This window comes from Grampus griseus (assembly GCF_964374135.1).
Source record: "Grampus griseus genome assembly, chromosome: 3".
Classification (NCBI taxonomy): domain Eukaryota; kingdom Metazoa; phylum Chordata; class Mammalia; order Artiodactyla; family Delphinidae; genus Grampus; species Grampus griseus.
In genome coordinates this window covers 163,811,435-163,879,499 of record NC_139019.1, presented here as the reverse complement: position 1 = coordinate 163,879,499, position 68,065 = coordinate 163,811,435, and the positions used below count along the sequence as shown (strand labels likewise).

The 68,065-nt window shown below is 53.9% G+C and overlaps 4 protein-coding genes across 7 annotated transcripts; all 4 read right to left on the bottom strand.

Annotated features, from left to right (window-relative positions):
- Nucleotides 1–7,272: 7,272 nt before the first annotated feature.
- ZSWIM4 (zinc finger SWIM-type containing 4) lies at nucleotides 7,273–25,543 on the bottom strand (the record flags this gene model as incomplete). 2 transcript variants are annotated; one of them, XM_082652298.1, is made up of 14 exons in its annotated part: nucleotides 7,273–8,220; nucleotides 8,632–8,713; nucleotides 10,180–10,343; nucleotides 11,805–11,959; nucleotides 14,432–14,567; nucleotides 15,195–15,449; nucleotides 15,792–15,929; nucleotides 17,250–17,603; nucleotides 18,264–18,431; nucleotides 19,306–19,456; nucleotides 19,542–19,690; nucleotides 21,216–21,572; nucleotides 23,151–23,352; nucleotides 25,391–25,543. In XM_082652298.1, the coding sequence occupies 14 exons, from the start codon at nucleotides 25,541–25,543 to the stop codon at nucleotides 7,361–7,363; spliced, it is 3,324 nt and encodes a 1,107-aa protein (XP_082508424.1). In that variant the 3' UTR covers nucleotides 7,273–7,360. The 2 variants fall into 2 exon arrangements, with proteins under 2 accessions (XP_082508424.1, XP_082508425.1); XM_082652299.1 differs by lacking the exon at nucleotides 17,250–17,603.
- A 6,396-nt stretch (nucleotides 25,544–31,939) lies between these two features.
- On the bottom strand, nucleotides 31,940–34,982 carry LOC309820373 (leydig cell tumor 10 kDa protein homolog). Its single transcript, XM_082651082.1, has 3 exons — nucleotides 34,832–34,982; nucleotides 34,699–34,754; nucleotides 31,940–32,384 (listed from the first exon to the last, which is right to left on the bottom strand). Exons 1-3 carry the CDS (start codon nucleotides 34,926–34,928, stop codon nucleotides 32,241–32,243), a joined length of 297 nt encoding a protein of 98 aa, XP_082507208.1. The 5' UTR covers nucleotides 34,929–34,982; the 3' UTR covers nucleotides 31,940–32,240.
- A 990-nt stretch (nucleotides 34,983–35,972) lies between these two features.
- On the bottom strand, nucleotides 35,973–42,009 carry MRI1 (methylthioribose-1-phosphate isomerase 1). The gene is made up of 6 exons (XM_082652058.1): nucleotides 41,286–42,009; nucleotides 40,972–41,210; nucleotides 39,964–40,139; nucleotides 38,446–38,622; nucleotides 38,141–38,365; nucleotides 35,973–36,414 (listed from the first exon to the last, which is right to left on the bottom strand). The coding sequence occupies exons 1-6, from the start codon at nucleotides 41,862–41,864 to the stop codon at nucleotides 36,269–36,271; spliced, it is 1,542 nt and encodes a 513-aa protein (XP_082508184.1). The 5' UTR covers nucleotides 41,865–42,009; the 3' UTR covers nucleotides 35,973–36,268.
- A 41-nt stretch (nucleotides 42,010–42,050) lies between these two features.
- On the bottom strand, nucleotides 42,051–55,990 carry YJU2B (YJU2 splicing factor homolog B). Of its 3 annotated transcripts, XM_082652060.1 has the most exons (12): nucleotides 55,947–55,990; nucleotides 55,177–55,217; nucleotides 53,290–53,376; nucleotides 52,975–53,199; nucleotides 51,530–51,583; nucleotides 49,989–50,071; nucleotides 48,231–48,286; nucleotides 46,495–46,555; nucleotides 45,879–46,021; nucleotides 45,611–45,783; nucleotides 43,326–43,464; nucleotides 42,051–43,215 (listed from the first exon to the last, which is right to left on the bottom strand). In XM_082652060.1, the coding sequence occupies exons 4-12, from the start codon at nucleotides 52,975–52,977 to the stop codon at nucleotides 42,734–42,736; spliced, it is 1,194 nt and encodes a 397-aa protein (XP_082508186.1). In that variant the 5' UTR covers nucleotides 52,978–53,199; nucleotides 53,290–53,376; nucleotides 55,177–55,217; nucleotides 55,947–55,990; the 3' UTR covers nucleotides 42,051–42,733. The 3 variants fall into 3 exon arrangements, with proteins under 3 accessions (XP_082508186.1, XP_082508187.1, XP_082508185.1); XM_082652061.1 differs by lacking the exons at nucleotides 52,975–53,199; nucleotides 53,290–53,376; nucleotides 55,177–55,217; nucleotides 55,947–55,990 and adding an exon at nucleotides 51,658–51,778; XM_082652059.1 differs by lacking the exons at nucleotides 52,975–53,199; nucleotides 53,290–53,376; nucleotides 55,177–55,217; nucleotides 55,947–55,990 and having other exon boundaries at nucleotides 51,530–51,801.
- Nucleotides 55,991–68,065: the final 12,075 nt, after the last annotated feature.

Genomic DNA, 68,065 nt, shown 5'->3' with positions numbered 1-68,065 from the left:
GCTTTTCCTTAGACTTCCCGCATGACCTTGGGCCTGGTTCTGAATCCTCTGGGCCTCAGTTTCTCCATCTGTATATGGGAAGCATTGGGACAAATGAGCGGAGGGAAGTGTGTGCTTCCCTTCCTTGTCCTGAGCCCTCACTTTCAGATCACTTGGAGGGCACTCTGGCCACCTTCCCTCCTGCCATTGGGTGTCCTGTGTGAACACAGAGGTGCGCCTGGGGAAAGGCCGGTCCCCCGGGAAGGACGTACTCGGAAGCCAGTGGGTGTGGGTGTGTGAGAATCCTTGGGCAGAGGACACCGCCATGCTGGGCACGGCTGAGTCATGCTGCAGCGGCGCCTTGCCCCAGGGTGCTGGAGCTGGCGTCGCCCTGGGTGTGGTCACTGAGCTGTGGCCCTGGGCAGAGCAGGCCTGGGTGGTCTGGGATGGGGTCCTGGATGGTGAGGGGCCAGGGAACTGACTTCTGAGATGCTAAAGCCCCTTGGCCTCCCTCTGGCCTTGGTCAGGCGTCATCGTCCAGGACCATGGTCACCCACACCCTGAGAATACCTTGGGGAGCCAAGGAATCCTGACCTTTGGGCCTGGGAATTGTCGGGGTGCTATAGGAGGGGGATAGGGCCTGGAAGCCAACAACTGCCTTCAAGGCCATTGGCCCCCAAAAGGCAGGCCAGGAGGCCAGGACGAGGGTAAGGCCGAGACGGACCTGGCAGTAGGGTGTACCCCTCAGTAAAGGGCCCAAAGTGTGGCTATCAGGGGTCCCCTGGGAATTCTGTGACTGGTCCGAGGGGGAGTAAAGTTGAAGGCAGGGGTTGGAGCGTGGCGTGGCTGGGCACCATGGGGGCTGGGATGTGACTTGCACGGTTCCCCTATTTATAACAAGTGATTCAGTCCTCACTTACTCACCCCTTCCTGAGCCTGCCCCCCTCCCCCGAGCCCTGGGTGGGCAGCGGGGCCCACCCACTTACCAGTGCCCTGCCTCCCTCCAGCCGGGCGCCAACCTCTGAGGGCTGCCCATCGGGCCGGTTGTTATGGTGGCCACGTTGGGCCGGGGGTGAGGGGTGGGGGGCGGGTGGTCAGGCGGCACTTGGCTGGGCAGTCCAGGTTAGCGGCTGGCTCGGGGCCTGGCCTCGGGAGCCTCTGCGGAGAGTCTGGGCCCATTAGGCAAAGCGTTAGTGACAGGCTGGGAGGGCGGGCAGCAGCAGCGGGCAGGGCGGGGCCTGCAGCCCTTGGTATTTTCCGATCCCAGCTGCTCTGAGAGGGTGGAAAGTATTTGGGGACCAGGCTTGGGGGCGGTGGTGGTGGCGCCCCCGGCGGAAGCTGCCCCTGATTCATTCTTGGAGCATGGGGTTGGCGGGGGGGCAGGCATTACAGAGTATGTCTCACGAGTCCACGCCCTGTCTGCAGAGCGTACTCAGACATACATCCATACATCCATCCATCCATCGGTGTGGCCTGGGGCCTGCTGTGCTCCCTGGGCCCAGGGCCCTTCCTCCCCACAATGCCTCCAGCTGCCAGGAGCTTGGCCCTCCTTGGACACCATCTCCCCAGAGCCTGAGAGACACGCCTATGGTAACGGGGGCCCTGCTTCTGGGCACCTGCATGACGGTGCCCCCTCCACTCGAGAACCAGGCCTTTTGCGCCTGCGGGGATGGGGAGTGGCCTTGGCCCCGGCCCGGGGCTCTGTGCAGGGGAAACCCCACAGGAAACGGGCCTGGCCAAATGGCCGCCCTTCCCGTTCTCGTCCCTGGGACACGAATGTGCTGTCTCACTTCCGGAGGCGGCCCAGGGAGGCCGGCCGCCCTGCGGGGCCTTGTCTGCTCCTGGTTGGTGCCCCTAAACCTTGAGGGAACAGGGCTGGGCTAGGGCCCGACCGTAAAGCGGGTGGCCGGTGTGTATGTATGTGTGTATGGAGGAGGCACAGAGCAGGACACCTCACTCCACCTGTCTCCCAGTGGCGGCCACCACCTACCAGATCTGGACGCTGGGGTCCTACCCGTGTGCAGCGTCTTCCGTGCCATCATCCTTCCTGTTTATGCCTGGTGAATGGTGACAGAGTAGCCCCATCCTAATTATACACAGCACTCGCGGGATCCTTACCATGACATTATCCCTGCTTTGCTGATGGGGAGACGGAGGCCCAGAGAGACTGAGTGACTTGAGAGTCACCCAGCTGGGAAGCTGCAGAGCCAGGGTTCATATGCAGCTGGACTGGCTCCAGAGTTGGATCTCCTAGCCGCAGGGCTCTCATCACACGGGAGGTCTCTGTTTACTGAACACAGGACTGGCTTCATGGGCATGTGACCTGTGCCATTCACAGGGTCACCCGCCACTGAGAAGGACCTGGAGCTTGGGTTCATGCTCTGCTGTCGTCTTGGAATTCTTAATTTGTGAACAGGGAGCCCCAAGTCTTCATTTTGCCCTGAGTCCCACAAATGCTATAGGTGGTCTCGGTGCCAGGTACTTGCTAGGCAGCACTCTTGGTGAAACCTCACCATGCTATGTGATAGAGACTCTTGGCTCCATTTTACAGATGGGGAGACTGAGGCTTGGAGGGCATTTGGGAAACTGCCGAGCTGGAATTTGCACCTCGAGCCTGGGTCCGGTGCTCTGGGGGCGCGCATGCCTCGGGGGAGACCTGGGCGCCCACTGCCAGCATCCGCTCACTCTGGTGGGGTGCGGGCTGAGGCCTGACCACCAAGGAGACAGGGCCACGCGGGGTGGCCCTGGTGGTTTCCTCCTGCCCTTCAGGCTTCTAGGAAGTGGCGCCAGCTGGGGTGAGATCACTTCCTCACCCTCCTGCCCGCCACCCCCTCAGCTTCCTCTCCCCGTGGCCCCAGTTAGCCTGCCCAGGGCTCAGTGGTGAGGAAAGGGAGGGGGGACCTGGCTCTGGGAGCTCCTGCAGGCTCCTTGGCTGAAAGTGACCCTCTGGGTGTCTATACCTCTCTGGGCCTGGGAGGCATGGCTGGGGCTGGGGGTATCCAGCCTGGTGGTCTAGCTCTCTTTAGTGGCTGCTGCACGTGGGGAAAAAGGGCTTCCCTGCAAGACCTCAAAGGATGGCAGCAAGTGGGGACCTGGAGGGCAGATGTCCTCAAATCTCATTACCTCCTTTTGTCTCTCCTAGGTGCCAGCTGCTGGCCCTGCCCGGTGCCCCCCCACCCCTGTGCCATGGCCGGCTGGGGTTCCTGGGGATGGGATTTGCTGCCTGTCACAAATCACATTGCCAGGGATTTCCAACCGACCCTGAGCCCTGCCTCTGGGGCCACCGCTGTCACTGCTTCCGCTGAGGACACTGACCCAGGGATGGGGATGGGGTGGCAGAGAGGCCTCCGCCGCCTGCGTCTGGCCTGGGGAGCAGGGCTTAGCTGCTTGTGAGCAGGTCCACAGCAAGTCGTGTTCACAGTGGCTAAGTTCCGCCCCCCGGGGCCCCGCCTCCTCTGGCCCTGCCACCTCTCCCCTCCGCCTGCCTGTCCGACCTCCGGGCCTCCCTGGGCTCTGCCTCCCGTGCCTACTGAGCTGAAACACAGTTGATTTGTGCAGACTGGCTCAGTTCAGCAGGAACAGGAGTCAAGCCCCCTTGGAGTCTTCGGCCCCCGCCTGCCTTGGGTGGGCCATTCGCCTCCTGTGAGAAGAGATGAGGACCCTGCCCTGGACCTGTATCTGGAGGAGGAACCTGGGGACGAGTGGAGCCTGGGATGGGATGGGTCAACCCCGCTGTCTGCTGCAGGCCCCCTCCTCCAGTTCTGCACTTGGGGACCCTCACACAGTCCCATCTCAGGCTGGGCTGTGTTCCCAGGGAGGATGGGTAGGCAGGCGGGTGGCCAGCCTTTCCATGAAAAAAGGAAGCCAGCTGTGTCCCCGCCTGGCCGACCCTCGGCCCCTCCTCTCCCAAGCTTGGTTGGGGGATGGCTGGCTCGCATCTTCCCAGCAGTCAGTTACCCAAGAGGAAGCTGCCTTGGGCCCCCAGACCGTTAAATGCCAACTCCAGGCTTCCGGAACCAGGCTGGCCTGACCTGAACCTGCCTGGCCCCTTCTCCCTGGGCCTGCGGCTTCCTAACTTGGGGGGGAGGAGCCATGACACCCTCCTGGCACGTGGGGCAGGGAATGAGGTCCCTGTGGGCCCAAAGGACACAAACAGGCCCGCTCAGTCCTTGGGTGGTCCCAGGGCATGGATGCATTGAGACTTTGTCCATCATCAGATGGAATGGGGCTCTTTTGGGGGTGAGACTGGGGAGGCAGTGTGAAGCCCCCCCCGAGTTGTCTCAGTGTACCCCTGTCCCACTGGGGCAGACAGCAGCTTGGGAAAGTCTATGCTGTGTGTCGAGCCTGTTGTCCAATTAAATAAAAGCTGCCCCCTGCCTCATTCCTGAAGGTCTGGTGGTTCGTGATTTATTCTGGCCTCCAACCCTGGAGCTTCTGGCTTTTTGACTGGGGAGGGTTGATTGGTCTGAATTTACTGTCCTGGCATCCTGGGCTCCTGACTTCACAGGATCCCCTTCCGCCTGCTCTGAGGAAGGTGATAATTTAGTCACATGGGCGGAAAGGGTGCCCTTGTCATGGAAAGGTGACCTTGAGGAGTGTCCTAGGGATGGGTGTTGGGCTGGAGGGACTGACTTTCAGGGGTGGTGTGGTGACAGGGAGGACTGTTCTTGGAGGGACTTAGATGGGATCGTGATGAGGCATGCCCCACATCCAGGGCTGGGCGTGGGAGAGAACGGGACCCAATCTAAGCTGGTGGCTGGGGGTGACCCTAAGGGAAACACTGGACATTTGGGGATAACTGGGACCTGAAGGTTTTGATCTAGTGACATTTGGGGATGATTTAGACATAAGGGACCACTGGGGCTGGGGGTAAGATTTGGGGTGTGTGGTATCTGAGACGGCTGGTGGGGAACTTGGGCTTGAGGTGTGTATGTGGGCCCAAGGGGGACATCTGGCTGTGACTGGGACCTGAGTCGCGCCCTAGGTCTGTGGGGAACATCTGTAGATGACTTTGAGAGGTGAGGGGCATGGTAAGGGGCACCCCAGGTCTGAGGATGTTTGGAGGAAGCTGGGACCACAAGGGCCAAAGCTGATGGAGAGTGCTCAGAACTGCCACTCCTACCCTCCCAGGCCTCCAGGCGGCACTAAGGAGCGTGCGGGTCAGCGGGGGGTCTCCCTGCACATACCTGCGGGAATACGTGAGGCGGGGCAGGAGGTGGGACCGCCTCCAACTGGTTCCCTCCAGCGCAGGGAGGAGCCACGAACCAATCGCCAGGCCCAGCGCCACCAAAGGCCCGCCTACTGCTGCGCGCGGACCCTCGGCGCCCTCTAGCGGCCGGCTCCGCCCAGCCTCGCTCTGAGCCCCGCCCCTCCGGGAAGCCTCTGTCCTCGCCTGCCCCGGCCCTGATAGTGACCCAGACAGTCTGTCCCTCTGTTCGTCACTCTCTAAAGGCAGGAAGCCAGTAAAGGAAGGCAACCAAGGGCCTTGTTGCCATCCTCCAGATCCCTCACTCTATTTGGGGACTGGGAGCCTCATCCGCGGTGTAGGAGCCCAGACACGCCCCCCCACTGACCTCACCCACCAAGGCCTTGTCTAAGCCGAGTTTCCACCTTTGGGGGGCGTGTCTTCCCCACCCAGCTGCACCCAGCACCTGACACGCACCACCGTCCCGTGCTCAGAAACTTGCAATTGACTCCAATAGCTAGTGCTGGAGCCAGGGCACCCCCTAGTGGCCATTCCCACCGCTGCATGGCCCATGCAGCCCGGGGCGAGCAATCAGTGGCCCTACCCCAGCAAGATACTAAATCTAGCTCTGTCGCTTTCTAAAACTGAGTGCCCTTTCTTAAACTTTGGAGCCTCAGTTTTCTCCTCTGTAAAATAGGAATGCTAATCCTACCGACTCGTAGCGCTGTTATGACAGGTGTTGTAACAGATGACAGGTGTAAAGCGCAGGTGTCAGCCCCCGGCTTGCTCATAGTGAGCTCGCTCTCCCTGTCTGCTATCATCCATACTGTCACCACTGGAGGAAACCAGCAGTGGCTCCCATTGCACCCCTCACTTGAAGCTGTACCCAGAGAAGAGGCTGGAGATTTTCTGTGGGGGGGGGGGAAGGAAGCCCTGGCAGGGGGCCACAATGGCGGCGGCGGCGGGTGGGGGCAGAACATGCCTTAGTTTCAAAATAAAATTAAAAAGAACAAGCTGTGTTCAACCTTTAAAAAAAAGGAAATACAATATATGGTTCAATAAATAGAAAAAAGTTACAAAATGTGGTAATCTTTGTACTTAATTACAAGAGGAGAAAAGATAGAGGAGGGTGATTGTGGGGTGGGACACTCTCCTCCCTGGGCCAAGGTGGGGGAAAGGGAGGCCAAAGAGAGACAGCAGCTGGGACTTGGGGATGCAAATAGAAAGACAGGCTAGATGGAGAGAAATATGGGAAGGGGGAGTAAGACGAAGGGCAGAGCAGGGAGGCAGAGGATCAGAAAGGGAGAGACAGAGGGCCAAAAAATGCTAAGATGTTGGCCTCTTTCCTTTCTAGATCAGGGGGAAGGGGGGGGTCCCTGGCTTGCCTGCGCTTGGATCCCCCACACACACCAGGTTTGGAGGACAGTGTGAGCCTGGCTCGGTTCCTGAGTTGTATGTCCAGTGACTAGCAGGTAGGGGGAGGGACAGTAATGAGCCCCCAGCCCACCCTGGGACGCTGGCACCCAAGGGAATGGGAGTCCTGGCGGGACGGGTGGTGAGGTATGTGGCCGAGGCCTGAAGCCTCTTCAAATCCTTCAGTGGGGGTGAGCCATTGGTCCCAGCTCTGCAGCCTGGAGGGGGCGCAGGCCTGCGGGTGGGACCCCTGAGGCAGTGAGGGGAGGGTACAAAAGGAGTTTAGATGCCCTAACGCAAGCCCTCCGGGCACCCAGAGTTGGTTGCAGGGAGGGTCTGCTACGTTGACTCTGAGAGCCAGTTTCTGGAAAGTCCTGCCTCCCAGCTCATCCACCCCAGCCCAAGGGAGACCTGTGGGTTTGGGGAGGGAGAGCTTGCCTATTGCTTTTGGGGTGCTCAGGGTGGGGTCATACCGGCTGCACAAGCACACACCCCCTTCCAGGCCTCTGGGTGGTGGTATGGCTTCTGATCCTTGCGTCTTGCACACTCGCTAGGCACGCATGTGCCCTAGGCACGCATGTGGCAGGATGCGACCCCCTGCTTCCCACCTCCTTCTGGGCTTGGAGGGGATGGCAGGCCAGACCACCCAGCTGCAGCCGGGCTCCTTCCCTGACTTAATACTGAAATGCCACATAGGCCTCCAGTGTTGAGGCCCGTGATGGAGGGCGGGTGCCACAGAAGCAGGGGCGAAGGCGGATGTCCCCACCGCCTGCCAGCTGCCCCTCAGCCGAAACGCTCCCGCACCAGGAGCATGAGCTTCTTCTTGCCCTTGTAGGTCTGTTTGAGGTTCTCCAGGAACTGGGCGAACTGCAGGTGCCCATCGGGCGCCAGCAGGAAGGTCTCGCGGGCCTTGCCCAGGAACTCGATGAAGTCGCCGTAGTGCCGCGGGCTGATGTGCGTCAAGCGGGAGTGGCTGGTGGTGATGTAGGCGGCCACCGCCGCGTCCAGCAGCTGGCACAGCGGTGCCCGGTCGGCGCCCAGCGGCTTGGCAGCCCGGCGAGCCCCGAGGGGCCCCAGGCCGGGCGCTGAGAGGGTCCAGCGGCGCAGGATATCGGAGAGCATGGGGGCGCAGTGGATGCTGCGGATGATGAGGGGAACGATGGCGGAGAGCTCGTGCCGGCCCAGCGAGTGGCTGAGCGAGCAGGCCCAGAGCACGTCATTGACGGCCGGGTGGCTGTCCTGGTTGAAGGCGATGCTGAGCTGCGCCAGGGCCAGCGTCGCCAGCTTGTAGGCCCGCAGCGGCAGGCCGCGGTGCTCCATGTAGCGGGCCACGGTGAAGAGGTGGGCGTGGCCCAGGCCTCCGGCTGCGGCGTCCAGCACGATCTGGTAGGCCGCCTCGAAGGCCGCGTGGTTCTTCTCGCACAGGGTGAGGGCGGGCAGGGCGCAGTTCTGCGGGTCCTTCATGGCGCACTGTAAGGCCAGGGTGCGGGCGCATGCCCAGAGCTCCTCCCGCCGGGGCGCATCCAGCTGCAGCCGCAACAGCGTGGCATGGGTGGTGCCCGTCACTGCCACGATGGTGGCTGCCTCCACCGGTGTGAATAAGGAGTACCAGTTCTGCATGATGTTCATCAGGGCTTGCAGGCCTGTGGGAGAGGACAGGGTGACACTGGTCAGGAATGGGACAGGGGGTTACCCTGTGTGCATGGGTTTACCCCGACCTACTATCCCCACCAGCCAAGGCTAGAGCTGTACCCCCTCTACCGCCACTCTTGGCTTGACAGAAACTTCACTTTACTTTTCCAAGGGAGGAGAGGGCAGCTGGGCTGGGTGGGATCTGGGGGGTGGGGGCTAGACATTGGAGGGATTGTCCCTTCTCCAAGCCACTTCAGCCTAGCCAGACTCCAGGTCTTTGTCCAGCTCGGTCCCCCCTCCCAACATTCCCTCCTGGCCTAGGCCTGAGCACAGGCTGGAGTCTGGGAAATGGCTCTGCTTCTCCCTCATGCCTGCCCAGTTCCACAGGGAGGTGGGTGGCGGGTCCCCTTGGGGACTCTCACCGACTTCCGTGGCACAGCTGACCAGCCAGCGCACCATCTCCCTCCGACGCCAGGTCATGGTGTTCAGGGTCATCTGCATCACCTGCAGCATGGGATGGGGAGGGGTAGAGAAGGGGGTCACCCAAGCCAGGGCTGGCGTGTGGAAGGGGGGCGGGTGGGGGATCCTTAAGGGCCCCGGGAAACTTGGAAGTTAAGGGCTGAATCAATGAGCCACACAATCTGGGCAAGGGGCTTCACCTCTCTGGACCTCAGCTTCCCCATCTGTAAAATGGAGATAAAAACAGTATCCACCTCATCGAGTTGTGAGAATTAAGTGAAAGTATGTAGGTAAAGCTCTTTGCACGGTGCCTACTTCTTCAAGGTGCTCAGCTGATGCCAGCCATTACTGCTAGTGTTGGTGTTATTCTGAGGCCCCGTGGATCCTACCTGGGACCACAAACCAACCTGTCCCTTCTCTCTGGAAAGTTCCATGCTTCCTGTCAGCAGATTTCCCCCTGCAGCCCCAAACAAAGCACCTGCCCTACAGGTCCTGCCTTCTTCAGGTCCCACCCGCAATAAGCACCTTCCTTGCTGGCCTCTCTTCTGAGGCCCATCCCCAGGTCCTGTCCGGAAGCTTCTAAATAGTGGGTCACCTGCCTAAAGCACCACCCTTATCTCAACTCCCACATGTGCCCCACAACGGCTCCACCCCCCTCAGGGGGGTGTTCAGAGGCCAATTCTGCCTCCTGCCAGCCCTTTGCTGGCCAGTTCTACCTGGGAAGGTATCACCCGAATCTGTACCTTATTCTGTTACTTTACTTTGGCCACCGTCTGAGGCCCCGCCCCCATGAGCCCCATACCTGTCTATCCCCTCAGGCTGCAACCATGCCTCTGCCTTGCCCTTGCAGCACCGTCCCTCGTCCGGCCCCTGAGGATGGCCTGGACACTCACCTGCAGGCCCCGCCTCCATGACTTTCAACCACAGACCCCACCCTCCAGAGGCGGCTCTTCACTCACAGGACTATCCCCAAGCCCCGCCCCTCAGCGGTGACCCCTCCTTCTAGGCTGCAGTCCCCTAGAGGCCCTTTCCCCAAGAAAGCTCCTCGAGGGCAGGTTCTGCCCCTTCGGTTTCAGCTCCGCCCACCCCTGGTTCTTACGGCACACCAGCACCAGGCCCCACTCCCAAGGCCAGCACCCTTAGGCTCTGCTCTCTCTTGTGGCCAGTCCACTCACCTGCATGCTCTGTGACCCCTTTCCTTGTCCTCAGCCACACCCCCGGAAGTAGATTCTCACTTTCAGGCTCTGCTACTGAGTCACTCATTCATAGGCCCCACCCTCACTGGTGACTCCATTCCCTCACTCTCAGGACTTACTCACTCACCCTGCTCCTCTGTAGACCTGCCCAAGAGGTGCCCCGCACATCCAGGCCCTGCCCCCAGAGGCGATGCTTACCCTCAGGCCCCGCCCCTAGAGGCAGACCTCACACTCAGGTCCCACCCCCAAGTGGCCCTCACCTGGCCGGCCCTCAGGCAGCAGCCCCCTGCCCCCATCCTCCCTGCGGCCAGTTACCTGCAGGCCAAGCTCCAGCGCAATGCCCAGCAGTGTGGTGTCTGGTGGTGCACTGGCCGGCGTGGCAGTCTTGCAGGCGTCCTGCGCCAGCTTGAAGAGCAAGGCTGGAGAGTGGATGTTCTGCTGGATGGAGCCCAGCACTGCGTGCAGCCACTTGGGGTCTCCTGGGGTTGGGGGAGGGACAGAGGATATCGTGGGCATACCCAGCACCAGCCCCTGCTGCTGCCTGACCTGCTCACACTGGTTCCTCTACAAATGTGCAAATGTGTGAATGTGGACGGTGAGGCACCTGGCAATGGTTCTATGAAGACCTAGACCACTCTTGGCACTCCCCTTTTTCTCTCCTCTGCCCCTTCCTTTCCAGTGGGAGGAAGCCACCCAGGGACCCACTGGACCCCTAACTGTCAAGGGCACCGATTCTGGACCCAGATACCTGGGTCCAAATCCCTGCCACTCACAAGCTGTGTGACCTTGAGCAAGACGCTTCACCTCTCTGTACCTTGGCTGCCCCATCTGTACAAAGGGTAATACTAATGCAATGGTATGTGTCTCACGGGGCTGCAGTGAGCTTATACTTGTAAAGGCCTTAACATGGCAAGAGTTACACAAATGCGAGCTTTTATTACTATTATTATCATTGGCCCAGATCCTACAATTCTGTTACTCTGCTCCAGCCACATCAGCCTCCTCTCTGTTCCTCAAACATAACCGGGCACAGTCCAGCATCAGGGTCTTTGCACTGGCTGTTCCCTCTGCCTGGAATGCTCTTCCCAGATGCTATGGACTGAACTGTGTCCTCCCCAAAATTCACATATTGAAGCTCTAACCCTCCAGCGTGACAGTACCTTTGGGAGGTAATTTTGTTTAGAGGAGGCCATGTGGCTAGGATCCCCAGGATGGGATTAGTGTCCTTATAAGGAGAGGAGAAGACCAGAGCTCTCCCTTTCTCTGCCATGTGAGGAGGCAGTGAGAAGGCAGCTGTCTGTAAGCCCGGAAGAGAGCCCTCACCAGGAACTGACCATGCTGGCACCCTGACCTTGAACTTCCAGTCTCTAGAACTGTGAGAAAATAAATTCCTGTTGTTTAAACTACCAAGTCTATGGTATTTTGTTACGGCAGCTGAGCTAAGACACCAGATACTGGCGTGACTCCACCTTCACTGTCATGTCTTGGCTTAAGTGTCAACCTGCTTTATTCCCCTCCTTATCACTTATTACCTCTCACTGCGTAACTGTCTTCTTTACCTTATGTATTGTCTGTCTGCCCTCACTAGAATGAACACTACAGAGCACAGGATTTGGGACAGTGTTGTTCACTGCTGCAAGCTCAGCACCTGGGACAGTGCCTGGTACATATAGAAAGCGCTCAAGGAGGGACTTCCCTGGCAGTCCGTGGTTAAGACTCCACGCTTCCACTGCAGGGGGTGTGGGTTTGATCCCTGGTTGGGGAACTAAGATCCCACATGTTGTGTGGGGTGGCCAAAAAAAGAATGCGCTTAAGGAAAACTGTGGGTGGGATACGGTGAAAGGATAAAAAGCAGGCAGGAAGGAATGAGGGAAAGGAGGGAGGGGACTAAGGTAAAGGAGGACAGGGGGATGGGAGTGGGGGGCAGCCGCTGTCCTCACCCTTGGCGGCGGTCAGCATGGCGGAGGCCAGTTCACACTGGCGGGTCTCCAGGTGGCCGAGGATGAACCAGCGGGGGAAGCGGTTGCTCACGATGGAATCCAGTGGGTTGCCGTGAGGTTCTCCAGCTGGAAACGCTGTCTCCAGTATGGGCAGCCTGTGGTGAGGAGAGAAGCAGCCCTGCCCTGAGACAAGGCTGGTGTCTCCATCCTCTCTAGGAGAGAAAGGCCTCCTGCCTCAGCCAGAGCCTACCCTCCTAGGCCAGCAAATCTCTGGGCATCCAAAAAGATGGAGGATGTATGTTCAAGATATTCACGGCAACATAAAATAGATAAATAAGGACCTGCCATATAGCACAGGGAACTCTACTCAGTACTCTGTAATGACCTATATGGGAAAAGAATCCAAAAAAGAGTGGATATATGTATTGATATATGTATAACTGATTCACTTTGCTGTACACCTGAAACTAACACAACATTGTAAATCAACTATATTCCAATAAAAATTTTAAAAAAAGATGTTCATTGCAGTGTTGTTTATACCCATCACTGTGGGGTTGATTAAATAAATGATGCTCTATTCACACACCAAGGGCTGATAAAGAGGTAAGGGGATTATTTGTGTCCTGATGTGGCCCCACCCCTCGCTCACTCTGCTACAGTCACTGTTCCCCTTGACATCCCTCACATACCACCAGGCACAGCCCTACCTCAGGGCTTTTGCACGAACTATTCCCTCTGCCTGGAACACTCTCCCCTAGACATTCTTGTGACTCCTCCTCACCTCTTTCAGGTCTTTGCTCAAATGTTTTTCAAGAAGCTCTTCCCTGACATGCCCAACACATGGGAGAGTGCAACTTCCTACTCCCAACTCCTTCCACCCCTTTCTTGCATGTCACTGTCTGACATACAGCATAGTTTACCTATAAAATTTATTTACTGTCTCTCCCTAACTACAAGGTCAGCTCCATGAGGGCAGGAATTTTTGACTCTTTGGTTCACCGACACTGCCTCTCCAGCACCAGAACAATGCCTGACACACAGCAGGTAAACAACAAATGTTTGTTGAATGACTCAACGTCCCCCCTAAGATATTTTGTTCAGCAGCTCACTGTTTACATGCATTCTGTGCTAAGGAAGTTTTTCAAAGCTGTTAAATGTAATCAATAGCATGGAATAGGAGTCAAGACCGTCCTGGTTCCAAATATCTAAATGACTTTGCTCCATAATTCGGGACACACCTTAAGCCTGTTTATGTGTAAAATGGGGGTAAACATACTTATTTCACTATGTGAGTCACAGATTTAGATCGGGGGGGGGGGGTCAGCACCTTTTTCTGCACAGGGCTGGACAGCCAATATTTTCAGCTTTGTGAGCCATTTGGTCTCTGTCACAACTGTCACTGTTGTATAAAAGCAGCCTAAGACAATAAGGAAATGAGTGAATGGTGCTCTGTGCCGATAAAACTTTATTTCTGGATGCTGAAATTGGAGTTTCACATACTTTTCACGTGTCACAGAATATTGTTTTGATTTTTTTCCAACTATCTCAAAATACAAAAACCATTCTTATCTCATGGGCTGCACAAAAACAGGCAGCGGGCCAAATTTGGCCTGTGGGCTGTAATCTGCTGGCACTGGCTTAGAAAAAAATCGAGCACATGAAAGAGTGTTCTCTAAATCAGGGCTCTTAACAGACGATTCTTTCCAAATATTCTGGAAAAATGCACTCCGAATTGTTTTTTTTTTTTTTTTTTTCCTGTACGCGGGCCTCTCACCGCTGTGGCCTCTCCCGTTGCGGAGCACAGGCTCCGGACGCGCAGGCTCAGCGGCCATGGCTCACGCGCCCAGCCGCTCCGCGGCACGTGGGATCCTCCCAGACCGGGGCACAAACCTGCGTCCCCTGCATCGGCAGGCAGACTCTCAACCACTGCGCCACCAGGGAAGCCCAACACTCCGAATTGTTAATAGGTGCCTCTGGAGAATAGGATCAGAGGATGGGGGACAGATTTCACTTTATTTGTTGGACATGGTTCACTAGAGACAGGGCCTTTTAAAATTCTGCTTCTATGATTTGCTGTTGCACATGGGAAATAACCCGGTTATTCATTGCAACATATTTTTGGAAACAGTGTAAATGTCTATCAGCTCCAGATTGGTTTTTTCCTGGTGTATCCCTACAGTGGTTCACATGCTATGTGACAGGATATAGCTTTTAAGATGCAAATGTTGAGTGAAAACAAGGTGCAAAGAATAGGTGCGGTATGTGTCATGGAGTAAAGGAGAACCAACTTTTCATTTTCAGATTATGGGTTTGCAGAAATATGGACTCTTGCAGGATAGATAAGAAAGTGGTACCACCGCTTGCCTCCAGAGTGCTTTGGGTAAGTTGGGACAAACCTGCCTAGAAAAGGACTCTGAATTCTGTGTCATGTGGCTATTTCTCAAATTCAAAATAATATGACATTTCTAGTGTGTAATCAAGAGCACAGGGCAGTCTGGAATGCCCGGATGAGGAAGCTTGAATGAACCAAGCTGTGAGTTCAGGCAGAAGGATGTGGCTCCCAGTAGCCTCCCATTCCCCAATCCTGCCCGGCCCAGTGGGAGTCCCCAGCTGCCTCTCCTCACCTCATGGCTCGCAGCGCGAGGCGGTAGGCCAGGTCGGGGTCGTAGGGCAGCAGTGCAGTAAACAGGTAGCGGGCACAGGTGTGCATGGGCACGCTCTCGCGGAACAGCACTTCTCCAAAGCCGCTGAAAGGACCCCCTGCAGGGGCAGCCTGAGCTCAGCCTCAGGGTGTGGGCTTGCACGGCCCCTCCCCAGGTCTCCCCACACCCCAGGCTCTGAGTGTGGGATGGGCAGACTCAGGATAGAGTGGCTGGGGCTAGAGAGGTCCCGGGGGTAGGAGCACAGGACTAAGATTGAGACAAGCACTGGAAAATTCACAGAAAAGAGACCCTGGGCACCCCTGGGTAGGGGGCAGGACTCAGATGCAGGGTGGGGCCAGAGGGTGGAGGTGGGGCTGCACCTGCTCCAGGGGTGTGGCCAAGCCAGCTTCCTTTTGCTGTAGGGGAGGGGCCTCACAAGGCAGGACCGTGGGCAGAGCCAATCAAAGTCTAGCTGGGCACCAGCGACTAGGCTCATTGGCTCCAAAGTGGGCAGGGGGTGGGGGGGGCCTCATCACTCGAAGCCGTTATTGGCTGCCAGCACTGCTGGGGGCGGGGCCAAGGTCTGGAGCTCACCTTTTAGGAACTACCAAGGTATGGAAAGGCAGTAAGGACAAGGAGGTGGAGCTAGGGGCGGGGTCTCCCGATCCAGCAACAACCAGGCCACTACAGTACAGAGGCAGGACCCTATCTTTCAGGAACGGCCAGGCTAGCAGTGGGGCCTCACCTTCCAGCAGCTGTCCCGCCTGCTTGCGCAGCACCTGCACCAGCCGCTCGTCCAGCTCCACCTCCTCCAGCAGGGCCAGCAGCTGCTCCTCGTTGCGTACCACCTTGTCCTGGGCATACAGCCCCTCGGGCAGGGCCCGCTGCTGTCCCAGGCCCAGCAGTGCCACCTCTAGCGCCATTGCCAAGTAGGACTCCCCAGGGCTCCCGGGCACCGGGACGTGCTGGTAGGCCACCTTCCGCTTCTCAGGGCCTGATTCTGTGGGAGAAGGACACCAGGGCACCTAGAGGGGAACCCCTTTTCCTGGGACTCCAGTGGTCCTTGACCTTAAACACAGACACTGTGTGTGGGGTGTGGGGGGAGGTTTAGGGAGAGCCCAGCTGCTTCCGCACACACCAGGGGGTGGGGCCCACCTTCCAACAGCAGATAGGCCTACGGTGGCCTCACTTCCAGAAGCTAAGCCTCTTGGCACCTGGCACTGGCCGAGGGGTGTGGCCAAGTGTAAGGGCGTGGCCTCACTTTCCAGGGGTACTGGGCAAGAGGGCATGGCCAAGAGGTGGTGATTTTCCCACCTCCTCAAGGGGCCCCCCGTCTGGGTACCTGGGTAAATGGCAAGGGTCTCCTCCTCTAGGTGACAGGCCTCCAAGAGTGCCCTGCAGAGGCAGCCAATGGGGTCCAGGGGGTGGCCCACCCATCCTTCCATGTTGGTGATGCAGGTGGAGCCTTTCTGCAGTAGCTCTGCAGGTAGGAAGAGAAGGCTCAATGCCCAGCCCCCCTCCACCAAGCCCCCGGGGGGGGCTTCCTCTCCCTGAACCCCAAGCCCAACCTCCCAGTGCCCACGCACCATCTGCCCACCCAGCACCCTTTTCTCTGCCCCTTGAGTTCTGCAGCAGCTCTCACCTCCACGGCCCTGGCCTCCTGTCCCACACCCAGACCCAGGCCTGGCTAAACTGGGTGCTTTCTAGAACATCCAACCAGTGTCGTTCCCCTCCTTATAACCCGTGATCCTTCCCACCTCTCTCAGGCCCAGCCAGCTTTCAGGGCTCCCAAGGACTGATAGGAAAGTTTCCCTGGGGTGGTCACCCACCCCACCTGGAAGCCCATCCTCCAATCTCCTGCCACAAGCCGTGCTCTCCCTTGCCTCTGGGCTCCTGCCCGTGCTGTTCCTTCTAACTGGAACATTGTGGCTCCCTCCTCTTCTCCTGGGAAACTCCTAAACATCCTTAAGATCTCAGCTTAGCTCTCACCTCCTCTGGGGGGGCTAACCCTATGCCTTGAGGCTAGGTCAGGGGTCTGCTCAGATCCCAATGCCCCCATTTCTCCCCCATTACACCCTGTATTCAATTTCCTGGTAACTGACCCATCAACTCAACTCCATCACCCAGAGAACACAACTGGTAGCCTCTCTCCTGTCCCCCCATATCTAGTCCACAAACGTGTCCATTTTTGGGCCAACACAGTGTGAGCTTTTGTTTTTCTTAATACAATTTTCAAATTGTTGCCCATATTGAAAAAAATCAGTAAATTCCACATTAGATTATCTGGACTTCTGGCTTCTCTTGAAAAATCAGAAGATCTGGCCACACGGGGTCCATGTTCCTGAAAGGCACGTGGCTAGATCTATAGAAACTACATTTCCCAGACTTCTTTGTGTGAGGTGTGGAAGGTGGGAGAGAATGAGGCCATTACTCTCCTGCAGTAGCTGTGAGCAGGTGTGCGGCTGTCTGCAGGGCACAGACATGAGGTTTGCCAGCAGGTTCTGGGTTGTCCTCTTGGGAACTGCCCTGCCCCCCTGTGAGGGCTACAGCCTGCTGAACCTCGTGTGCTTCTGAAGTTCAAGTGCGTGAAGCCAAGCAGGGGCTTCCCTGGCTTTCAGTCCTGCGGCCCTTCCAGTGGTTTTGAGAATCCTCAATCCCCTGCATTAGATATTTTCTGCTCAAGACACCTGGAGTGGTCTGTTTTCCTGCTGTACCCACGGACTCTCCAGGTTGCCACCGCCCCCAGCTGTTGGCATTTGTGTCTGCAACCCCAGGACACGATGATAATGTTGGTGCCCACCTTTTTTCTGCTGCTTGTAGGTCTCAAGCTGATGTCGCCGCTGCAGCCGGAGTGTGTTGACTATGGCGCCTGCCAGTCGCAGGGCCTGGCGGGGGTATCCGTGGGCCCTCAGGGTGTCCACACGTGCACAGGCAGTGGGGAAGGGCTCGCCCAGCCAGAGTGGGCGGCCCTGGGGGTCAAAGGTTGGCTTGTCACCACCCCCGTTGCTTGTGAGGCTGGGGCTGTAGGAGTCGCTGGCCAGGATCCTCTGCAGGTGGGCGTCACTCCAGTGCAGCGACCCAGCCTGCAGGGCGCGGCCAAACACGGTGTGGCGGGAACCTGCAGCCTCCACCTCCTCCTCCTCCTCCTCCTCCTCTGGGCCTGTGGGAGAGGCGCCCAAATGCAGCCCCATGAGGGGGGCCCTAGCAGTCAGGCGCTGGTCAGCTCTGCCCCACTGAGTGCCAGCTTGGTGCTAGGCTCCAGGTGCAGCGATGAGTGTGTGTTATCTCCCCAAATCCTTCCAGCAGCCTTTTAAAGGCGTGTGTGTGTGTGTGTGTGTGTGTGTGTGTGTCAGTGGAGATATTCCTTCATATGAATGGACAACTGATCTTGAACAACTGTGACTCTCTGTCCATCTTTCTCCCTCCACACTCCAGTTTTTCCTCTCCTTCTCTATCTTTCTCTCTCCCTCTCTCCCTCCATCTCTGCCTCTCTTTACTTGTCTCTCTCTTCTCAATACCTGTTTCCTTTTCTATCTGTTTCCCCTACCCCCTGCCCGATTCCTACCTCCATGGCCAGAAGGAGACTGAGTCAGGAGACCAGCCCAGAACTATAGGCATCTTAAGTATTTCACATCGCTGTCCCTCGGGCTGCCTGCTGCCCCTGCCCTGGGCACTCCCTCCTGGCTGGGAGGCAGGCAAGGGCTGGTCCCCCCTGCCCTGCCTCCATTTTCCCCCAGAGCGCCATGATGGGGTGGCTGGGCCACAGGAGGTAGTGATGGTTTGTTGGGGGGAGTGGCGGGGACCTCTTTCCTACCTGGGCTGAGGGCTACGGTGGGCTGCAGGCTGGGCCCATCAAAAGAGTAGTTGCCTTCTTCCAGGGGGCACACGTCCAGCTTGTCCCACTTGGTAAGCATCTGGAGCCAGCTCGTCCGCTCCTCTGGTTTGCAGTGGGGGCTCAGGACGATGCACACCCACAGGGCCCCTGGGGAGAGAGGGCAGCAAATGTGGGCACGGGGGAGGCTCAACGTTCATGCAGCAGGAGCACCACGCACGTACGGAGTGCCCGCTGTGTGCTGGGCACTGGTCTCTGCTCAACCCTCACCTCTGGCCTCTGAGGGTGCAATTCATCATCTCTTCACTTTACAGTCCAGAGAGGTAAAGTCACTTGCTCAAAGTCACACAGCTGGGAAGCCAGAAGTTAGGACTCAAACCCAGACTACTGGACTCCTTTTGCAAAAAAATTTTTTTTCTATAGCACTTATCATCATCTATCACAGGGGTCAGCAAACTACCACCCGTGGAGAAAATCGAACCCGCTACGTGCTTTTGAATGGCCCGTAAGCTAAGATTTATTTTTACATTTTTAAATGGTGGAGGGGGTGGGGAATAAATAAAAAGAACATTTTGTGACTTGTGAAAATGATTTGAAATTCAAATAAATAGTGTCTGTAAATACAGTTTTATTGGAATGCTACCACACCCACTTTGTTATGTGTGTCTGTGGCTGCTTTTCTGCTACAACAGATAAAATCGAGTTAACAGCGACAAAAACCAAATGGCCTGAAAAGCCAAAACTAACTATCTGGCCCTATGGAAAACGTGTTGACCCCTGGTCTAATGGGCTTGTGGGAGTTTCTTGTCCGTCTGCCCTACCAGGTGTCAGCTCTCTGAGGACAGGTATTTAATCTCTGTTATTTCTTGCTGTAGTCCCAGCGCTCAGTACAGTGCCTCGTACATTGGCGGTGCTAATGAATGAGGAAGGATTCACGGGCAAGACCCTAATCTCAGGTGGGCAAGACCCTAATCTCAGGTGGGCAAGCCTGGGTGCCTGCCGCACTCCGGGGTCTGAGACTTACCCAGCTCATCCCACAGCTGGCGGCACTTGTCCGTCATGCCGGCACCCTGTTGCCGCCACAGGGCCAGGCGCGGATCCTGCAGGAATTGCTCAGTCATGAGGATCAGCATGCGTGCGCCATTGGAGTCCCGCATTCGCAGCATCTCCCGCACCTGCGCCGGACCAAACGGTGAGGAGGGGCGGGGCTCCGGCACCCAGCAGTCTAGTCCCGCCCCCCTGTACCCGCCCAGCCAGCACCTTGCAGAACATGGAGCGCAGCTGCTGGCTGGCGCCATAATAGCCGCCGTTGGAAAGCAGCTGCTTCACCTGCTCCTGGATCTGCTCCTCGTCCAGGTGCCAGCAGTTGGCGTCCTCGATGCCCGCGCCCGCCGTGGGGTCTGGGGCACCTGTGGGGAGGGAGGGACGGCTGAGGCTGGGGCTGGGGGGAGGGGGTGTCTGTCATCCAGTCCTTCAAATCACCCAAACCATCCCAGAATTCCCTCCATCCCACCTGAAAACCCATCCATCCATCCACCCATCATCTTACCCCAAACATCACCTACCCATCCATTTAAACCACTCAACCATCTGTCCACACCCCCATGCCATGCCATGCATCTTTCCATCCACACGTCATAACCCTTAGCACACCTACCTACCCCATTAGACCATCATCCACCCTGCCCATAACTCCCACCTACTCACATCTATATACCCATCCCACCAGTCCATCCATCCACCTACCCACCCCTATTTGTCTTTCCAACTCATCTGTACTAACCACTCAAAATACCCACTGACCTATTCATCCACTGACCTACACAACTCTGCTATCCATCCATCCAATGAAGCCAAACTTCCCATCTATTCTTTCCCCACCAACCACCCTTCATATGTATCTCCCCAAACACCCACCAGCCCATTGGTCCATCCACACATCCTACATAAAACACCCACCTACTTGATCCATCTACCATGTTAGTCCTCACATAAGAACATTCATGCACGCATCAACTCACCCTCAATCCTTGCACCCCTTGGTCCTTCCAGTCTTCCACCAACCCCATCTGTCCACTACCTCAAACTCCCCAATCAAAGCCCATCCCATCCTACCCTACCACCAATTACCACCAACTCCCTATTCACCTATCATCCTAGTAAATCACCCATCCACTCATTCCATCCATTTTTCCACACCAACAGTTCACCCCAACACCCCATCATGAACACCTTCTATATCCACCCATAGCCACCCTCAAATATCCATTCATGCCTCCACCCACTATGCATCCGTCTACTCACCCACCATCCTACTCCATCCTTCCATCATTATAGTTAAGCAACACTTGTAGCTCCAAACCACCCCAGAACTCATAACACCTCCTGGTCTATCTCCTACCCTATCCCACTTCTGACACCCACTAATGTCCACACATACTCCTTATGACCTCCACACACCCATACTCAGGCCTGCTCCTGTGATCTTGAGACACCCCCACCCTGGGGCTGGATCTTCCCACTGGCTGATTTCTTGACCATTCATCTGCCCAGGGCCAGATCAAATCCAGGATCTGCCACTTACTGAGGTGTGTGATCCTTTTTTTTTTTTTTATAACATCTTTATTGGAGTATAGTTGCTGAGGTGTGTGATCTTGACCTCATGCAGTGGTGCTCCCCCACCCCTGCTCATGGATCAAGGGTACCTCTGGGTTTTTTTTGGCCACACCACGTGGCTTAGGGGATCTTAGTTCCCCAACCAGGGATTGAACGTGGGCTGCAGCTGTGAAAGCACTGAGTGCTAACCACTGGACCACAAGGGAATTCCACAGTCAGGGGTACCTCTGGATGCTGTGACAAATGCCTGTGGCACAGCAAGCGAGATGGCTGTGAGCTGGGGCCTCACTGCCCCATCAGACCTTGGGGCGCCCTTACCATGCACCAGGTTGATCTCGGAGCCCAGCAGGAGGATCTCGTCTGCCAGGCGCTGAGCAGTGGGCAGCACCTCAGTGTGGTGGGCACTGATGAGGTACTGCACGAACTTCTGCAGCTGATCCCGGTTCATCTGGGAGAGTGTCTCGGAGATGGGTAGCCGCAGCTCCACCTGGCGGGCATGCCGAATGCGATACAGCGACAGGGCCACCACGTGAGCACAGTAGAAGAGGTCTCGGTTGTCGCAGCCACAGCTCACGGATGTGATCTTGCAGCGGTCAAAGCTGATGGAGACATGGTAAAGGCGCTCGGGCTCTCCAGGGCCCCCTGGCTCCCGGATATTTCCGCTCAGGTGGAACCCTAAGACCAAAACCAAATTGTCACTGCTGTGTCACCCCAGAGATGGGTAATCTTTTCCATGGTGCACAGCAAGACCAGGTGCAAATCCCAGCTGAGTAACCTAGCACAAGTCACTTAACCTTGCTGTGCCTCAGTGTCCACATCTGTGAAATGGGAACAAATAGTAACATCCTCCTCATGTGTTTGTAATGAGGATGAAATGGGTTAATATTGGCAAGTGCTTAGAACACTGTTGGCAGATAGTAAGTGCTAAATAAATGTTTGTTCTTCTTCTAATTCTGAATAATATTATTACAGCAATGCTGTTGAAGATGATTTTCTTAGCCCTTGGGTAATCATGGATACAGCCCAGGCTCCAGGTGCCCTGTCACTTCCTGGGAAGATACCAAAGATACTTGGGGGGCGAGGGATTGAAGTGGCCGGCCAGGGGCCAGGTCACCCCATCACCCCCCACCCCTCCCTGGCCCCTGGGGAGCCCAGATGCCAGGCTCATCCGACTGGTTGGGCAGCTCAGGCCCCAGCTGGCCCTGGCTGCGTCATGCAGGGAGACGGCGGCTTCCTCATACCGGCTGGAGGTGGCCGAGCCTATGGCCAGCTGGGTCATGTCCAGGCAAGGGGCCCCCGGGCTGACAGGGTTCAGAGAGGGTCATCTTGGCTGAGCCCCTGCCTCCAGCTGGGAGCCATGACCTGCCCCCATGGGAGGTATGGCATTCCAGGGCTCACCTGCCTTCTGGCTCAGCCTCTACTGGTTCCCTTCTCAGCCCTGCTGCCTGAGGTCTAGAATCATCTTTCGTCGCTAGCTCTAAACCTCCACCCCTTCCCCTCACCTGGACCCTGCTGCCTGGGGTTTAAGACCACTCCTCACAGATGATCCCCAGCTTCCACCCTAGACCCCACGGAAGCCTCGTTGCCTTAGGTCTGAGACCATTCCTAAACCTCTGAACCCAACCTCCACCTCAGTCTTTCTGCCTGACGTCCAAGACTGTCGCTCATCACTGAGCCACTCTCACCGAGGACGCTGCAGCCCGAGGTCTAGGATCATCCTTACCTCTGGCTCTAAACCTTGGACCCAGAGCATCCCTGGGTCCCTCTGTCTGAGGTCTGGAACCTCCTCTCCCTTCTGGTTTACAATCGCTCCTCAAAACCACTGCCTCGGGCTTCCCTGGTGGCGCAGTGGTTGGGAGTCCGCCTGCCGATGCAGCGGACGCGGGTTCGTGCCCCGGTCCGGGAAGATCCCACATGCCGCGGAGCGGCTGGGCCCGTGAGCCATGCCGCTGAGTCTGCGCGTCTGGAGCCTGTGCTCCGCAACGGGAGAGGCCCCAACAGTGAGAGGCCCGCGTACCGCAAAACAAAAACAAAAAAAACCCACTGCCTCGGCCCTGCCTTCTTCCCTGCTCTCCCCACTATCCTACCACCTCTACCCCTATGCCTCAACTAAGCTGACTGAGGTCAAGGCAGATCCCTGATCTTGAGCTCATAATATCTTGTACAACCCTCCCTGGGCATCAAAGCCTGACATTTGGAACCTCCCCCAGCCCTCCATGGACTCCCTGGCAGGGGTAGGGGGCAGGCACTTACCCACTTGCAGCACACGATCTACGGCCCCGCTCTGTAGCAGGTGCAGTCCACGGGTGAAGGGCACCCGGGCATCGTGCTCGCCCTCCGGGGGCTGGTAGCCCAGTGATGAGTACATGCATATCTCCCGCTCGCTGCGTGGAAACGACCAGAACACGATGCGTTTCTGGACCGGCTCTGGCACCCGGGAGAACCGCTCCTCAACCTGTGGGAAGGCCCGGTGTGTTAGAAACCCTGGCGCTTGAATCCTGGCTTTGCTGCTTACAAGTAGTATGACCTTGGGCAAGTCACTTTGCCTCTCTGAGCTTCGTTTTTTCTCGAGTGTAAGAAGATGTTAAGAGCACCCGCCTTCTGGGTGTCATGAATATTACATATGCACTAATATATGTACAGCGCTTACAATAACACCTGGCCTATTGTTAGTGTTCTGGAACTTTCTGCGGCTTCCCTCCTGGATGTCAGGTCTCAGGGTCCTAATGTAAGGTAGTCTCACCTCTCAGGCTTTGAGGGGGGACGAGGAAGGAAGACAAATGTGATAAGAAGACCAGTGATCAGGCCTACATGTTCTTAGCCTACATTGTGCTAAATGCTTTATGTGTGCGATTTCCCTTAATTCTCATAGCAACAACCCAGTATTTTTGCAGCCTGGGGAATCTGAGGCTCAGAGGCGGAGTGAATTCACTTGTTCAGGGTCCCACAGCTGGTGAGCTCCAGCTCCCAAGACAGGCTCTCTGCTCCAGCTGCTAAGGGTTCTCAGGAAGGGAGGGGTGTCCTGCTCACCCCTGGGGGCTTTGGGCAATGAACTGATCTGGTTGAGCCTGCGTTCCAATCCAGGCTTGCTACTCACTGGCTGAGTGTCCTTGGGCAAGTTTCTCAACCTCTCTGTGCCCCAGTTTCCTCAAAGAAGGAGAACAACTCCCAAAAGGCTGCAGAGGACTCCGTGAGTTTCTGCAGGGCAAGAGCTTTCCTAGGGCCAGACCTGCCCAGGGCAGGTACATGGGAGCCCTGGAGAAGGTTTTAGGATTACTCTGGGGGGGTCTCACACACAATGAAGGGGCAGGGACCTTTCAGAGCCCCCTGTCCTAGGTTTGAAAGGGAAGTGGGAGGACCAGTGACTGGCCCAGGCCTCGGGGACAGTTGGCAGATGACTAAGGAGGGATTTTCCAGGCCATGAATCAGAGCCCGCCCCATCCACACTTGGCCCAGACCCATCAGTCGCAGCAGACTCACTCTGGAGAGGCCAGGGAGCAAAGAAAGCCCCCCAAGGCCAAACAGAGGACAGAGCCTGTGGGGGCCAAGGAAGGCTTGCTCAGGTCCTGGCCACAACCCAGCTCCGTGGGGACCCACACTGAGGCTGGGAAAGGGGACTTTGCCCAGCCCTGGGGCATCCTGGCAGGGCCCCCCAGAAGTTATAGGGGCAGGATTCCAGGTGCACCTGTCCAGGTACCGAAACCCAGGCCCCACACCTGCTGCCAAACTCTGGAAGGACTGAGATGGCTGCGGGGCAAGGGGAGAGTGAGCATGGGGTAATGGGGAGGGGGGACTCTGACGATGGAGTAATCTCTGCAGCCAGCCAGGAGGGGCTGGGCAGCCCCAGGTGGGAGGTAGTTCCAGAATTACTGAGGAGTGTGTGAGTGTTAGTGCCTGCGGGAAGGATCTGCAGGAGAAGAGGGGGGTCCCCATGGGACAGGTAGGTTCTGGAGGCTGGAGGCAGGGATTGGAGACAGAAAGGGGTGTCTTGGGGCCGGGATCTATATAAGTGGGGGAGTCCTCTACTGGGGGTGTAGGACAGAGATCTGGAGTCTCTAGGTGCTGAGATCTGCTCTGTTCCCAAGTGGGGGCAGGTTGTAGGAGTTGGAGAGAGGAGTGAGGATTGAATGGGGTGCCCTAATTGGGAGATGAAGATAAGGTGGGAAAAGAGAGGTACCCAGGGTTGTGAGAGGACCATGGGGCAGGAGGAGAAAAAGTGTCCCGAGTTGGGATCTGGGGCACTGAGGGAACCCCTGGGTCTTGTGGGCTGAAGGGCAGAGCTGCTGGGGAAGGGATGGGGGTGGGTCATAGGGTTTGAAGGAGTGAAATGGGAGAATGAGGGGATGTCTCGGGCAGAGTTAAGGATCTTGGAGGAGATCTCTGGGGGTGTCTCCGATGGAGGCAGGTCCGGAGGCTGGAATCTGGACAGGGGGAGAAGGTATGTCGGGGACGGGGCTGGGAGTGGGTCCCTCCCCACCGTACTCCTCGGTCACCTGCTCGAAGGCCCAGCTCTCGGCTACTCGCTTGGCGCTGAGGTCCAGCAGCGCTTCGGGTCGGCCCCGGCCGCGCACTGCCCCGGCCCCGGCGTCGCGCTCCTCCGGTCCCGCGGGGCCGTCCCGGCTCCGCTTGGCCGCGGGGGGGTCCATCCGGCCTGGCCGGGGCCGGGGCGGGGCCTGTGTGTAGGGGGGGTCGGTCCGACGCCTACTCCGCCTCACCGTCTCCCGCGACCCCTGCCCGCCTTCCTGTCCTTCGTCCGCGCTCGGCCGCCCCGGTACTCGCTCCGCACCCACCCCCGGGCCGGCGGGGTGATGCGGCCCCTTTAAGACCCTTCACAACAATGAAGCTGTCTCGGCCTCCGCTTTATCCTCGGCCGTCGTCCCGCCCCCACCGCCCGTCCCCATTGGCCCCCCTTCGGCCTCCGAGGCCCTCCTCCGCCATTGGCTGCACCGCCAGATCCGTCTCCAAGTTGCTGCTGTTCATTCGTTGTATGCACTGCCTGTCTTTTCGGGACTACTCAGTCAGGGCGCTCAGCGAGCAGCGCTGTCAATCACGGGACGCCGGAGACCAATCACAGTGGGAGGAGACCACCGGCGCCGGCCTTAAGCGGAGTTTCGGGGCGGGTCCTGGGTTCATTCACAACATTCCTCCCCCGCCCCACTAGGGCTGGACAGCGCTCCCCGGGCAGCTGGGGCTGCGCCCACACAAGGCTTTGTTTACTGAGGGTCGCTTCCGGGCGCCGCGAGGGGACAATCAACACTGCTCGGCCCGGGAGCGAGACAGAGCGGCGGGATCCCCGGGCAGCCCCTCAGCCCCGCCTCCCTCTGGGCTGTGTGACGAGAAATTCAGCCTCTTTGGGCGGCGGGTCAAGTTTTGATGCTTTGCGGGATGGAGGGATCACAGGTCCCTTGGTAGAGTTTATGGGGGCTGCGGACACCCTCGCTAGAAATAGAGCCCAATCCAAGCCCATCCTTGAGCCCCAAGCTAAGAATCTCCAATCCATTCTATGCCCTATATATTACGTTAAGTCCTATGAAATTACTGATTTTCAACAATTTTTGATACACTAAATGGCAATTTCATAAGGTTCAACGTAATAGATGTCAAATCCGACCACCTCTGATTATTTTTTCTGATTCAGCTTGTCTAGGTCACATCTCTTGATGTGACCTTGAAGCAGGCAGTGGTCCTCATCGCCGGTCCCCGGCGCCACCACCCCTGCCATCTCCATGTTGCTAGAGAACCCTGCATTTCCCCCTCGCCACACTTCTCTCCGTTATCATTACGTTTCTTTATCTATTTCAGCAGTTGTTTAATTTCTGTCTCTTCCCGCTCCACGGTGAGCTCCAAGGGGCAGTCTAACTGTCTAACTGATGCACTGCTTCACTGCCAGCACCTGAACACCTCGGGGCATACAGCAGTCACTCAATCTATATATAACTTGTTGAATAAACCAGCTCATGCTTTGCTCCCATTCCACTGAAATGATCTACAGACCAGGAAAACCGAAGCTGGCCCCTAAGTGGCCTGATTGCTGCCCCCTGCCTCTCCCCACATGGAAACTCTGCCTTTTTCCTTCCAGGAATTTCCAGTTTCACAGCTGCATTTTCTGGCCAGTCCCCAACCCACCCTTCAGTAAACTCCCTCCGACCTGCACTGTCCAGTATGGTCACCACTGGCCACAAGTGGCCTTTGAGTCCTTGAAATGGGACCAAGCTGAACTGGGCTGTGCTGTCAATGTAAAACACATTGGATTTTGGAGACTTAATAGAAAAAAAAGGCGGCAAAATATGTCATTAAGAATTTTTTATATCGATTACATGTTGAAATAATACTATTTTAGATGTTTGTGTTAAGTAAAATACATTATTAAAATTAATTCCACCTGTCTCATTGTGTATTTATTTTATTTTATTCTATGCGGCATCAGGGCGTTTAAAGTTACATATGCAATTTGGATTGTAATTTCTATGGGACAGCAGTGGTCTTGAGAAACCAGAGCTGACCACAATGACAACAATGAAACAACAATAATAATAATGTACTGATTGCTTATGTGGTGCTCTAGCTGTTCAGACACATTATCAAACGTAAGCTTTCCAACAGTGCTGCGAAATGGGGATGTCATCTCCATTTCTCATATGAGGAAACTGAGGCTTAGAGAGGTGGAGTTCTTGCCTGACTGGGAAGCCTTAGACTTATTAGAGCATGTCTTTCCTGCAAGGATTTGAGGCAAAGATAGACTTATGGGGAAGGAGAAATGGGTGGGGAGGAAAGCAGGGAGAACACCAGTGAAACAAGTCTTTCAGGTGCTCCCCTAGCAAACAGGACCCAGGGTCCAGGTTTTCCAAGCAGCCCCCTTCAGCATTTAGTATGTGGCTGGCCCTTGTCCCTGAGGATGCTTCGGTGGATGTCCTGAGATGCTGAATCAGAAAAGGCACTCCAGGCCAGTGGAACAGGATGTATGGGAGGAATAGAGAATGGGACATCACAGGGTGAGGATGTTTTATTTTATTCTCTCACAAGAGATACTAATATTTTCATCATCCCCATCTCATGGATGAGAAAACTGAGGCACAGAAAGATCAGGTGACTTAACCTAGGTCCACAGCAGGAAAGGGTAGGGCCAGCATTCAAGCCCTGGTGGGTGGGCTGGTCTTGTCACATTGGCTGCGGATCAAATGCACAGTTTGGGAAACATCAACATTCTATTCCGTTCCTCCGATTTTACAGATGAGGGCAATGAGGCCCAGAGAGGGTCAGAAAGTTGCCCAAGGCCACACAGCAATCCCTGGAGAATGTGAGAAGTCAGAAAGGCCCTTGGGAAAATGGGGGTTGCCTCCAGGATGAAGTCTCCAAGACTGTTTCACGCCTACCCTCTTCCTAGCAACACTTTTAGGAAGGGTGACGTTGCAAGGGGTGTTCTAGCTACCCGCAAGTCCTCCCTTCTCAGTGTAGCCAGTTTGGGCCTCAGGAAAATGGAGCCACATTTATCCCGCCTGCCACTGTGAGCTCACTGTCTAGGCATCCACAGCTCCTGACCCCAAACCCACATGTGTACTGACATCAAGACCCATGAGAAACAGGGTGACTCTGAAGGCTGGGATGAGGGGGCCCATGGCCCCCCAACCCCCCAGTTCTGTGCCACCCCATCCTAACATTCTGAGGGTCCCTCCCTCTGCCAACCCCCCTGAAGCACCCCAATGCCCCTGTTAACTCAGGCAGGAAACCAGTCAGGGCAGTTTTACTTCCTGGTCCCGATGCAGCCCCTCTGGGCTGCCCAGCTGGCAAGATTTGCTTCTTACATTTCTTCTCTTCCCTTTTGGAACACAAGTTCATGGGCAGAGAGTCAGGGCCCTGCCAGGAAAAATGGGCATTCCAGGCAGAGGGGGAAGGTGGAGGCAGGAGAGGAAAAGGCTTGAGCAGGAATAATTGTCTGAAAAGCAACATTTAATGACTGCCCTGGCCCTGGGGAGTGGGGAGGGGCAGGGGAAAAGGCAGGGAGTAGACAGGCTGAGTGGCTGGAACTGGGCTTCCCTCCCCGTCCAGGAAAACAAAGGCAGCTGTCACAGTCTTCAGGCGCCCCACATTTCCACACTCAGGGAGGGGTGTTAGGGTCTCCATTTAACAGATGAAGAAACTGAGGCTCAGAAAGGGACTTGCTGAAGAGAACAAGAGGTGTAGGGATTTCCCAAAGTCTGGGGCTCTTGGCTGCGACACTAATGGGGGATTTGTGGGCAGGACCCACATGCTAGGAAGGACCTAGCATGGGAGGGAAAAGTCACCCAGGTCAGTGATGGGGTGGAGGGTGGAGGTGGTGGGAAAGTGAGACTGTTTGGGGAGGCCGAGGGAGTGGGGTGAAGAGGGAACAGGTGGGTTGACATTCCAGATCCGAAACCTGTCACACCTGAATGCCTTTCCTCACCCCTGGGGTCCCCCTCAAAGGGGCTGGCGTCAGAGGGACAAAGGGAGCCAGTTTACAGGAGTCCTTGGCCAGCCCGGGCGCCGCCAGCGGCAGTGGGCTTGGCCCGGGTTGGAGGCGCCTCCTGGTGGCTGAGGGAAGCGCCAGATGGCGCCCAGAGCCCAGCCGGTCCCACCCCTCACCCTTTCGAGATTCCAGATAGAAAGGTTAAAAGATAATTTTCAAAAGCGGGTGCAGTCAAGGCTCTCACCGACAAATAGAGATGAACACGTGTTAAGATTTTTTTTTTTTATTGAACTCCTGTGGGAACCAGGCAGATGTTATACGAGGTTCAAAAGAGAGTCCGGAAAACGGGCACTTTTACAACAGATCAGACTATTTGAGCAAATAAATGTGCGAATGGAGGCAAATTGGTTTTTCCACAGGGGAGGAGGGCTGTCAATGGAACCTCAGCTGCGTGGGCCAGAATGAGCAGATAAGAGTGGTTCTGTATTGCTATCAGTTGCTTACAACTCATGGATGGAGCTGTGAAATAGTTCAAAGACGCTGTTATGAACCAGCTAACCCGGAAGGGAAGGACGTGTTGTATAGCGATGACGCTTTGAATGGTCAGAACTGATTTACAGAGACGCAAAATGTTCCTTGCAGAAAGAAACAATTCCTTCCTTCCTTCATTCAACAAACACCTGTTCCTGGAGCAACTATTGTGCGCTGTTCCAGGTGCTGGAGACACAACAAAGATGCAGAGTAGAAAACGGATGAGAGTGGCACAGTGACCCCTTCCAGGAGCAGGGGACACCTGGGAGGGGGAAGGAACAGGAGGTGAAAAAGGCCAGGGGGCAGGACTGGGTGGAGGCGGGGGTCTGGAGGGGGTGGCCTGGGGCTTCCTTGCTTTCTGTTCTCCCCACTAGAATGTCAGTTCTCAGCTCTACCTAGCCCAGAGGTTGGCAAGCAGTAGGCGCACATAGATGCCCAACGTGCAAAGCGACTCCATATCAAAGGGCAGAAGTCACTCGCTGTCTGCTTAGGGGAGAGACTGCTGTGAGGTGGGCAGATGGCAGGAGGGTCCAGGTCCTGTAGGTGGGGCTCAAGGAACGGTAGACTCTGGGCATCACAGAGCCAAGCGGCAGCCCTGCCTTCCAGTCCCGGGCCTGGGCCCCATCCTCCACCCCTCTCCTCCCCCTAACAGAAACCCTGAGCCCCGGGCCCCAGACAACTCCAAACTGTGAAGTCTCGCCATCAAATTAGGGCTCTGCTGCCACAATTCCTGTGTTTTTGAGATGTAAATCAGGATTTTTTTTTTTTTGCATGTGAAATTACCGTTCCTGCCTTTTCCGGGGGTTAAAACTCACATGGAAAAGTCACCATTGAGAAGGGTATAATTCAGTGGCAGTTAGCACCTTCACAACATTTGCAACCACCAACTTTATCTAGTTTCAAAACCTTATCACCTCCCAGAGATGACCCCATACCCATTTGCTGTCACTCCCCACTGCCCTTCCCCCAGTTCCTGGCACCCCATAGGGAACCACTGTCGCTATGGCTTTGCCTCTTCCGGACATTTCACATGAATGGAATCACACATTATGTGGCCTTTTGTGTCTGGTGTCTTTCAGAATGTTTTCCAAGTTCACCCACGGTGAACTGTATCATTCTGTTTTATGGCTGAATAATATTCCATCCTGTGGATAAACTACACTTTGCTTATCCAGTCATCTGTTGGCAGCATCTGGGTTGCTACCACCTTTGGGTGACCATGACCGGTGCTGCTGTGAACGTACGTGTACGAGATACTGAGTCTGTGTTCGATCCCTTGGGGTGTGTGCCTGGTGGGCAACGGCTGGGTCACGTGGTAACTCCAGCCTGAACTTACCGAGGAGCCACCAAACTGTTTTCCAGTGTCTGTCCCTTGCTTTTAAGAAAAATGTTGGGAGTTCAGTCACCCACCTCCGGGGAACAGCCACTGCACTCCCACATCCCTCCAAAGACAGTGGCTCAGCCGATCCCACAGGCACAGGTGTTTTAGGGGAGGGGAGCCCAGGATGGAACAGAACAGAAACTTGGTCTGTTAAGAGAGGCAGCAGATGGGCAGCCGAGAACACGTACTGGGGCTCCGCCAGTGCCGGGTTCAAGTCCCTGCTCTGGAATGTTAATGTGACCTGACCTGGGCATCATGAGGACTGAGGTGATGTGTAGAAAGCACCAGAGCAGTGCCTGGGCCACAGGCAGTGCTTCATACTTGCTGTTATGACTTATGACTTTTTTTAAAGGTCGAGGTGGCACTGAGAAGTCTATAAGCACATTCTGGTTTAATCGGCATTTTGACTCTACAAGGTGGTGTCAGTACCTGTCCTGCAGACGGGAAAGTGACTCACTAGGCTGCCTGGCCGGTCCCCGGCAGAGGGGGTGACACAGGCATGTCCGTGGAGGGTATGTAGGTGAGTCACCCAAGGCAGGAGGAAAGAACACTCTCCCCTGGCTCCCAGGCTGGAGGTGCAGAAGCCCATTCGTCCTTCCCTAGCACGTGGCTAGTCTCCTGTGGAAACTGCTGGGGATGACCTGGTTGGGGCACCTGGCCGCAGGCCCCAGCACGTCCCGCTCACAGGAGCATGTGACCGTGGGAGGAATGACAAAGTCAGGTTTATTGCTCTGGGTTAAACCAGTGGAGACAGGATGTGGGGAGGGGTAGGGGGACACAGGAAGTTGGTGAAGGCATCCTCCTGGCCTTGGCCTGCGCTTGGCCTGGCCTTGGCACCCTGGGAAGCCAGCCAGTGCACTTCTGACCTGCTGATCCCCTGCTCACGCGACAGGCCCCCAGTAAAGTTTGATGCGCAACCCAAGGCTCTGGGGAGCACGGCCTCTCCTCCCTGCACAGGTCTGAGCACAGACAGGGCTGCGGCGATGGCCTCTGCTGGGGTGCACCCTTAGGAAGGCGTCTTGGTGGAGGGGGGCGCTGCTGCTTTCTTTTTGGTGGGGGCCTTCAACAGCGCCAGCTTCTTGGGCAGGCTGGTGCTGGCTTTCATCAGCACATCATGTTCGATCTTCTTCCGGATCCCGACCTCCAGGTTCTGAGGGAGCAACCATGGCACAATCAGACTGGGACCTGAGGCGGGAGGGAGGGCCTGGTCTGCTGCCCTTTCACCTGTGAGCTCGCAAGGGGCTGGATCAGCAACTCCCCCCGAAACAACACCTGAGAGTCTGGTGGCTGGGGGTTAAGTCCTGCTTCTGCCCCATACTCTGGGAACATTGCACACCGAAAAACCCCTTCTCATCTCTGGATCTCAGCTTCTAAACCTCTGCCCATTTCCACTTTACAGCTGGGGAAACTGAGGCACATGTAGTGAGGAGGCACTTGCCCAGGATTCCCAAATCATGTGAGTGATGGGAGATTGGAACCCAGCACGCCCAGAGTCTCCAGCCTCAGCTTCCAGGCGGGCAGCCTCCCCTTGTCTCTGCTTTGCTAATGGTGAACTGGGGCTCTGAGAAATAGGGGTGCAGGCAAGTAAAGGCACAGGAATCAGAACCCAAGTGCTTGGGTCCAAAACTGGTAGTTTAATCATATTACCTAAACTGCTCCCTTGCCCCACCTGTGAGTTCCAATGACCATGACAACCATGACTGTCACCACACGCCTGGGCGCAAGGGAAACAACAGCAAAGACACAGAAAAACCTCTGCCCTCATGAAGCTGACATTCAGTGCGTGTGGACAACACAGCTGTCAGTGACAAATTCTGGTAAACCGTTGTTTTTTTTCCTTCGGCCACGCCCAGTGGCATGCGGGATCTTTGTTCCCCAACCAGGGATCGGAAGTGGAACTGGTGCCCCCTGCAGTGGAAGCGCAGAGTCTTAACCACTGGACCGCCAGTGAAAGTCCCTCTGCTCAACTGTTGAAGGGTAACAGATGACAAGTGCTGCTATGGAGAAAAGAATACAAGGGATGATGAGTGAGGGATGGGGTGGGGTTGCCATCAGGGATAGCCGCTCAGAAGCAACGCTTGCAGCCAGACTTGACTGGGAGGAAGGAAGCCGTGTAGATTTCTGGGAGAAGAATCCAGGCGGAGGAAACAGCTAGTGCAAAAGTTCTGAGGTGGGGCAAGGAGCAGTTATGGGGCCAGTGAGGCTGGAGGGAGAGAGGGAGGAGGTGAGGGCAGGGAAAAGACAGGAGTAGAGTGTGCCGGGTCCTGTGGGCTGTGGGGAGAACCTGGGCTCTCCCTGAGTGAGGTGGGAGCCACCGAGCGTTCTGAGCAGAGAACGGAAGTGCCCTGATTCAGGTGCTCACAGGTGCCCTCTGGCTGCTATGGGGAGTGGCGGGGCCAGGAGATCTGGGAGGATGTGACTGCCCTGGTCCAGGTGGGAGATGATGGGATGGGACCAGGTTGGGGGGTCAGAGAGGTGGGAAGTGGGTGGAATCTAGATTAATCCTGAAGGCAAAAAGGACGAGATCCAACCTGTATGTGAGAGAAAGGGAGAATCCCGAGTATCTGGAAGGAGAGACTGTGGCAGGATCATGGTGGAGTTGGGGAGCACAGTGGGGGTAGGACCAGGACCCTGGTTCTGGACATACTGAGCTTGAGATGCTCACGAGACACTTTCCCCCTCCGGCTGAGACATGGAGGTAAGCAGGTTGCTGGGTTCCCAGTCTAAGAAAACTGAGGCTCTGGCGATCCAGTGGTTAAGATACCATCTTCCACTGCAGGGGGCACAGGGTTCAATCCCTGGTCGGGGAACTACCGAAAGCTGTGTAGCGCAGCCAAAACAAAAAACAAAAAACTGAGGCTCTAAACAATTTGCTCAAGATTGTAGGGTGAGTTAGTGTGTGTTGTACAGTTAGAATTCAGGTCTGCCTCCACCAGATCTCTTTGTAACTTCTCTTTGCAACCTTAACAAAAATCTCTTTGCAACTTCTTTATAAGATCAACCCTATTCACCTGCACACGAAAAAGCTACACTTAAAAACAACCACAAAAACGTTTATTTCAGCCCTGTGCTGTTCTCAGGGCTTTACAGGTGTCCTATGGCATTGAATCCTTACAACTCTAGGAGAAAGGTGCTATCACTACAACCATTTCTTCTTTAAGAAGCTCAGGGTGAAGATATACTAGCTGTCGATGGAACTGCGCTTTGCTCCCAGCACTGTCTTCTTGCAAAGCTGGGGTTTTCAACCCCTTTCCCAGGCTGCCTTCCCTCTCGGGGCCTATTAACGAGGACAATTTCAGCGAAAGCAGACAGTGTGTGCCGAACACATTTTGCGCGCCACTCGTGGGTTTAGGAGTCTCACTGATTGGGAGCTAATGTTTCCGTACCCACTGCACAAGGGAGGAAACTGAAGCTCACAGCTCTGAGAGTTCTCCATCCCGGGCCTCTCACACGCTCGAACTCACCTTCTTGAGCTTTTGCTGTTGCACGATGCGTGCCTTCTTGGGTGCGATAACGAGACCTGGGGAGAGATGCGATCTCGTGAGGCCGGAGAACCTCGGGCCCACCTCGCCCCCCAGTCCCCGGCCCGCTCCTCACCGCCCTTCCTCGGGCCCCGGTTCCGCTCCGAGGCTGTCGCCGCTGCCTTGCTCTTCGCTGGTTTCCGCGCCTGGAACTTGCGCTGCCCCTGCGCCATGATCAGTCATGCACCGGAAGAGGCGGGGCTGTGGGAGGTCGCAGACGAAAAACGCAGGGCACGATGGGATACAGTGGGGCCGGAGGGCGGAATGGCTCACGGGATACAACGTGGCAAAGAGTTAAAGTGACCACTACCCACGACGGTCGATGATAGCCAGCATTTCGCAAAAATTTCGAAGTAAAGGTTATAATGATAAGCTAACACTTACTGGGTGCTTATCTGCTTTATAAAACTTATGCTGTTTTATGCTCTTTATACATAAACTTCAAGTCTAGGACTTACGGTCAGGCAAGTGAGGCACTCTGGTGCAAAATTTAAGGGGTGCCCCGAACTTCAGTTATCAAGATAAAAATATTCAACATTCAAAAATAATATTTTAATACAAAGAAAAATCGTCCAAATACAGCCTGTGGACTGGCTGCTTGATGTTGTAAATAAAGTTTTGTTGGAACGAGGGCTGGTATCAGGAGTGAAGGGAGTAGGGTCAGGATACGCAAGGTCAGGGTTTCATTCTATTTAATATCTTTATATTTTGTTCACCATGGATTGTTTTTGCATTAATTTTGATTTTTCAAAAGTAATGCATGAAGCTATTCTTTATCTTGACTACTGAGCTTCTCAGGGCCTCCTCTAAAATTTTGCACCTGAGGTGTCACCCTAATTCCAGCCCTGAGAGCAACCAAAAAGGGAGGTACCAGTATTGTCTCCATTTTGTAAATGAGGAAAACAAAGCATGGAGAGGTGAAGTGATTTGGCCAAGATCACACAACAGAAAAAGCGGTGGAGGACTTCCGTGGCAGCGCAGTGGTTAAGAATCTGCCTGCCAGTGCAGGGGACACGGGTTTGAGCCCTGGTCTGGGAAGATCCCACATGCCTCAGAGCAACTAAGCCCGTGCGCCACAACTACTGAGCCAGCGCACTAGAGCCCACGAGCCACAACTACTGAGCCCGTGTGCCACAACTACTGAAGCCCGAGCGCCTAGAGCCCGTGCTCTGCAACAAGAAAAGCCACTGCAGCGAGAAGCCCGCGCACTGCAACGAAGAGTAGCCCCTGCTCGCCACAACTAGAGAAAGCCCATACGCAGCAACGAAGACCCAACACAGCCAAAGATAAATAAATTAATTAAAAAAAGAAAAAGAAAAGGCGGTGGAACTGCGATATGAACTCAGGCAGCTTGACTTCAGCTGCTGGGATCTTAAGAGCCATGCAAAGGCCCTGTCTGCTTCCTCTGTTCTGGGAAGAATTGTGGTTGGGGGAACAAGGTCAGCTTTTGGGCAGGCCACTCAATAAGTTTATTATAAAAATAATGGGGGCAGGATATGGACAGCTAGGTTGGTTACTTCTGGGGTCCATCTAGGGTGACCGTGGCACCTAGGGCTTCCCGGAGCTCCTCAGGGGCAAAGACACCCAGCTCTGTGATGATGCCGCCAGTGATGAGGTCGTTGGGGGTGACATCAAAGGCAGGATTCCAAACCCCAATTCCTTCAGGGGAGAGGGGGGAGGCAAGAAAGGCAGGTATTAGGCTCATTGAAAGTTCTCAAGCTATTGTCACCTGTCTCACTCACAGTGGTTTTTGGGATTGGGGAATCCTTGAGAATCTAGAGATCCTCACCCCGAAAGTGCATGAAGGCATGGGTTTTGATACCAGTAATGAATTTAGACTCCCTACATTCCTGGATTGTCACTGTCTAAGAAGAAGCCTTCAAAGTCTTATATACATCCACCCACTTGTGCCTGCTCCAGGAATTTCTTTAAGAAACTCCAAGAATCCACCCCAGGGCCTTTGCATGGGCTGTGCCCTCTGCCTGGATGCTTTCCCTCAGATACGAACATGACTTGATGTTTCACTGCCTTCAGGTTTTTTCTCACATATCACCTTCTCAGTGAGAACTTCTCTGATAACCCTGTCTAATCCACCCCCTGCACAGACACTTCCCATATCCTTCTGTGCCTCATTTATTTCTCCTCAGCCTTTACCCCCTTCTAACATACACTGGAATTTTGTTATTTATCTTGTTTGTTGTCTGTCTCCCCGCTGGACTGTCAGCTCTATGAGGGCAGGGACGTTTATGTTTTTTTTCACTCCTGTTTCCCCGGCCCTATCATGTCACCTGGCACTGGCCAGGTGCTCAAAAATATTTGCTGAATGAATAACAATCTCTTACACAAGAGGCTGCAAACTCTGTTTTCTCTGGTTCATAGTTTTTTAAGACCACTGAATTAGCTGCCAGCTTTCAAAGTGTGGGAGCTTTCAAACATATAACAAACGTAAGGCTTCTCTTGGAAAAATCAGAAGTTCTCCTGGGGTCTGCATTCCCGTGATCCTTGGCCAGAACAGAGTATCGGGGTCCCCAGACTGCACCTGGCCCATGTTACCCAGCTTTCTTGGGGGCAGGGACACGGGGGGTTGTCAACTCTGCTTTCCGTGGTCTTATGGGTTTTGATCAGTGCTAAATAATTAAGCCTCCAGGAAAGAAGGGGCACCAAAAAAATCACGAGAAAATTTTTTTTTTCAGAATGAATGTATCTATTTTTGTTATCTATCTATATTCTTTTCCATTATGGTTTATCACAGGATATTGAATACAGTTCCCCGTGCTAGACAGTAGCTCCTTGTTGGTTATCCATTTTAAATATAGCAGTGTGTACACGTCAGTCCCAAATTCCCTATCCCTAACTGGTCCTTTTTATAAAAGGTTTTTGATCACACTTGTTACTATTTAACGAGCACTAAGGAAGTTCTTAGTTACTATTTAACGAGCACTGTGAAGTTCTCCACTTCACGTGGGTTAATTACACTGAACCGCCTCGGGTATATGAGGTAGGTCATGAAAACAGCTCATGGGGCTCTTAGGGATGAATTTTAGGCAACCAGGCTACACAGCCAGGCAGTGTGGGGAGGCTGAGAGATATCTGTCTCTTCATAAGCACTCGGCCAGGTGGTACTCTTATTTCTTATTCAGGTGAGAAAACAGAGGTGGAGAAGAGCAAGGCAATTGGCTCAAGGCTTCCCAACTCATTAGCTGTATCTTCTGACCTTGAATCTGACTTCCAAGATGTGTCTGCTCTAAAATATGGCTTGAAGGAGCACCTTATGCCCCAGAAGGCTGATGACACCCCAAATACCACCTGCTGCCTGTGAAGGGGTCAGGGTGCCTCAACAGAGGTGCCCAGGCCTATGGTGCCCCCCTCTGAGCGGATGGCTTACCGGGTGCCGCAATCCTGACCCCACTGACATGGGTCAGCTCCTGGCCAGGACGCTCCTCAATGATGATCTCCCGGCCCGTCTTCAGGTGGAGGTCACACGACGAGCTGGGGGCAGCCACATAGAAGGGGATGCCGTGGTGCTTGGCGGCGATGGCTAGCTGGTAGGTGCCCACCTTGTTGGCCGTGTCGCCATTGGCAACCACGCGGTCGGCTCCCACGACCACAGCTGGGGAATGAGATGCCGGGAGTCACCACCGGGCCCTGGATGCCTGGAGCCCTGCCCACTGGCACCCCCCACCTGCTGACCTGACACTCCATAGTGGGCCATGGCGGCTGCCGCCATGCTGTCGGCGATGAGGGTGGCGGGGATCTTCTCGTAGACGAACTCAAAGGCCGTCAGCCGGGCTCCCTGGTTGTAGGGCCGGGTCTCCGTGCAGAAGGCACACTCCAGACGGCCCAGGCTGTGCAGCGAGCGGATCACACCTGTGGGGCCCAGCCCACCAGGAGGATGAGATGCAAAGGGACAGATGGGCAGGGCAGCCCACTGGTTAGCAGCATGGTTCTCCAAACCATGCAGTCCCACTCCCGGGCCCTTGCAGTGGCTGTTCTCTCTGCCTGGTACAAATGTGTTTAGAGAATGCCTTCTCCGTGAGGTCTTCCGGGATTCCTCCATCTCACAGAGCAACCCTCACACTGCCAACCCCTACTCTTTCTCTTTAGCACTTACCACCTTCAAATGTATCATACGTATTTGTTCTGTTCCTGTGTCTGTTCCTCCTATTTTCCTGCTCCTGATGGCAGAGATTTGATCTACTTTCTCCACTGCTGGGTCCCTAACTCCTAGAACTGTGCTTGGCACACAGTAGGTGCTTAATAAATGTTGAGTGACTGAAGGAATGGATGCATGTATGAATGATGGGGTACACAGGAGATAAGCATTTACTAAGCATCGATATTTGTTGAGTGAATGAATGAATGTCTTGCCATCAGAGCCTCAGTCCCCAGGCCCAAGGGTGGCACCTAGGCAGGTAGGGAAACCTCCTGGAGAATTTAGGATCAAGTGGAATCCGCTGCCTTGAACTCCAGGACCCAGTCCCCCTGGTCCTGGTCACAGCTACCCTAATCTTTCTTTAGGGGGCTACGCCCTACCCCTCAGTCCTCTTGGAGTCCACATCCCACCCACTTTCTTTCTTTTAAATTTTAATTTAACTTTATTTTTATTTAAAAACTATTTAATTTTTTTTTTGGCTGCACTGCACGGCTTGTGGGATCTCACTTCCCCATCCAGAGACTGAACCTGGGCCACAGCAGTGAAAGTGTTGAGACCCAACCACTGGACTGCCAGGGAACTCCCCCCACCCATTTTCTAGGCACATGGCACAGGCCAGGCCTATCGAGTGACTGATCCTAGATGGACAGATGACTCCATCAGAGCCCCCGAGGTACAAGGAGACTTTTCTAACACTGTCGGAATAGAGACCCTAGGCTCTTTTCCTTGTGATCTGAACCCTGGCCGACGAGTGGAGCATGAGGGTGATGCCACCATGGAGGAGGGCAGATCTTAGGGATACGGATAGATGGACCCTGATGCTATTATTTGGGCCTCTGGATCCAGTCATGCCTGAAGCCAACCCCCTGAGTGTTTCTGTACAAAAACTAATCAATTCACATTTTGGGGGGTGTATAATTCACATTTGGGGGGGTTTGGGTATATAATTCACATTTGGGGGGGTTTGGGTGTATAATTCACATTTGGGGGGGTTTGGGTTTCTTTCTCTTGCATCCAAAAAGGGCCCTCCCCTATCCCTGCGGATGCCCACTCACCTAGGGCTGTACCATAGCCAGCAGTGGCCAGCGCACCGGTGTTGCAGTGGGTCAGCACTATCACCTTGCCGCCCTCGGGGGCTGCCCGCTCTAGGAGGTGGCGGGCTCCCAGGTCCCCGATGCTCCGATTGTCCCGGAGGTCTTTTGCCAGCATGTCCTCGGTCCAGCGGATCACTCTGGCGCCGACAAGGGACTCTGAGCACAAGTCACAAGCCTTCAGGACCCACACCAGTCCCTCCTCCCTGCCCAACACCGCTCTCCTGGAGCTCTCCTGCTGAAAGCCTCTCACAGCTGTGGGTCTGGACCCTTCTGCCACAGCCACCTAACTGTAACTCCATTTGCTCTTGAGACACACTTACTAAGCACCTCCTGTGCGTCAGGGGCTGGGGGACACAGCAGTGAGCAAGACAAAAATCTCTGCTCCTCTGGAGCTGACACTGAGGTGGGGGAAGCAGGTGATGAACAGACAATAAAGTGAAGGAAAAGGCAGCGGAGTCAGGAGACAGAGGACAGGAATGAGCTGTATTATATGGGGGGGGAAGGCACAAACCTGAAATTCGAAGGAGAGGAGATTAAGTAGATGGATACCTGGCTTGCAGAAATGGTGTGTGCAAAGGCCCTGAGGCAGAAGGGACCCTGGTGGGGGTTAAGGAACATGGAGAGTATCTGTGCAGCAGATGGGGAGGGAGAGAGTGGGAAGAGAGCAGGGAGAGGACGAGGGCTAGAAACAAAATTCTTCAAAAGCAAAAACTAGGTAAATGAGGTGGCACTTAAAAGGGCCTCCAAGGGCAGATAGGGCTGGGGACGTTCAGGGAGGTCAAAGTCAGGGCATTGAGTTCAAGGATCTCGGGGCCAGGCTGTCCGGTGGTGAGTCCCAGCCCTGCCTGTGTGGCACTGGACTAAGAGCACTTTGCCTCAGTTTCCCCATCTGTAACATGGGTCGTTGTGCAAAAAAAAAAGAATGAATAGCCGCCGGTTAAAGCAGCGCTTGGCACAAGGCCCCTCTACCTCTCTCGGACCGCCTCCTCCGTGGCGCCCTCCCGCTCCGCTTCCTGGGCTGCGAGGTCGGCCAGGTCTCGGGCGGCGCGGGCCATGTTGACGGCGGTGGGCCGGGCGGTGACAAGGAAGCTCAGAGCGTCGCGCACGAAGGCCACGAGCGCGGCAAGTCCGGGTCCCCCGGCGCCCGCCTGCAGCTCCACGGCGAGGCTGAGGCAGCCCACGAGCGCAATGGCTGGGGCGCCGCGCACCTGGTGGGGAAATGGGGGCGTCAGGGACTGCAGGCATGGGAAGCCCCCCACCCCGGTCCCACCGAGCGACCCCACCTTCATAGCGCGGATGGCCTCCCAGGCCTGGCGCACCGAGCCCACCGCCTCATAGCGGCTCTGCTGGGGCAGCAGCAGCTGGTCGAGGATCTGTAGTGAGCCCCGCGAGTAGCGGATCGCCTCCAAAGTCATGCTGTTGCAGCCGCGATCACCGCCTTTCCCGGGGCTCAGCTGGCCGCGCGCACCAGAGGCGGGGCCGGAAAGGGCGCAGGAGGCGAGGCCAGGGCCCCAGGGGTGGGACCTCTCCCGGAAGGAAGAGCGTGCGCACATCAACTTCGCGGGCTCCTGGGACCCGCCAGCCAGGCGCCGGGTCCTACTCCACCTTCTCCGCCAAACCTGGGCAGTTAGCCGCACCCTCGGAACCAAAATGGTGCCACTATTTACAGGGCAACTATTGCATGCCAAGCCCTGTGTTTGGCGTCTGGCTATAGCAAGACTCCTAAGTGCCAGGTGGGTACCCTCAGGTGCCTGACTTCTCCAGCCAGAGCCAGTGCTGCCTGTGGCCTCACGTAGAGCAAGGCACCAGAAGGGGGTTCTGAGATCCAACAGACTCTTACTGCTGCCTTGAGACCTTCCCATCCCCGCGGGGAGTAAAGGCCTGCGGGCTGGGGGCCACCACTACCTCCGGACAGGGCACATTACAAGTTCAGCAGAATTCAGCCAGAACCTCAGCCCCGAGAGGTCCGTATGTCTGGTTCGTTCACCACTGCATCTCCAGCGGCTAGGATAGCGTCTGGTGCACTGCAAGTGCTCCGTTAATATTTGTGAAATGATCCTTCTCCAGGATTTAGGGGGAGGTGCTGGGCCATGAGTCACCTGGTGGATGCTCAGCTGTTTTTTTGCTCAGTTTACTAGTTTCCTTCAAAGGAAGCAACACGCTGGGGACTCTTTCATGACCCTTCCAGGGTGTCCCCATGGGTGGGGGATAATGAACAGCCCACGCCTGTGTGCTCCATCCCTTTCTGCATCCGGCCTGGATCCCGAGCACCCCTGCTGTCCAGTCCCATTTTCATCCTTCATACCCAGCCTGTGCCACCTCCTCCAGGAAGTAGGCACCGATTACAGGCCAGCCTGGGCTACTACCTTTCAACTCTCATCAAGCTGGGTGGGGACCCAGGCTGTGGTCACAGCATCAGCATTGGCTGATGAGATGCTGGGCAAGCTTAGTTGGGCTGCGGGGGGAGGGGTGCAGGCATAGCTCCTGGGCCCATCTAGTAACCTGAGGCAGAGGCAAAGAAGCAGGGTTTTAATGCTGGGAGGTCGGGGGTCCCACAAGGCACAGACACTCTCTCCAGGACCAAATAAATAACAACTCCATTACTGTGAGGAGGTGAGGTCTGGGGAGGGTGGTCACTGAGCTCTCCAAGGGCTGGCGGGTTAAGGGGCTGCAGCCTGTGAGGGGCCTCCTTGGTGGGTCTTGGCCTCCTGAGTGAATCTGGCCCCCAGAATCACTCACTCTCCGAACCGGAGTAGTCAGCCACGAGGGAGGAGCTGAGGCTGCAGGGCTGGGGTGTGTCCTGGGGGTTGGCTGCCTCCTGGGAGGAGCCTGGCAGGGGCTGGGGCCTGTCCTGACAGCTCTCCTCCTGCCCCGGTGGCCTACTGTTCTTGCATGTCTTGGCTGTCTCCTGAGAACAGTCTCGGGGGGATGTGGGCCTGTCCTGGGCGGTCCCCTCCGGCACCCGTGGCTCCCCAGACTTGGGGGTCTCAGCTGTGTGCTGAGGGCTCTCTGGGACCTCCCGGGACCGCCGCCGCACAATGCCCAGGTGCCCCACGGTGATGGGGGAGCCCGTGGGAGCAGATCTGCGGTTCTGGGACAGCTTCTTCAGGACACTGCTGGCTTTGCTGCTGCTGGCGCCAGGTCCCGGGCTGGAGGGGAACCAGGAGCGGCTGATGATCTCTGTCCGCTTGAGTTTCTGCTTGTCCTCATATGCTGGGGATGGGGAGAGGGAGGGGGGAGGAGGAGGTCCAGAGCCGCCCTCTGCCCGAGCAGCCCCCCATCTCCCCCCACCCCGACCCCCTCGCCCCCTGGCCCCCACGCACAGTCTAGGGTGTGGAACTTGAGCAGGGCGGCCAGCCTGCGGTCATCCTCTGTCTCCGGCACCAGCGGGATGTCCAGGCTTGCCTTGGCCTGCAGGGCCTGGTCCCTCTCTTCCTCCTCCTGCATGGCTTTTTTCTTTTCCTGTGTTGGGGAGAAGGGGTTGGGGAGGGATGGTGGGTGTCAAAGCCGTGCCTCTTTGCCCTCTGAGCTGGAGGGGAGAATCCCTCCAGTGTTCAGGGTCTCAGTTTCCTTCTCTTCAAGCTTATGCGAGGAAAAGGCCTCACACAGCGCTCGGGACATAGAATTTGTTCAACAGCAGGAGACACAATCATTAGTATGTGTACCACTGGGTTCTTCACTCATTCATTCTTTCCACAGATATTTACAGAATGTCTTTCTGGTGCCAGGCCTTGTTCTAGACACTAGGGACACAGCAGTGAGCAGACAAAATCTTTTGCCCTGGTGGAGCTGACATTCTAGTGGGTGAGCAAGACAAAGTGGTGAGGAGAGAAAGAATGCTGGGAAGAGGGTAGGAAATAGGCAGCGGGTTCAACTTTAAATGTGGTGTGCATGGTAGAGGGGAGAGTTAGGGACAGCATCCTGAGAAAATCATGTTTGAGAAAAGGTGTCTGAGTGAGGGAGCCATGTGGGTATCTGGTGGAGGGAACAGCCTGTGCAAAGGCCCTGAGGCAGAAGTGTGCTTGCCAGTGAGGCGGCCAATGTGGCTAGAGCAGAATGAGCAAGGGAAAGGTGGAGATGGGGGTAAGGAGGGGAAGGGGAGGATCATTTGGGCCTGGTGGGCCAAGGGGAGGACTCTGGCCATTGGGAGCCACGGAGGGTTTTGAGCATAGCAGGGATGTAATCCCACTCAGGCGCTCACTGGCGCCCCCTGGTGGCTGTGAGGGGAACAGCCTGTGGGACACAGGGCATGAGCCCCTGGAGACCAGGGTGGAGGGACTGTGCTGGTCCAGGCAGGAGATGATGGAGGCTGGGAAGTGGTCAGAGCCTGCCAGAATTTGCTGACAGATGGGGAGAGGGGAGTGGTGGTTATAACAAGAGGACCCAAGGCTGACTCTGGGCTTTATGGGCTGAGTGTCCGGAAGGACAGAGATGCTTCCATTACTGAGAAGGGGAGGATGCAGGCAGGGCAGGTTAGGGACTGATGGGGCTCCTTGGGATGTTACGTTTGAGGGTCCTTAGACCCCATTCGGGGATGCCCACAAGGCAGGGGACACCAGCTCTGGGCAGAGGCCTGGCCAGAGAGATACACTTTCAGTAACAAATAATTAGTAAGAAAACCCACAATTTTACTCGTAATAATAACAACCACAGGATGATCAGAGAAGGTGATGTGAAAAAATGGGAGTGGCAAGATGATGAACATGGAGCTTGTGCCTTGTGGGGTCGCCCGGGATGCTCCTGCCCGGGCTCTGTTTGCAGGCTCCAGGGGTGTAAGCTGCCCCGCAAAGCGAGGCAAGAGGCAAAAGTTCTCATGTTCCCAAAGGACGTTCCACTGCCCTGTCGGATGCCCGCGAGGGTAAAAAACCCATGTCTATTATACTCCTCTGACCCCAGACCCCCACTCCCTGTGACTTAGCTCCACTGAGTATTTTTGGCACAATTGTAGTAGCCATTGTGTCACTGACAGCAACGCCCTAGGGTGTCCTCCAGCTACGACCCTGTGCCCCTGGGGTCGGGAGTCTGCGTTTGCACCTGCGCCCTCAGTGGCTCTACAAGCAGGTACAGGTGTCTGGCCCAAGCATTTACATGTTGAGATAGGCATTATACATTTTATAGGTAATTTCCTTTTTTATCTCTAGGGATTTGACTCTAGGGATGATTGTGGAAATTACGTGGGGGTGGGTTGTCAAACTATGGATTTTGTTTCAGGACAGCTGAGCGGGCCCATGAAATATGTTAGGAGCTGATCGGTGCCCTCCTGGGCCTCTGCCTGCCCCGGCCACGGGGGGGTGTCGGGACTCACTTGTGCCCCAGCTTGAGGATTTCTTCCCTTTGAGAGTCTGCTGTGAGGGCCAGAGTCCCCAGGGGAAGGGGCCACATGCTTAATAGTAGCTGCTGGGCTAGATGCCTCCGTGGGCGCTGTGATGTGGGGATGTGGTGGCGAATGGGGAAACCGCGGGTGAAATGACCTGCCTATAGCTAGGATGTGGTAGGGAGTGGGCTGGACCTGGGTCTCAGCCTGCTTTTTGATCTCGCTGCACTGCTGGTGATGCCAGGCCACCCCCGCCTGCCCGGGGTCCTGACTCCGGGCCGGAGCCCTGCTCACCCGGAACCTTTTCCGCAGCATGCTGTTGAGGGCGAAGTCGTCCTTCCAGGCGCTCTGGGCCTCCTGGATGTGGCTCAGGGTGGGGAGGGCCTTCTTGAGCGTGCTCCGGTCGGCCTCACCGTGCTCCAGTCGGAACATGGCATCTGTCTCCAGCTTCTGCTTCTTCTCGTGCTCTGCGAGAGTGAGAGCGGGGCTGGGCCTTCAGGGCCCTGGCTCGGGGCTGGGCTCAGGGCTGGCAGTGGGCTCGGAGCCCACGCTGGGCGCTCACCTGTCGTCAGCACCTGCTCGTTGTCTGCCATGTCCCAGCGCTCCTCCTTGCGCTGGGCGCCGCTCACGATCACGTAGTCGCAGTTGGCGGGGTCTGTCTGCATCTCGATGTAGTTGACGCAGAGGTGGCATTTCATTCGGAACCTGGCAGGGCGGAGGGTGATGGGTTAGAGTCAGGACACTGTGGCCCGCTTCCTTCCATCCGTGCGTGTCATCAACTAGTGTTCACGGAGCACCTGCTACATGCTGGGCTCCATGTCCGGGGGACAGCCGTGGGTGAGACAGATATGGTTCCTTCACCCCGGCACTGACCTTCTGTCTGGAGTTTGTTCACTTGTTCATCCATCCATTCATTTGTTCATTCGTTCATTCAACAAACCCTCCTGAGGGGACGGAGCAGAGCCTGCGGGGCCTTGTGGGCCATGGGGAGGACTCAGGCTTTTACTCTGAAGAAGGTGGGAACCATGAAGGGTTCTAGGCAGGATGTGCCCTGACAGACCATGATGGTTTCCAGGAGACCTCCCAGGGAATAATCATCAGGCAGAGGGTAGAAACTTCCCTCTGACTCAGACTCCTTTGTAGCCCCCTCACCCTGCCGCCCACCAGGCTGCCTCTACCTGTAGATCGGGGTCGTGTAGTAATTGCCAACCTTCTTCTTTTCTGCATTGTAACGAACACCTAGGAGGAGAGGGAGAGAATGAGGCTAGGGCTCAGGCCACCCTCAGCGTCTTTTCCTGGGGTGGGGAGCAGATGGGGGTGGTATTTTACTCCCCTGCAGGGGAGACACCTCTGGAGGACACTGAAATTCAAGCACAAAAGAGCCATGTCTAGGCTGCGGGATGGGTGCTCAGGCCACAGAGGAGGGTGGGCTGGATGGAGCCAGAGGGCCTGGGTTCAAACCCTGGTGCCACCCCACCGGCTGTGCGACCTTAGGCCAGCTGCCCTGGCCGTCTGGCCTCAGGTTCCCCATCGATTGGATAGGGATGCCTATGACGCCTACCGCACAGGGCTGGTGTGAGAACTGCAGAGGCTATTAATACACACGGATCGCTTAACACTGGGCCAGGTGCTCAGCAAGCATGCAAGAAGGGTTGGCTTTTGGGAATTCCCTCCCTGTCGGTCCAGTGGTTAGGACTCCGTGCTTTCACTGCCGGGGCCCAGGTTCAATCCCTGGTCGGGGAACTAAAATCCCACAAACTGTGGGGTGCGGCCAAAAAAAAAAAAAAGGTTGGCTTTTATTATTTTTCTAGAGAATCCAGGTTTTTTGTTCCTTTTTCACTAATTAGATGGTATATTCTTGACTCTTATCTTGCTTACTGAGTGAAAAAAGCTTAAACTAGAAAAACAGAGCTTGGGGGGGTTGGTGGTGTGGCCTGGCCGGCTGTTCCTTTTCTGGGGGGCTGCTTCTGTTCACGGTCCTGAGGTTGACCCATGTGTGGCGTCAGGCTGCGCCCTGCTCTTTGTCGCCTGAGCGCCTGGAGGCCTTTGGGGCAGATGCCCCTTGCTGGGTCTGATCAGGGGCATGTGTTGGGGGGAGTCATTCCACTTCAGCAGTGGGGTGGCCTGGCCCCTCTTTCTTGCACTGGACCCTCCTGCCGAGAGCTGCCGGCTCCTGTTTACAGAGCGAGCTGCTGCCCTGGGCCAGGCGCCGTGGGAAGGGTGGAGGATCCCTGTACTATAGTGGAGGGAACGGAAGCCAGGAGGGTCGAGTCACCTGCCGCAGGCCTCAGGGCTGCTGAGCAGGGCCGCGGACCCATGTCTGTCCATCCATCTGCGCCCCTGTGGGCACGATCAGGGGTCTGAATGCTCACGTTAACAGTAAGGGTAGTGGCAGCAGCAGGTTGAGTTTACGAGTCCTCGCACATGCCACATGCTGTGCACTAAGCACTTTATTTTTTATTTATTTTTGGCGGCGCTGTGCGGCTTCTGGGATCTTAGTTCCCCAACCAGGGATCGAACCCACGCCCCCTGCAGTGGAAAGCGCAGAGTCCTAACCACTGGACAGCCAGGGAATTCCTTGCACTAAGCACTTTATATGCCACACAGGCGGGCACTCATACCACCTGAATTTCACAGATGGGTAACTCGAGGCGCATGGTGGCTCAGTCGCCTGCCAAGGGTCACCAGCTAGGAAGTGGCAGAGATGGGATTTGAACCCAGAGCCTCCTAACCGCTCTGCCACGAGGCACCCACAGCCCACTAGGCACTTGAGCCCACTGTCCCCTACTCGACTCCTGACCGGGACCCCCGCAGAGACGGTCTCTCATGGTGCCCAGCAGTTAAGGGGCTCGCTGGCCGTGGGGCTGAATGGTGGGGGTCAGGGTGGGGAGCAGGGGAGCGGGCGGAAGCTCACCCATGCCGATGTGGTTCTTGCAGCCGTCACACCAGATGTTATAGGGCATCTCAAATCTACACAAACAGAGAACAGCTCATTTGTCCCCATCCACGTGGGCTCTCCCAGGATCTCCAGGTCAGCGACTCTGGCTGCAGTCACATTGCAAAGGGCATGCAAGTGGGAGGGTAAAGAACGGTGGTCATTCCTGCAACCAGGCCAGGCCCATCACGTGGCTCTCTGGCCAGCTGACCCAGTCTGGGCGAGCGTCTCTGCTGGGTGCTGCCCTGTCTTCCATATCCCACCACGTCAGCTACACAAGTTTCCAAGCAGAGGAGGAAGCAGGCTTCAGGGAGCACTGGTGTTTGATTCCAGTTTAGCTAAGTTGTTGTAGTGACACCGGGTTTTTTTTGTTTTTAATACATTTATTTATTTACTTTTAGCTGTGTTGGGTCTTCGTTGCTGCGGATGGGCTTTCTCTAGTTGCGGCGAGCGGGGGCTACTCTTCATTGTGGTGCGCGGGCTTCTCACTGTGGTGGCTCCTCTCGTTGCCAAGCACAGGCTCTAGAGCACAGGCTCAGTAGTTATGGCTCACGGGCTTAGCTGCTCTGTGGCATGTGGGATCTTCCCGGACCAGGGCTTGAACCCGGGTCCCCTGCATTGGCAGGTGGATTCTTAACCACTGCGCCACCAGGGAAGTCCCTGGGTTTCTTTTATCCAGTTCTATTTGCAACGTGCAATTCTGGTAAATTTCCATTAACAGCAGTAATGGAGCTTCTCTTTTAAAACAGAACCATTAAGTCATGAATAATGAGGTGAATTTAAGACACTGTACAGATGAGATGAGGGCTTGGCAAACAGAAGGCAGGGTGGGTGGCTGGCTCTGGAGTGTGGAGGCATGGCAGGAGTTGGAGGTGACCTTCAGCTCTGTGACTCTTGAGGCCACTGCTGAGATTTGCATCGTGACTACTTTTCCATAGATGTTCCTGCCTCTGATGGTTTTGTCACTGGATGCTCTGCTCAGGCCCAGGGCGGACCCCAGGGGCTGAGGGCAGAGTTCATGAGGCAGAGAAGGAGGCAGAGAGGGGCTTCTGCTTCCCGCCACGGCTGACCCACGGGGTGCTGGCCAGAAATAAGAGGAGAACCCCGGAATAGCCATCGTCCTGGCTTGACTGCAGCAATGGCTGTGATCCTTTATCCTCCCCATGTCCGTGCCCTTTGCAAGATGACTCTGCAGCCATTCCTGTCAAGAGGTGGAGTATGTTGCCCACCCCCTCCCTGCATCATGACTTGCTTTGGGGAATCAATGAGACAGAAGTGACAGGGTACCAGCTCAGGGTCTCTGCCTCAAGAAGCCTTGCATGCCTCTGCTGGCTCTCTTTTGGAACCCGGCTGCTGCTGTGTGAACAAGCCCAGATTAGCCGGCTGGAGGATGAGGCTTGGAACACAGCCCAGTCATACCAACCAAAGCCATGCTGGACCAGCCAGTCCCCAGCCAGGCAACCCCCAAACATGTGAAACAGCCCAGCCCAGGTCAGCCAAGACCAGCCAAGGGCAGCAGAGGCATCCAGCTGAGCTGCAGACTCGTGAACAACACGAGTGCTTAACATGTGCTTATCGTTTTGTTATGCAGCAATGGCTGACTGATACAGCAACTTTCTGCTTTATGGAATTAAGACCCTGCAGCACTGGGCAAAATCAGGGGGTGCTGAATGCTCCTTAAGGTTGACACCAGGTGGCACAAAGGGCAGGGGTCCTCAGGTGATGCCAGGGCCTTACCTGATGATGAGGATGCCCTGGGACAGCTTCCGAGCCCGCTCCCGAAGAGGGTGGCTGTTATGGTATCTGTTGAGTGAGCCATGCTGTGTGGAAGGGAAGAGGGAGCAGATTAGCACTGCTGAGCTGGGGGAGCTCAGGCCCTCTCTCACAGGCCGAGAGAGACCTCATTCTTATGTCCTGCTGGGAGTGTTAACAGCAAAATGGGAGGCACTTAGGCTTTGGTGAAGCAAGTGGGCTTGGAATCAGGAAAACAGGAGTCTGCATCTTACCTCTCCCATTTAGGAGCTAAAAGAGCTGTGTGACCCTGGGCAGTGACCTCACCTTTTGCCTTCCACAGCCCTATGAGTCAACTGGGGACGAGGACCATAATAATTACCTCCAGGTGTTGTGGGATCAGGTGAGATGACAAGACCAGCAAACCTCTGCTGGGTACTTTAAGTGTGTCACCTCACTTTAATCCCTCAGCGTTTCTGGGAGGTCACGTTGTTTTGTTTCCCCTTCGGACCTATGGGGAGACTCTGGTGTAGAAAGACCGAGTCATGTGCAGGGGACCACATAGCTGGGACATGCTGATTCATTTACTAGCCCCTTACTGAGCGCCCACAGTGTGGGGACACAGAGGCAAATGAGACAGATGAACATCCCTGCCCTTGAGGCGCGGACGTTCTAGAGGGGGAGATGGGGGGCGTCCCTGGTGGCGCAGTGGTTAGGAATCCACCTGCCAATGCGGGGGACACGGGTTCAGGCCCTGGTCTGGGAAGATCCCACATGCCGCAGAGCCACTAGGCCCATGTGCCACAACTACTGAGCCTGCGCTCTAGAGCCTGCGAGCCACAACTACTGAGGCCCGCATGCCTAGAGTCCATGCTCCGCAATAAGAGAAGCCACCGCAAAGAGAGGCCCACACGCTGCAACAAAGAGTACCTCCCGCTCGCTGCAACTAGAGAAAGCCCGCGTGCAGCAACAGAGACCCAATGCAGCCAAAAATAAAGAAATAAAATAAATAAATAGAGGGGGAGATGGATAATACGCAAATAAATGGGTGACGCATCGAGGAGTTAAGAAGGCTACGGAGAAAAATAAAGCACTAGGTCATGCGATAGAGAACGAGAGGGTGCTCAGGGGGGCCCTCTGTGAGGAGAGACCTAAAGGAAGGAAAGGAGTCTTGGGGTCAGAGGGAGGGAGAGGTTCCAGGCAGAGGGAACAGTGAGGAGGCCAGACGAGCTGGAGCTGGGAGGGTGAGGGGATCTGACCCAGAGGCCGTGTGTGGGACCTCATCCTGGACTCCACTGGAAACACACCACACCTGACACTGGGCAGGCTGGTGTTTACATGGGTCATTGACCAGGGTCACACTGACCACCTGGGAGGGAAGGCTGCCCCAAGACTCAGGTGACAAGCGCAAGGCAGGGAGACCTCGGGGGCTGCCCGGGCTTCTGCAGCTGTGGTTCTGACTCCAGGAGGGGATGAAGAGCGTGGGGCCCCTACCCGGCAGGGTCGCTATGCTATCATGGACACGGAGAAGGAAGCCTGCCCCTTACCTTTGTAGGGTTGAAATCCGGAGGGTAGTACTTGTTTACGCCTTTCCTTTCACCCTGGAAAGCAGAAGAGAGACGTGTCAGAGAGGGTCCTACAGGAGACCTACTTGTGCAGCCTTGAGGGACGAGACCTGGACAAGGAAGACAGGGATATCCTGGAGGATGGCCCAGGGCTCCGTGTCCCATCGAGGACTGGTGACTTGGGGGAAAAAGCCCCACTGTTCGGAATTCCCCGGCGGTCCACTGGTTAGGACTCAGTGCTTTTACTGCCGTGGCCTGGGTTCAGTCCCCGGTCAGGGAACTAAGATCCGGCAAGCTGAGCGGCTCAGCCAGAGAAAAACAAACAAAACAAAACCCACTGTTGTCGCTGTGGAAAATTCCGCAAGGGTTAGACTCTCCTAGAGCCATGGCTTTCACAGTTATTTTGGGACCGTGACTTAAGGTAAGACATATTTAACCCCAAATACACAAGCACAGGTTTCAGGAAAGAATGCTCACCCAGCTGTGAATCTCTCTTTTAAATGCTGACAGCCAACTGCTGAATTGACTTATTGACTTAACGATCCACTGAAGCAGTGGGTCTCAAACTTGGCTGCATGTTACAACTACCCGAGGAGTTTCTAAAATACTGATGCCTGGGACCCACGCCCAGAGGTTCTCCTGACAGAGGACCTGCTCTAGGGCATGGTGCCTGGACACAGGGCTTTTCCAAAGCAACCCCGGAAAACACGTGTGTATACACATCCCTGTACATACAGGTCCATTCACAATAGCCAAATGGTGGAAACAACCCAAGTGTCCATCAGTGGATGAAAGGATAAACAAAACGTGGTCCATCCATATCATGGGATATTATTCAGCCATAAAAAGGAAGGAAGCTCTGATATATGCTGTAATGTGGGTAAACCCCGAAAAAATCATGCTAAGTGAAAGAAGCTGGATACAAAGGGACACATGGTACATGATTCTATTGATATGAAATGTCCAGAACGGACAAATCTACAGAGGCAGGAAGCAGACTGGTGGTTGCCAGGGGCTGGGGTGGGGGAACGGGAGTGACTGCTGTTGGGTATAGGGTTTCCTTTTGGGGTGACAGAAATGTTTTGGAACTAGACAGAGGTGGTCACTGCAAAATATTGTGAATGTACTAAATGCCACTGAATCATACGTTTTAAAATGTTAGTTTTATGTTATGTGAATTCCACCTCATTAAGAAAAAAAAAACAGGAAAAAAAAAGAAAAAAGCCCCCCGGGTAATTTTAGTACACAGCAAAGTTTGAAAACCACTGCACCCGAAGACCATGATCCAGAGTTTGAAAATACCTGAGAGCTTGGGGTCAGGGGTGGGGAAGGAGACTTTTAGGGGAGGGAAAGGGCTATTCAGGGGACCCCTTCCCTTCACCTAAAGATCAGAAGAGAAACCCAGTGAGCACAGCCTGTCTACTCACCATCTTGGAAGCTGCCTACTGGTCCTCAGCTGCCACTCAGCCAATCTGAAAAGACGATGAGACACTGCTTTGCCGACTCACTGCCCAGTGCCACCCTCCTGGACAGCCTGGCAGACAGTCGCGGCTTCTCTGTGAAGATGCGGTGGGCTGTGCGTGGTGGTGGTGGCGGCTCAGATGATCCTCTCCGCAGCTGTAGGAGGCATCCAAGGAGCGGCGTTTGTCTGTCTGGAAAGGGAGTGTCCTGTCCACTCTCCATCCAACATATATTTCCCAGCTGACACTTCTCATCCCTCCATGGCCCCCATCATCGCTCACCTGGACGAGTACAGTCACCTCCTCCCTAGGCTCCTGGCTCTGCCCTTGACTCTCACGGTCTGTTCTCCTCGTAAGGGCTAGAAGGATCTGTGAAAATATAAATCTGAACTATCACTTTCCTGCTTAAACCCCTCCAGTGATTCCCATCGCTTTGAGAATCAAGTCAAACCCCTCCCCATGGCCTATGGGGCCCCTGCCTGCCTCTCCGAGCCCACCTTTTACCCCTCTCCCTCTCCCTCACTGTTTCAGTCACACTGGCTTCCTGGCTGCCTTCGAAAGCTAAGCAGGTGCAGGCCAACTGCCTTGAATGCTGCTAAACACCTACAATACACAGGATAACACCCACAAGTGTTGTCACAGGTCTCAGCTCAAACATCACCTCTGTCAGAGGCCTCGTCTGATCACCTGATCTAAAGTCACTTCTTCCCTGGAGCTTCCACCACATCACCCTGTGTCTGTTTACTTGTTTACAGTCTGTCTCCTCCGCCAGGTGCCACTGTGCTACGTCTCCGGCACCCAGGACAGCTCCTGATAAATGCTGGCTTCATCAACCTCTGATAACTGACTGAGGCTCCATAAGACTCAGTGTGGGTGACACAGAGACACTGGGAATTTGGGGTTAGCAGATGCAAACTATTACATATAGAATGGATAAACAACAAGGTCATACTGTATAGCACAGAGACCTATATTCAATATTCTAAGATAAACCATAATGGAAAAGAATATTAAAAAAAGAACATATATATATATGTTTAACTGAATCACTTTGCTGAACAGTAGTAATTAACACAACATTTTATGTTTTTTTTTTTTTTTTTTTTTGTGGTACGTGGGCCTCTCACTGCTGTGGCCTCTCCCATTGCGGAGCACAGGCTCTGGACGCGCAGGCTCAGTGGCCATGGCTCACGGGCCCAGCCACTCCGCGGCATGTGGGATCTTCCCGGACCGGGGCATGAACCCGTGTCCCCTGCATCGGCAGGCGGACTCTCAACCACTGCACCACCAGGGAAGCCCTAACACAACATTTTAAATCAACTGTATTTCAATTAAAAAAATAAAAAATAAATAAATAAAAAAGAGAGACACTATGAGGGACTAAAGCATAGTCCAGAATGGGGACTGGCAGATTTTCTCGATTGAGGGCCAGAATTTCTGTCCCAACAGCTCAACTTGGCTCAACTCTGCTGTCACTGCTAGAAAGCAGCCATAGACAATATGTAAATGAACGGGTGTGGCTGCATTCCAACAAAACTTTATTTGTGGACCCTGAAATTTCAATTTCACATGATTGCCACATGTCACAAAATATTATTCTCCTTTTGATTTTTTCCCAACAATTTAAGAAGTTAAATCCATTCTTTGCTGGTGGGCTGTACAAAATCACGCAGTGGTCTGGTTTTGGCCTGTGAGTGTAGTTTGCTGGCTCCTTGTGCTCGAGTCAGGAAGTCTCTGTTTCTGCAAACTTAGCTGCGCGCTCTCTAATAGTTACTGTGTCCTACCTGCTGCACAGAGTCCAACATCATTGCCCCATTTACTCTATATTATGTTAGTATTATCTCCAGTTGACGAATGAGGACGTGGGAGCTTAAGTAACTTGCCAGGGGTCAGAAGCTGATAGGAAGGCAGAGCCAGGGTGCAAAGCCCCAGATATAAAGTGTTCCACCATCCCCCCAAACTCCTCTCCACCTCGGATCCTCCGCCTGTAAAGTGTGCCCCTGGACCAGATTTTCTTAAAGTCACTTCCAAACTAAAAATGCTTTTGCCAACAAAATAGCTAAGTGCCCACCCAAGCTTTGGGGGCACAGTTCCCTGGGCTGGAATCCCTGCTCCATCCCTCACTAGCTTGGCCAATGTCTGAGCCTCCCTGAGCTCATATTTCCTCACCTGTAAAGAGTGGATGACGGCAAGAGGACTTTCTGGAGTTGCTGTAAATGAAATAACATACAAACATGGGTAATGCTTGCACAGAGTAAGTACTCCACTTACAGGAGTTGGGGGTCTTACCGTGGTTTTATCACCCCAGTGAGTGGTACAGGTGGGGCTACAGGGTGGATGTATAGAAATCTCTGGTCCTTGGTGTCGAGAATAATGATAAACCCCACTGGCTCAGGGCATAATGCTTGGGCTTGGATCCCGACTCTGCTTTGCTTGCTAGCGGCTTGACTTTGGGCAAACTGCTTCTCTCTCTGAGCCTGTTATCTTATTTGTAATATGGGGTTTATACAAGTATCAACCTGATGAGGTTGCTGTCAAGACTCAGTGAGTTAAAGTATCTGGAAGAGCGCCTGATGCTGAGTTAAACGTTTGTAGTTCTGATTATTTCTCATGCCAAACCGTTTTACAAGCATCATTTAAAAAAATCTTCACCAAGACCCAAAGAAATACGGGCTTACTGTCCCATTTTCCAGATGAGGAAAACCTGAAGAGGTATAATATGGGCTAGGGTCAGGTCTGGGGTCGCAGCTAGGGCCCGGGGTTTTGTGTCGGGGGTCGCGGCTGGGGGGCGGGCAGCTCCGAGCATCGGGCCCACGTTCCCAGAGCCCCGCGGCCCCCGGCGCGTTCGACCCCATAGGGCGGCTCCGAGGCCGGGTGAAGCAGTGGACGGACCCCCAGCCGTACCGGGCCTAGCAGCCCCTCTGCCCGCCTGCACTTACCTGCCCTCCTCCTGACGTCACTCCGCGCCCGTCCCGGAAGTCCCTGCTGGGCGCGTAAGGGGGCGTGGCGCACTCCCCGCGTGACAGGGACGCCTGCGCGAGGCGGGGCGAGGCGGCAGCGCAGCGCTGACTGGCTGAATGTCGAACACGCCGCTCGCGCACAGCCGCCGGAGTGGACCAATCCGGGCCTGCCCTTCCCAACTGCGCGCACTACACAATGCCCCACCCTCGGCCCCGCCCACTTTGCCTGACCCAATCCGAGGACCGCCTTTCTGATGATGCTCTCCAGATAGCGGGATTTCGCCAGCTGAAGCGGTGGAGCGAACTCCAGCTCCTGGGCCAAATCAAACCAGCCCCTTGTGTTTGAATGGCTAGCGAGTTAACAAATGTTTTTAAATTTTTAAATGGTTGGGGGGGGGGAATCAAAAGAATAACATTTTATGACTTGTGAAAATCAAATGAAGTTCAAATTTTAGTGTCCGTGTATAAAATTTTATTGGAATCCATCTGCGCCCACTCATTTACCTGTCTGTAGCTGCTTCCCCACTACAGTGGCAGAATTGAATGGTTGTCACAGAGCGCCTATGGCTCATGGAACCTGAAAATGTACTGTCTGGCCGTTTACAGCAGTGGGTCAGCCCTTGTCTTAGAACCTTCAGATCAGCTTGATTTTGCCTTCTGCACAGGGCAATGGCTTTTGAATGTACTTTTGTGCCTTGTAGAGTTTAGCAAAATCTGTTTGTTCATTTGTTCGCTCAACAGCTGTTTACTAGGTGCCTGCTATATGTCAGGGGATTATGGAGCAAAGGACACACCCTTTTCTCACTAATGAGGCTGGCATGTCAACTGGAAATTTATCGAAGACAGTGTGAAAAATGATGACACTGGTACTGCTACGATTGCTACTATTACTATACTATTTGGTGCCAGGCCCTGTTCTAAAGCTCTCAGAGGTCAGATCTCGTGTAATCATAGTGCTGCCTATGGAGTGCTCACTACTCCCCAGACATCATTCACCAGTGCTCACTATTCACATGAATCACCTCAGGGAATGCTGATTCCGGGAGATGGATACTCTACCATTTTCATTTTACAAATGAAGAGACAGGCCCAGAGAGATTAAGCAATTGGCCCAAGGTCACACAGCTAGTGAAAGGTGGAGGATTTGTCTTACATCTGCTGACACTAAACCTTGTTCCTTTAACCTCTGAGCTATACTGCTTTGGGTTGTATGCATTAAACATAAGGGCTGTGGGAACCAGGAGGAATCTTTAACAAGGGTCGGGTGTTTGGGAGCGGGCACAAGTGAGGGTGAGCAAGACCCCTGTGATGGGTGACACCGGAGCTGGATAAAGAGAAGCCAGGCAGAGGAAGGGGGGGCAGGGCAGAGGAATGCTCACAGATCCTGAGGAACAAGATGGAGCTGCACTCAAACCCCAGTAATCTTGCTTGCTACCTCTGAATTTTGGTTGAGTCCTTGTCTTGCACCTGAAAGAAGAGCTAGTGACTGAAAAGCCACAAAATACTCCCTTGTGAGTAATATTTTGGTGAGAAGTGTGAGAGCCCTGGGCTTTCAAGGGACGTGTAGAGCTTCACTCTTTTTTTAAAAAAATCCTTTATTTATTTTTAATTTATTTTCGGCTGTGTTGGGTCTTTTTGGCTGTGCACGGGCTTTCTCTAATTGCAGCGAGTGGAGGCTACTCTTCGTTGAGGTGCACGGGCTTCTCAGGGCAGTGGCTTCTCTTGTCGCGGAGCACAGGCTCTAGACGCACGGGTTTCAGTAGTTGTGGTGCATGGGCTCAGTAGTCATGGCTCGTGAACTTAGTTGCTCCACAGAATATGGGATCTTCCCAGACCAGGGCTTGAACTCGTGTCCCCTACATTGGCAGGTGGATTCTTAACCACTGCACCACTAGGGAAGTCCCGAGCCTCACTCTTATTACTCAAACACAGCTCAGGTGATGGAAACAAACGTCAACCTGGGATACGAACAGACTGTCTATAAAGATGCCAAGCGCAAGGCAGTTCCTGTGGGACCAAGGGAACTGGCTCAGGGAGAGGAAGACTATTAGACAGACCGGGCAGGGTGACAGGAAGGGACCTGGATTCTAGCTCTTGGGGACCCTGACCAAGTCACATCACCTCTGTCTGCTTACCTGTAAAGTGGGATATCTCAGCCCTGCCCATGGGAACAAATGCAGTAAATGCCTACCAATGCATTTGTAAAACAGTTTGAAGAGGAAAAGAGAAGCCAGTGGGCCGGGAAGGGCGTTCCAAGATCACGGTGTGTCTTTGGGGGACAAGAGCAGAATGACCAAGGAGGAGGAGACCTCTAAGCACCAGGAAGTTCTTTACATAAAACTGAAACCCACTTCCCTGCTATTGGCACCCACTATGTGGCCCTATTCCTAACTTCGGGGGCCACAGAGGACCGACCCCTCTTCCACGTGCCAGCCCTCCAGCTCCCTTCCACCTCTAAGAGTCTGTGGTTCAAGCCTACCTCTGTCTTCATGCCCCAATCACCAACCAGCTCAGAAAGCAGGCCCAATAGGTTAGACATTTTCTATTTAATCTGTGACTATGACCAAAACTATTTGGGGTGCCTGTCCAGCCCCCACCCCTACCTTTGTGTGAGAACGTCCAACCTCCAGAGGGTGCTGCAGCATTTCTATTTATGGCCCATCTTTGGCCACAGCTGATTGGATCAGGGGTATAGATTTAACCCAAGCTGGGCCAATGGGATTTTCTCCTGGCAATTTACAACTGGGATCCAGACATGCACAGGAATCTGCTTGTGGCTTAATCTGAGGACATAGAACTTTGGGACTTAGTGGGAAGCCATCTTTAGCCACGTGCAGAGAAAAGCAGAGATGAAAACCGTGTGGTGAGAAAGAGAGAGATAAAGAAATAGAGATAAAGAGGGAAAGAGAAAGAGAAAGGAATAGAGAGGCAGAGAAAGAAATAGAAAAACTTTCCTTATCCCTGGAGACCTTTCAGTTCTTAAGTGGCTTGATATATCCCTGTATCCCTAAAATAAACTCTCCTCTTTGACTAAGCTAATCTGAACAAGTTTCTCTTTCTTGCAAGCAAAAGAACTTTAACAATGTCTGTGTCTAAGATGCAGTGTTGGTATGTGGAATTTACAAACTCCAGATCATTCACCTCATTTTTTGTGAAAACTGACACCAAGACTAGGGGGCCTCAAACAATTCATTCTATAGATAGAACTGCAAAGTATGAAATAGCTATAGAATGATAAAAATGAAGTCCAAACCAAATGAATCATCTTTTACAAGTGAGCACTGAGGCTGGTCAATAACGCAAGCTCTCTGATTATGGAAAACAAGGTAACAGGATCTGAAATTCAGGGGGCTACAAAACCAGGACGATGGATCTTTGTGTAATCCTACTGGTCTGGGTCTCTTAACATGAAGCTGTGCTTGCAGGTTACTTAACAATTTCCCAGGAGTAGCAGAGTTCCAGATTTGGTGGTTGAGGGGGTCTGAGTCCAGAGAGAAAATGAAAGGTAGGATCAAGAACTCGACAAAAGGAAGCTGGACACATTTTCAAATCAACTGCAGACAAAACAGAAAACTCAATGACAGGCCTATATATCTGCCTCTGTCAGATCCTGATGAGATCAGGACAACACTTGGGTTTCTCGGACAAATCCTCTTCCTGGTGCAAGCTGGAAGACAGAGAGGACAGGGCCAGCTCCTACGTGGGCCACTCCTCCAGTGGCCAGGCTCTGAGCACACAGGGCACCCAGGGAACCTTGGTGTCCTTGCCATGATCCTGTAACTCCAGAGGAAGGGGCAGGAGAGGACCTGCAAAACGAGCAAGTTCAGTGCCACACCTCCAATTGTTAGCTACGGCACCCGGTTTATTCTGCAGTTAAATTCTTTGGGGGAAACAAAAATATGGAAAAGGAACATCTGACAGGTAAACAAGGTCTTCCTGTATAACACAGGGAACTATATATATTCAATATTGTGAGATAAACCATAATGGAAAAGAATCTAAAAAAGAATGTATATATGTGTATAACTGAATCACTTTGCTGTACAGCAGAAATGAACACAACACTGTAAATCAACTTTACTTCAATAAGAAAAAAAGAAAAGGAACATCTGATTAGAAATATGTTTCGTGTGTGAAAAGAGGAGTGTGGTGATGCAGAGGGCTTTGAGCCCACGCAGGGTAGTGAGAGCTACTTAACTGGGCTGCTGTCTTTAAAGAGGAAGAAGACAGGATTGGATTAAATGAGAGAGGGAGCCTCCCTTCCCAGTGGTGGAAGGACACCTTGAAGCCACGAGGCCCCATCATGCTTTGTGGCTCTGTAATCAGCAAGAGAGAACATGGAGCAGGTCTGGACCTTGAAGAGTTCAATGGCATCTGCAAACTACCTCCAAACAGGAAGAATGACATGCTTAACTCAGGCACTGCTTCTACTGTACCAGGTTCAAAGGACTTTTAAAGGAGGCCTGCGCCTTTATGGGTTTAGGAAAACTGGGTTCTCGGGAGCAGCGGGTTCTATTCTTGGCTCTGCTGCTTGGTATTTTAGTTGACCTGGTGTGCCATAGGAAGGGTTTGACAATCTCTTGGAGTCTACTGTTCTTGAAATTTAAGGAGAGAGCAAGGAAGCAGAGATGCAGAGACACTCATAGCATTTCTGGTTTTCTAAGTCTTTTAAGGAATAACTCAATGCATTTTTGCTTGCGGCTGGGGGGAGGTACCAACAGAGTGCATGAGGAAGGCATTTGCTGCTCTCTTGGTGGCCCTGTTGCAGTGGCGCCTTATTTACCATTAATTGCCCACAAATGCAGTTTACTTCATAATGTCCTTCTGACAACCAAATCTGAAGGACACGGGGGCAATAAGCACAAGGGTACCGTGATCAGTCACAGGTAGGTGGGCCAGAGTTTGGGCTAACGCATGCTTTGGTCCTGGCTTGAAGCCTTAGAGTCTAAGGCAGCGTCGGCAAACTTTCTGTAAAGAGCCAGATAGTAAATATTTTACACTGGTGGGCCAGACAGCTCCGTAGCAACCGCTCAGCTCTGGGGTTGTTGAATGAAAGCAGCCACAGACAGTACGTAAAAGAACAGGTGTGCCTGTGTGCCAATACAACTGTATTTCTAAAACCAGGCAGAGGGGGACTTCCTGGTGGCGCAGTGGTTAAGAATCCGCCTGCCACTGCAGGGGACATGGGTTCGATCCCTGGTCCGGGAAGATCCCACATGCTGAGGAGCAACTAAGCCTGCGAGCCACAACTACTGAGCCCGCATGTTGCAACTATGGAAGCCTGTGCGCTAGAGCCCGTGCTCCACAAGAGAAGCCACCGCAATGAGAAGCCTGCGCACCACAGTGAAGAGTAGCCACCTCTCGCTACAACTAGAGAAAGCCCGTGCAGCAACGAAGACCCAACGCAGCCAAAAATAAAAAAGAATAAAAAGTAAAATCAGGCAGAGGGCAGATGGTTTGCTTAGCCATGGTCCAAGGGATCAAACAGGTGAAATCTTTATCTTCAGTGCACCTACAATTCAGATCTACAAGTCTTTTTGATAAAAGCAGCTGCAAAGCTGCTGTGGATAGGATGCAGGGAGGTCCTGTGTTTGGACCATGATCATTTGCTTACTGGTTGTTACAAAGATTTTAACTTCAAATCTAGGGATTTGAATTCGGGCCCCATCACTTCCTAATTCTGTGACCTGGGCAAAGTTGTTAACTACCGTATGGCTCAATTTCATCACCCCAAGATGGGGAGAATGATCCTTAAAATTCAGAGTTGTGGAAGAGGTTTCATGGGAGAACATTGGGAAGGCACTTAGCATGATGCCTGGTACTTTAGTCTAGATTCCACCAATGTTGACTCTGTAGTCTTTGGCTTAGAAAATAGGTCTTCCCCTTTCCACTGAATAAATGAATTGATGTGTATCAAAATGGACATGAGACAACCAGTACTTGTAACTTTTGGCCTTTTGCATCTAGGACATCTATGTTGAGTCACTCCATCAATTCGTGATGATAAACACTGTCCATAGGAGAAATGGCCCTAAAGAAAAGAAGTGTGTCCAGAATATCACCCTTAAAATAAATTAAAATCTTAAAAAAGAATGTTTGGGAGTTAGGCTTGATGTAACTGCTCTATACAGACAATTGAAATATGGAAGAAATGGAATGGACCCCCTTACCCATACCACCCCCTTGGCCAAATGGAGACATTTATTTATTATTTATTTATTTATTTATTTATGGCTGTGCCATGCGGCTGCGAGATCTTAGTTCCTCAGCCAGGGATCGAACCTGGGCCCCATGCAGTGGAAGAGCAGAGTCCTAACCACTGGACCGCCAGGGAATGCCCAATAGAGACTTTTACTACAGATGGTTCTCCTCCTTAAGGAGTGTGTTGTCCAAAAGAAATGAGTACTATTGACAATTTTAAGAGGAAGTCTCTCCTTTTGTCGCTTCTGAGATGGATCTAATAAAAGCATGGAGACGCTAAGAGAAATTCAGAACTCGAAGTCTTGGGACTTCCCTGGTGGTCCAGTGGGTAAGACTCCGTGCTCCCAATGCAGGGGGCCTGGGTTCGATCCCTGGTCAGGGAACTAGATCCCGCATGCATGCAGCAACTAAGAAATCTGTATGCTGCAACTAAGAAGCCCGCATGCTGCAACAACAAAAAGATCCCGCCTACCGCAAAGAAGATCCTGTGTGTTGCAACTAACACCTGGCGCAGCCAAAATAAATAAAAACAAAAATCTTAAAAAAAAAAGGTGAGTCAGGCATCCACCGTCTGACTCACCTGCATTAAGGTGATGTTTTCAAACAGCGAACCAGAAGCATATGGAACAAGCTTTTGGGATAAGACCAGGATGCAACACAGCAGGGGCGGGGCACAGGAATCAGGCTCAGGGACCACAGAACTGCCCCCCATCCCCCACACCATGAGCCCCAGGTAATCGATTCCTTCACCTCTTGTGACCAGGAACACAGGTGAATGCCGCCCTCCGAAAGTGTGCTGATGACACAGAGCCGACCCAGATGAGGGAGGAGATGCTTTGTCAGATGAGAGAACTGGTGAGGGTAACAGAAAAAAGGGAGGAGGGAAAAAAAGGGAAATGTTGTCTAGTACACCAAAACTTCCTAGAAGGCTGAAACATAATCTTAAACCTCAAGCAAAATATTTAGATTGACTTTATTGATGACTTACCCAAATATGCCTTGTTCAGTCATTCATTTGACACATTTATTCAGTGTTACTAGGTGTCTAGCTCTGGTCTAAGCACCAGAGGTTACTAGGTGTTACTAGGTGTCTAGCTCTGGTCTATGCAGTGATAAACAAGACGGGCAACCTTTGCCCTCTTTTTTTTTTCGGCTGCGCCGCGCAGCTTGCAGGATCTTAGTTCCCCTACCAGGGACTGAACCCGGGCCCTCAGCAGCGATCTTTGCCCTCGTGAGCTTACATTCTGGTGGGCTCAGGTCGCATCATCCTGGGCAGACCATTTTCTATGAGCAGGATCCTGATTCCTCCAAGTTTCTGCTCTTTGAAGTTAGGTCATAGAATCTTCTGACCCATTGCTCCAATATGGCAACTGCAGAGTACATGGAAAGGCAGGTGGATGCTGAAGAGAATTAATTAAAGGGATGATCTATGGCTTTTTGTACGAAGACCAGCCAGGTCAGAATAACTTACGTAGATTCTTGGGACATTCCTATAATTTAAGCATCACATCATGGGGCATTTTATTGTGTTTTTTTGTTTGTTTGTTTGTTTGTTTTGCGGTACGCGGGCCTCTCACTGCTGTGGCCTCTCCCGCCACGGAGCACGGCCTCTCCCGCGGCAGGCCCAGCGACCATGGCCCACGGGCCCAGCCGCCCCACGGCATGCGGGATCCTCCCGAACCGGGGCATGAACCCGCGTCCCCTGCATTGGCAGGTGGACCCCCAACCACTACGCCACCAGGGAAGCCCTCATGGGCCATTTTAAAAGGCCAGTTTTAATTTAATTTAATTTTTCCTCACGCAAACATCAGGATGTCTTGTGCTTAAACAAGCCCCTGCCACTGCTGTGTTAAACACCACCATAATTTACTTGTTAGAATCAGGAATAATAATGAGTTTGTTTGAGTGGTAACAAAAGCCTGGACGAACTGACTCTTTTCTAATCTCTTTTTTTTTTTTTTTGGCGGTACATGGGCCTCTTACTGTTGTGGCCTCTCCCGTTGCGGAGCACAGGCTCCGGACGTGCAGGCTCAGCGGCCATGGCTCACGGGCCCAGCCGCTCCGTGGCATGTGGGATCCTACCGGACTGGGGCACGAACCCGTATCCCCTAGCATCGGCAGGTGGACTCCCAACCACTACGCCACCAGGGAAGCCCCCAAACTGACTCTTTAACATGTGTTTAAGGGACCAGGCCAGGAGGCTGAGAGAAGTAACAAAAGACATTTGGGAGTGAAGGGGGCACTTGGAGGGAGGCTGGGTGGCTTAAATGACTTCAAGGTTGGGGGAGGTATCTTGTCAGAATCTGAGCGTTTCCATGTCCTTAGAAATCATCTCACTGTCTTCATTTGACAGACGGGAAAATCAGTCCAGAGAGCTTAAGTGAAAAGGCTACAGAGTTTGTAATGGCAGAACTTGGTACAGAACCCAGGTCTCCTGATTTTTGCCCAACGCTTATTCCATAGTTGACCTGTCCATTACAATCATCCATTGTACTTCATATAATGCAATTGGGATAACCAATTCAGAATATTGGGCTATTTTTAGGGTCTCCAGAGAGAGCGAGAATTAATATATACTTCGGGGCATAGAACATGGTTCATGAATTCAAAATTTACTTAGTGAAAAAGGAATAAATTTATCTGTCTTTTAATTTTTGGCCCTGGTCAGTGGTTCTCAGCTGGGGAGAGTTGTCCCCCAGGGGACATTTGGTTGTGACAACTTGGGGGGGGGTCATGTTCACGGGATCTTGCGGGTAGAGGCTGGCTATACTGCTAGACAGAAACATCTTACAGTGCACAGGACAGTCCCATGATCCGGCCCCAAATGTCAGTCGTGCTGATGTAGAGAAACCCTGCGCTAGAGGCACAGGAACAAAAACGGGAGCTCAGATTGGAATCTGGACCCTGGTGGAGATGCTAAGCGGGCTGAAGAATTTGCCAGCAAAGGTATTGTTTCAAAAGGTAAGCATCTTTGGGCTCTTAAATCCATCACTTTCCCCATCCCGTTTATAATCCGGATGGTATTCGGGGCATTTGGGGCTGCTATCTCTTGCCCTCGCTCCTACTTCCCACCCCCAACATTTAAACACAACCTGCTCACTCCTGCCACGGCACAAGGCTCATCGCACCCCTAGATCCTCCAACGGGGGTTACCCCAGGGTGGGCAGCTTCCCCTCCTCGTTCTGCCAGGCACTAGCTGAGCCCCTTGAGTGGGTCTCACTTCATTTTTCTGGCTTCAGTTTCCTTCCCTGTAAAAAGAGAATATGCCCACCTCCTCGGTTTGTTGAAGGGCATCCCTTCACGCTACTACTCCCACCACGAAGGCCCCTGAGCGCTCACCACGGAGCCCGCCCTGTTTCCAGTTTTATGAATCTTCTTCGGTCTCTGAGGTAGGAACTGTGAATCCCCACTCTAAAGATGGGGAAACTGAGTCTAGCCAGGGACCTGGAGTGCGGTCTCACAGCTGTGAAGGAAGGTGCCGGTCTGGAAGGCGGGTGTCTTCTCCCTGTGACCCCGCTTCCCCGCCAGGCGAGGCTCTCAGAGATGAGCAGGACCCAAGCCAGGGTCTGAGGAGCCCAAGGTAGGTGCGGCCTCCGCAGCGCAACACCAGTCCTCAGGCGCATGCGCGAGCGCCAGTGCGCCGGGGCCTTTGGGAGGCTGGCCAAGTGTCCCAGGCTCTGCTCTGACGCCCGCTCGGTTGTCAGGGCAACCGGGGCGTGGCGGGCCGAGAACTTGAAGGCCTAGGCTTCCTTTGTTCGTTCACAGCCTTTTACCTCAACTTGGTGACGCTTCGAGTTGTTCTTTGTTGTCCCTTCGTTCATTTACTTTCCGATTGGACAGAAGCTGATTTTCTATCCCCATGACCATTAAATGACAACCACGGGCGGGCGGATCCCGGCCCAGATCGGGTGCTGGTGGGGACAACTTTGAAGATCTCCCTGTGTCCGGTTCACACCCACGTGCCATTTTTTCCTTAACTCTTTTGCTTTCGTGTACTCTATAATTTATTACCGATATCTATAATTCATCTGACTTCTCCGGCCATATCCTGCGAAGGCCAAATCACGAATCTGAATTTTGTGGAGATGACTCATTGGTGACTAATTCTATTAGGAAAGCATTCTCTGCAAAGGAATTCGCAGCAGGATTTCTTTAAATAGAAAACTTCCTCAGTGCACTCAAAACGATTCACTTTATATAAAATTCATTTAAATACAAGATCCCACCCCCCTTTTTCTGCATATAGATATAAACTGCTGTGTATGGCTGTTCATGTTGTGCCTGACTGAGACGCTGGAAAGGGGCTGAAATCCAGCCTAGGCTGTGTTCCTCAAGTTGAAGGACAGTGCATCTTATTCTAATTCTGTTAGAATGGATGCCTTTTTCATGGAAACTTTGCATGAAGTTTGCATCTGCGCCAGCTACCTTCCTGCACATAATAATTTTACCGTAATTAGTTGCATGGCTTTTAGCTTTATGGAATGTTTATAACAAGCTTTTATAGTATGTCATTCCATTTCATTCATGCCACAGACTTTGTGTGGACTCAAGTCTTTGATTAAAATTAAACAGGGCAAATAAGGTCATGTAGGATTGGGTATTGTAAGGTCGGATCTTAACAAACGGCACCGTGAAACAGAGGAAAGCTTCAAGTGAGCTTTATTAGGGAGCGCTCCCGGGCGAGGTTCACTGGTCCGAGAGAAAGGGGCCGGAGAAGTCGCACCCGGGCGAGGGTTGGGCAAGATTTTATAGGGGAAGAAGGGAAAGGGCTGTGGCGAATCTGGGAGGGTGCAGGGTATTCCTTATTTGGTGGTCTTTTCGGGTATCGTGGCAATATCTGGTGCCGGTTGCATCAGTCTTGGGACCGTTAGTCCCGCCCCTCGAAAGGCGGGAAGGCTGGGCCGGGTGGAAAGTCTCCAGGTCAGTTCCTGGAACTGGGTGGTCCGGAAAGTCTCCAGGTCAGTTTCTGGAGCTGGGTGGTCCGGAGAGTTTCGGTCTGATGCAACCTGTGAATCTGATTGCGTTCCCCTGCCTCGGGCCAGTTGGCCTTACAGGTATTAATTCTTTTCTGTGCTCCATCATGTCATCCAGAAACCCAGATTCCTTCCATCTTGTTGCTTCTCCAGCTCCTAGGGTCTGTCCTCAGATACACAGTAGGAGCTGGCTTGCCTCTATATCCAAGTTCCCAGCAGAAGGGGGAGGAGGAAGTCTAAGGCGAGTAGTTTTGTGTTTAAGGAGATGACCTCCAAATTGCTCTGATGTTTGCTTGAATCCCATTGGGATTCAACGTAGTCACACGGCCACACCTGGCAGCAAGGGTTCCTGGGAAATGTAGTTTCTAGCTGGGGGCCATCTATACCCCTACAATTCAGGAGGTTGTATTACTTAACGGAATAAAGAGAGATTGGATGCTGGGGATTTTTTTTTTTTTTTAAGTTGTGAACCTCTTGACGGTAAGGACTGGCTCATCAAATTTTTTGAATAAATAAGCAGACACATGGTAAATGTTTTGTTTTTGGTTGATGAAGAAGGGTCCTGTTATATTTGATAAGCAGCATTGCATAGTAGAGAAGCAGGGATTCCAATCCTCCCTGTGCCTCTTACTGACTGTATGACCTTGACCAAATTTTATCATTTCCTAGCCTCAGTTATTCTAAGTGTATAAAGTATCCTTTATAATATCCTTTATAATAAACCAGTAATAGTAACTAAACTGTTTTCCTTGAGTTATGTGAGCTGATCTAGCAAATTATTGAACCCAGGGAGGGGATCCTGCGAGCCCCTGATGTATAGATGGTTGGTCATAAGTACAGGAGGCCCAGGATTTGTGATTGGCATATGAGGTGGAACTGAGCCCTTAACTTTTGGCATCTGGCATGAACCCTGAGTAGTTAGTG

What these genes read in the sequence shown, in the direction of transcription:
- LOC309820373 (XM_082651082.1), bottom strand. Translation starts at nt 34,928, where the DNA reads ATGGCGCAGGGGCAGCGCAAGTTCCAGGCGCGGAAACCAGCGAAGAGC. An exon ending in CCGGGGCCCGAGGAAGGGCG is followed by an intron (nt 34,755 to 34,831) that starts GTGAGGAGCGGG and finishes ATCTCTCCCCAG; the next exon opens with GTCTCGTTATCGCACCCAAG. An exon ending in AACAGCAAAAGCTCAAGAAG is followed by an intron (nt 32,385 to 34,698) that starts GTGAGTTCGAGC and finishes TTGCTCCCTCAG; the next exon opens with AACCTGGAGGTCGGGATCCG.
- MRI1 (XM_082652058.1), bottom strand. Translation starts at nt 41,864, where the DNA reads ATGGGAAGGTCTCAAGGCAGCAGTAAGAGTCTGTTGGATCTCAGAACC. An exon ending in GAGGAGGCGGTCCGAGAGAG is followed by an intron (nt 40,140 to 40,971) that starts GTAGAGGGGCCT and finishes TGTCGGCGCCAG; the next exon opens with AGTGATCCGCTGGACCGAGG. An exon ending in TGGCTATGGTACAGCCCTAG is followed by an intron (nt 38,623 to 39,963) that starts GTGAGTGGGCAT and finishes TGGGCCCCACAG; the next exon opens with GTGTGATCCGCTCGCTGCAC.
- YJU2B (XM_082652059.1), bottom strand. Translation starts at nt 51,712, where the DNA reads ATGGGACACGGAGCCCTGGGCCATCCTCCAGGATATCCCTGTCTTCCT. An exon ending in CGAGCAGGTGCTGACGACAG is followed by an intron (nt 45,784 to 45,878) that starts GTGAGCGCCCAG and finishes TCACTCTCGCAG; the next exon opens with AGCACGAGAAGAAGCAGAAG. An exon ending in CAAGTTCCACACCCTAGACT is followed by an intron (nt 43,216 to 43,325) that starts GTGCGTGGGGGC and finishes CCCCATCCCCAG; the next exon opens with CATATGAGGACAAGCAGAAA.